Source organism: Halichoeres trimaculatus, unplaced genomic scaffold, assembly GCF_033239565.1.
Source record: "Halichoeres trimaculatus isolate MK-OKI-2021-1 unplaced genomic scaffold, fHalTri1.1 fHalTri1_scaffold_14, whole genome shotgun sequence".
In the NCBI taxonomy this organism is placed as follows: domain Eukaryota; kingdom Metazoa; phylum Chordata; class Actinopteri; order Labriformes; family Labridae; genus Halichoeres; species Halichoeres trimaculatus.
In genome coordinates, this window is record NW_027437192.1 from 33,315,733 (window position 1) to 33,387,821 (window position 72,089).

The 72,089-nt window shown below is 41.5% G+C and overlaps 2 protein-coding genes across 2 annotated transcripts; both read left to right on the plus strand.

The window, feature by feature from the left end:
- The first annotated feature begins 15,296 nt into the window (after positions 1 to 15,296).
- On the plus strand, positions 15,297 to 27,585 carry LOC141803025 (CMP-N-acetylneuraminate-beta-galactosamide-alpha-2,3-sialyltransferase 1-like). The gene is made up of 7 exons (XM_074686887.1): positions 15,297 to 15,440; positions 15,830 to 16,096; positions 22,294 to 22,490; positions 22,626 to 22,805; positions 24,576 to 24,621; positions 24,714 to 24,833; positions 27,293 to 27,585. The coding sequence occupies exons 2-7, from the start codon at positions 15,863 to 15,865 to the stop codon at positions 27,458 to 27,460; spliced, it is 945 nt and encodes a 314-aa protein (XP_074542988.1). The 5' UTR covers positions 15,297 to 15,440; positions 15,830 to 15,862; the 3' UTR covers positions 27,461 to 27,585.
- A 6,704-nt stretch (positions 27,586 to 34,289) lies between these two features.
- On the plus strand, positions 34,290 to 48,340 carry LOC141802579 (CMP-N-acetylneuraminate-beta-galactosamide-alpha-2,3-sialyltransferase 1-like). Its single transcript, XM_074686123.1, has 7 exons — positions 34,290 to 34,608; positions 34,751 to 34,986; positions 35,082 to 35,278; positions 36,083 to 36,262; positions 44,164 to 44,209; positions 44,307 to 44,426; positions 47,874 to 48,340. Exons 1-7 carry the CDS (start codon positions 34,599 to 34,601, stop codon positions 48,039 to 48,041), a joined length of 957 nt encoding a protein of 318 aa, XP_074542224.1. The 5' UTR covers positions 34,290 to 34,598; the 3' UTR covers positions 48,042 to 48,340.
- Positions 48,341 to 72,089: the final 23,749 nt, after the last annotated feature.

The following is a 72,089-nucleotide window of genomic DNA, read 5'->3' on the forward strand; positions in this document are numbered from 1 at the left end:
AATATAAATAAATAAGCTACTGCTTCTTCCTACTCCTTCTCGAACATGTTAAGTTATTATTGTTTTAGTTGATTTAAGTGTTTTAATTCGTTCCTTGTTGATTCTTTGTTGATTTAAATGTTTTCATTTGTTCTTTTGTTTTTGTTTTTCTTACACTACTCTCACGTGTTCGAAATAAAGCCTTCATTCATTCATTCATTCATTCATTCATTCATTCATTCAAGTACCGCATGCATCCAGTACCGACGTCGGCGCCTAGCCCGCAGCTGACTTCTCGACAGCAGGTACAGAGCAGAGATGGTGGTGATCGGAGCCATGTTCTACGATGAAATGATGATGGCGGACTTTTCATGCAACAAAGCCGCAGCAAGCGGTGAGCGGTTTTTGCATATCTGTACCAGCGTCAAAACTCGAGCATCGAGCGCGGCGTGATTTCACTTGACCACGAATACATTCGCTCTCAACGCTTTCGGTGGGTACGCAACGTAAGGCCTCTGGCAGCAAAATCTTTGTCACTTCGGGCGCAGTCACAGTCACACTTTCCACCCAAACTGTGCCGTGCTTTAGCACGATTGCCCCCCCCCCCCCCCCCCCCCACAAACACAGCCCTGTTCCCCAGCTGGAGAGTACGGCCAGTGGTCATACTACTCAATATACGAACCAGACTTTAGCAGGTCACACTCACACATGGTCCGCCTACGTCATTGTGAAGCATCTGTTTACATGAAGCCTGATGTCATCAGAGTCAGCACAATGAGACACTGAGAGCACTGCCACAACTTTAGAGACTTTTAGACTGATGGTAAGTCGTTTTGGCCAGACACAGCCCTCTGACAACCCGCTTCATTTAAAATGATTGTCAAGAGATGCCATGTGTGCTCAAGCACGGCACGGTTGCAGTCACACTGGCCATTAGAAACGTGCTTTGGGGCTGAAGCGTGCTTAAGCACTGCACGGTTTGCCAGTGTGACCACATCTTTAGACTTTGGGAGTGCCAGCAGAGCACTGACAGGCTATCCCAGACTGCATGTTGGCTCTGAGGTGGATAAAAGCTCGGAAATGCCAAGTGGTAGGGTCACTCATACCTCCAAAGTACACCAGATGCGTCTGCAGTCCATCTACACTCTGTCACGGCAACGGATCAGATAGATTTCCATTCAAGCCAGTTTTTCAACTGACAGTGCATTGGCTCTGTGACGTCCGTCTAGGTGGCTGGTCCATCGTGTTACAGGTAAGACGCAGCCATCCTATTATTGCTGTGACACATAAATTCAGCATTGAGAAAATTGAGTGGGACAAAAAGTCGTGACCGGAAACTACCTAAAACACCCTGAGACTTTCAAAATAAAACAAACTGTGTCAAAATCAGTTGTGGTTTTTGTTGACTACGGTGAGCAGAGCCAGACCAGGGGTCAACAGGTTTGAGGTTTTACAGCCTAACATGAATGAACAATGGTGGTTTTTCACGGATACCAAGGGAAGCCTGGCTTCCTCTTTAAAATATTTCAAAATAGGGGGAAATGTTTATACCCTTCACAACAATTTATCATTCTCCTTTTTGTCATCTCCTTGTTGTTAAAACCCTCTACATCAGTGTACGCTGTCGGAACATGAGAAAAAGCGCCAGCGCTGGTGGTGTATTAAACAGTCTGTCAGTTCAGAGACCAGCTTCACCACGCCTCCTCTAGAAAAAAAAAAAAAAAAAACAGCCAGATTGAATTAACATTCAACAGTTGATCCAACATTTAAAAAAAAATTTGAAGGAGGCCAGATAAGACCTGGTGTCCAACCAATCACAAACTGTTACCTAGAAAAAACCCACCCACATTCTGCAGCTGGCCCACTGTGGTAAGTTGAATCACACAACGCAGCTAGTAAGTCAGAGAATGATGGAGACAGGAACATTGAGTGTCTTACAAAAATGACTTTACAAAACTTCCTTTGAGGATCAACTCACAGTCAAACAGCGTGGTAAGCTCAGTGTAACTCAGGGGAGAGCTGAGGGAAAAGCTTGTGTGAATGTGCACCAAAGCAATGAATACAATTTTTCTTTAATTTCTGAATATTGTCACACTTGCCGTGTATTCGCCGTTATGTGTTTAGAGTTCTGCTGTGATGAAGCTACGAGACGTTTACCAACTGTGTATGGGCTTTCTCCAACTCAACACAGACCACTGTGAGCCACAGTGACAGGCACGCACAGCACGCGGCATCACGCTAATACTCGTCATATTGACACCTGATGTGACTGTCAGGCTTCCTGCCTCTCACAAACACTGGCCTCTTTTTAACCAAGGACTAAAATTAATCAGAAGTTGGTAAAATAACAGAACAGGAACAGTCATCTGTCTGTCAGTCATGCAGCTTGTTGGACTCACACAGCCGGTGTGAGCTAACAAATGCAGTCAAGACGCAACGGGACTGAGTCGCACTGCAGACGTATCTGGTGTATTTGAGGATTGACTCAGTCCTCCAAATGTTATTGTGATGCTGATGGGAGCTTTGTGTAGCAACCTCTCTCTGATCAGTGGTCAGTTTTCTGCAGTGTTACGTGCTGCATAGCCATCCCAGTGATGTTCTCCATTAGGAGGCGATATGGAGAAACATGTTAGGATGTTTTTGTAAGGAAGATTAGGATCTGGATTTGATAAGGATTTGCTTTGTTTTACTACACTGCTCAAAAAATAAAGGGAACACTAAATAACACATCCTGGATATTAATAAATTAAATATTCTCATTAAATAGTTTGTTCTTTATTAGTTGAATGTGCTGACAACAGAATCACACAAAAATTATCAATGAAAATCAAATTTGTTAACCCATGGAGGTCTGGATTTGGAGTCACACTCAAAATTAAAGTGGAAAAACACACTACAGGCTGATCCAACTCTGATGTAATGTCCTTAAAACAGGTCAAAATGAGGCTCAGTAGTGTGTGTGGCCTCCACGTGCCTGTATGACCTCCCCACAACGCCTGGGCGTGCACCTGATGAGGTGGTGGATGGTCTCCTGAGGGATCTCCTCCCAGACCTGGACTAAAGCATCCACCAACTCCTGGACAGTCTGTGAGGCAGCGTGGGGTTGGTGGACAGAGCGAGACATGATGTACGGGTCAGTCCATAGCATCAATGCCTTCATCTTACAGGAACTGCTGACACACTACAGCCACATGAACTCTAGCATCGTTTTGCATTAAGGAGGAACCCAGGGCCAACTGCACCAGCATATGGTCTCACAAGGGGAAATGCCACCCCACACCATTACTGACCCACTGCCAAAGCGGTCATGCTGGAGGATGTTGCAGGCAGCAGAAAGTTCTCCACGGCGTCTCCAGACTCTGTCACGTCTGTCACATGTGCTCAGTGTGAACCTGCTTTAACCTGTGAAGAGCACAGGGCCCCAGTGGTGAATTTACCAATCTTGGTGTTCTCTGGCAAATGCCAAACATCCTGCACGGTGCATGGTTTGAACAGACACATGCACATTTGTGTTTTGCTGGAGCTCATTCTGCAGGGCTCTGGCAGTGCTCCTCCTGTTCCTCCTTGCACAAAGGAGGAGGTAGTGGTCCTGCTGCTGGGTCGTTGCCCTCCTACGGCCTCCTCTACGTCTCCTGATGTACTGACCTGTCTCCTGGTAGTGCCTCCATGCTCTGGACACTACACTGACAGACACAGCAAACCTTCTTTCCACAGCTCACATTGATGGGCCGTCCTGGATGAGCTGCTGTACCTGAGCCACTTGTGTGGGTTGTAGACTCCGTCTCAAGCTACCACTCAGTGGTGTGCGGTCAGGGGAGGCAGTGCCTCCCCTGTCTAACAAGAAAAATATATATATTTTTTTTATTTTTATAAAAAAAATTTTTTTTTCAGTTGTTCGTATACAATTTGTCATAATTAAAAAATAAATAAAGGAAATTGCTGATTTGTCAATAAGAGGGAGGCTAACAGAGGGGACGGACAGCGTTTCCGGTGGCTTCATGCTTGTAATGTGCGTCAGAGGCAGAGACTCAGAGAGAGAGAGAGAGACCGTTTACTTGAAATCACAACGTTTTGCAGGTTCGGGCATGCGTACTAAGGTCTCACGCTGATTAACGTGGGCATCGATGAGACACAGCGCTTCTCTGCCTCTGCAGGTTGTAATACCCCACCCTCTTTGAGGTCTCGCGATAGTTTGTTAGTGCAGACGTTTGATAGAGTATACTGGAGGTGCCTGGCCTTTGTTCTTGTGTTGCTGAGATACGGGTTGGTTTGTTCATATTTTGCTCTTTCTCCTGTGATGTAAATCCTGTAGAAATGCAGGTGAACGTATGTTTCGGGTTTTAATTGTCATTTCGTCATGTTAACTCCGGGACTTCAGTCTGTCTCTGAACCGTAGATGGGAAAGCTGATTAACATTTATTTACTTGGATCGTTGCTGGTAACCGGTGTCTAGGAGTCCGGATCAAAGTGAGGGAAAAGACTACAGAGGAGGGAAAATGGTGCACCTTGTGCACAACCGCACATTTATTGAAGAAACAAAGACCAAAATAATGTACTCCCACCCCACACACACCATGCATGCACTCAGATCGTCTCTCCTTCTGCTATGGCACACGCGCGCACACACACACACACACAGCACAGCACTGACTGTCACCCCATTAAAGGGGCAGGGCTGGCCAGTAACAGTTTGTATTACCAAATGTGAGCAGTGCACAGTATATATAACACACACATATAGAAATTTCAACTTTAGCTGGCTGCCTGCCTCCCTCATCATGGACCTCACTGCATGTTACTGCTACCACTAGAGTGAAAGCACCAGCATTCAAAAGTGACCAAAACATCATCCAGAAAGCTCAGGAACTGAGAAGTGGTCAGTGGTCACCACCTGGAGAACCACTGCTTTATTGGAGGTGTCTTGTTAATTGCCTACAATTTCCACCTGTTGTCTGTTCAATTTACACAACAACATGTGAAACTGATTGTAAATCAGTGTTGCTTCCAAAGTGGACAGTTTTATTTCACAGAAGTGTGATTGACTTGGAGTTACTGTGTTGTTTAAGTGTTCCCTTCATTTTTCTGAGCAGTGTATTTTGACTAACATATTTAAAGCCAAATATTTCTATTCCTGTATTTTGAACTGTTTTTGGCACCATTTCACAACTTTAATCCAGTCTCAAGAACTTTGAACTCTCACACTTTTACAAAGCAAGACAAGCTGATTTACATAGCACCTTTCAGCATGGCAATTTATAAACCATTCAATAAAATACAATAAAACAATATAAACTAGCAAAAAAGGGGGGTTCACAAATCCATTCATTTAAAGATGTCAGTTATAAGAATTGTTGAGTTTCTAGTAAGGGAAAGATCTGAAAATTTGGGAACTAAATCGTTACCAAGAAATTTCTTCACCAATGTGTTTCTAAAGGTGTCTAATATCATGTACTAAAAGTTTGAAATTCAACTCCGGTGGGAAACCTCTCAAAATACTTCATAAAGTTGGGGTACTGATAACCGATTTTCAAAAATTCAAAAGTGCTTAAATTGGACTTTAGTAACTTGTGAAGGGTCAAACAAGTGGTTTTTCATTATTCTGAGTTGATTGCTATCATTTATTTTTCACCACAACCATTCCTTAGTGGAAAAAATGACACACCCACCTTTGCATTTACATATAAAGTTGCATTTATTTCAATTAGTTGCACAATAATTAGAGCAAATACTTACCCATGCTCTGAAATGCTTTAGGTGTCGATGTCGAAATCATCAAAACTATAATGAATGGCATTCTTGCAGACAATGCCTTTACAGACTCCACAAGCTAAGATTCACTTGACGCCTTCGAGCAGCTGCATCACCGGTTACTGCAAGAAGAATTGCAATTGCAGCTTGTAAACTGGAGTAGCTCTTCAGGAGCTATGGGCTCTAGAGTTGGAACTGGCCCATAACCATAAACACCTGGGGCTCTAATTTCATAGACCAAGTGCAAGCGCAGGTGCACCTGCCCTGTGCTGGCCTTCGCTGTGTGGACAAGTTTCCTGCAGTGCCAAGAGAGGCGCAGTCAAGGCGCAGAGCTGCGTGTCCACGCCTCCCTCCGCGCAAATGGCAGAGAGGGAGGAGAAAAGCCTGAGTGGGTTTAACACAGCAAAGGGCTGTTTTCACCAATCAAATGAGCGCCTCTCCTTGCCTTTAAATGTGCTGCGGCCGAGGCGCAGCGTCTGATTGGTCTGACTGATCCTAGATGCAGCGGAAAGTGTGCTGGAAAGACCCGGTAGCGGAGACGGTCAGAGCCGCTGTCCCTGCAGCAGGAGAAAGGACAGCGGGGCACATCAGAGGACACGAAGCGTGTCACCGTGTGGGCCAGCTCCCGGGACAGATGTAATCTGTTCCTTTGTCATTAATAGGAGTACAAAAATAAGAGACAGTTACACAGCTGGCTTCAAATCTGCAAATCTGCAAAAGAAAGCACTTCAGGTTTGTTTCAGACCTTTTAGTATACCAATATTTCATTATGATGTGTTGTTATCATTTTTATTATTATTATTATTATTATTATTATTATTATTATTATTATTACCTGTCAAACAGAGTTGTTTCCCATGGCCAGCGATAGCAGAAACTGTATCACACCCAGTGAAGGCATGAGAAAAGAGCATTGTCTCTGTTTTTCAGAGAGAGTCTTTGCTGCAGCTTTGCTGACTCTTTCTCTGCCTTTGATGCTTTAGCTGACTTCTTTGTGACCTCAACAAACTTGTTGTACAAATCATTTTGACACTTTTGTTAGGGATGTCCCAATATTACATTTTCACTTCCGATACGATACCGATACAGTAGCATTGAGTATTGGCCTATACCGATATTAATCCGATACGGTATCAGCATTAAACATATATACTTTTATTACTTATTCTGTAGTATGTCTGTCATTTTAGAAAAGGCTTGATTAAGTGATATTATTCAAACAAAGAACAGTAGTCAGCAACAGTAGGTATGAGGAAAAACTGACCCATTTATTATTAACCAATGGGTAACAGAAACTGCTTATATCGGAGATTTTAGATGCTTTCCGATATGATACCGATACTTGTTTTTTTGCTGGTATCGGGGCGATATCCAATATCAATATCGGATTGGGACACCTCTACTTTTTGTGGTACCTAAGTCTTCCTTCTTGGTCATACCCCTGCATACACTCCAAAATCCTAGCAATTCCAACTGCTTCTACATGTTTCAAAAAAGTAGAGTAGCCTTTAGCAGTTCCTTGTATAAGCCTCTCAGCTGGTGTCTCTGGGCCTTCACAGATGAAACAATTAAGCAGAGCTGGAGTAACCTCTTCATCCATAGTACTGCAATTATAGCCTAATCTTAGACTATCATAGCATGCAAAGTAAAATGAAAATATGGATTTAATATTTTGTAATATCAATATGTCTCAGTAACACCAAATATCACTGAAAACACCAAGATATAACTCAAACATGAAACACATTCTTACAAAATATATATGAAACTCAAATAAATGATAGAATGTACACGTTACATATATGAAGATAAGGAAACAAACAACATCACTTACTTCTAAGGAACGCATTAAAAACATGCTGATAATACTTACTTATCGGATGTTAAAGCAGTAGATTTGTCTGTCCATGATCAACAGGGAAAAAGGACCAAAATGACTTCTGGTGCTAATGTTAACTTGAATGTCAACCAACTACAGCAATCACCTTTAAACAGAAACTAGGCCTATTTACCATTAAAAAATGCTATTTTTTAATTTAAGTGTACCCTGCAGGGTATGTGTGTGTGGGGGGGTTATTGGGAGTTTTTTTCACTAGGGAGTTGCCTTGCTGAAAAATAATTGTTTGCAATCAGCTCAGAATCATGAAAAATCCCTAGTTTGAGCCTTCACAAGTTACTTAAATCCAATTTAAGCACTTTTGAATTTTTGAAAATCGGTTATCAGTACCCCAACTTTGAGAAGATTTTTGAGAGGTTTCCCACAGGAGTTGAACTTCAAACTTTTAGTACATGTTATAAGACACCTTTAGAAACACATCGGTGAAGACATTTCTTGGTAACGATTTAGTTCCCAGATTTGTCAAATATCGGATAAAATCCCCTTACTATTCTGCAGAATCTACAAAGCTATGCACAGTCCAGATGTAGTTAAGTTAGATGTGTCCAAACTTTGGACTTCCTGTGCTCAGAAGAAATGCCTCCACTCTCAGTGTAATTAAATTACTTCTCATGTGTTGCACCATCTTATTTTACCAGCAGAGAAGTCTGAATGCCAGTGTGTGTTAGGGTACACCAAGACAGTCTCCTCTCCTCTTGGTTTGATGGCTAATTGTATATAATTTAATTTTGGATACTCTTAAAGACAAGCTAGTTGTTTTATATCCAGTATTGCCACCACTGGTCAGGCCAGTTTACACAAACATCCATTAAACAGTCTGCTGCTCTTCTGGTGCAGAGTTAGAGACATCTTGTTTTATGCAGGTTTGGGTCTTGGTTGCAGGTTAAAAGTCAAAATTGTGGTGGAATGTTCATATTGCTTTATGGTTCTCCTTAGTTAACTCTGTAAACTGCCCCTACATGTGTCAAACAGTCACAAACCTGCAGTTGGCCTTAAGGGTATCTGTTCGCAGAGACAGTGTGACTCCAGTCTGATCTGATTCACATGTTCCTGTCTGCTTGAACACTGGTTAACAGGTTGAGAGTTAAGCTAACTGAACCCATTGGCTCACAGATAGACATAGCAATCCCAGTCTCAGGAATGATGAATACTGAGCACATGGACTGGTCCACATTACACTGAGCACCCATGTGAACTGTCTGTCATCCCTCGATCAAGCTATAGAAACTATTTCAACTTGAGCCATCTGAGTCTCCTGAGTCTTCTGCATCAAGATTCCTGAAATTTCCTCAACAGAAGTCAAAGCCCTGAAGGAAAACCATCCTTTAGGGCAGGGGTGTCAAACTGATCCAGTAAAGGGCCACTGTGGGTGCAGGTTTTCATTCCAACCAAGCAAGAACACACCTGATCCAACAAATGAACCATGTAAAGACAATCCAGTTGATTGATTGAATAATTTGCGTGAGGTGTGTTTTTGCTTGGTTGGAAAGAAAACCTGCAGCCACAGTGGCCCTTTACTGGATCAGTTTGACACCCCTGCTTTAGGGTCTGTCCTTACAGGAGTATTCTGGGTAAGTGCCACAACCTGGAATGATCCTCCCCCGCAGGACATGACTGACTCGTTTCTGAAGAAAACCTCGGAACTGGTTCATCTGTAAGCTGCCACAGACCAAACAAACTCACGTCCTCTTTCTTTTCACTCAGACAGGCGGAGTTAAAAACACAGGCTGCTTGCAGGGACAATGTTAACCCTCCTGTCACCCAGACATTTGCATTGTTCACTCACGGCATGGAGCATGTTGTCTTTGTGCACGGCCTTTCCTGTACCACGACATTTGGCAGGGAACAATGACCACGATGAGCGACTGCTGTCATGAAGAGTGTCAGTGAGCGCAGATCTGAACAACGTAAGGTGTGTGACAACACAAAGAGAAACTGTCCACTTCTGCCTAGGACTCTTTGCCTTTGTTGAGTTTGTTCCCAGAGCTAAATGAATTAATGTGTTTTACCTTAAGATCAGAGACAGTTATTTTTCAAAAGCTAAGAAAAACTCCAGATATAACCCAAATAAACTCACAAAGTCAGGACTAATCTCAAATACAGATGTGTGTCAGTTTTGTGTGTAAAGTTATGGAATGAACTAGACAATGAAATAAAGAGGTTTAATTCTATGTTGTTGTTTTTAAGAAGACTCTTAATTGTACAATTATCAAAGGTTACAATGAAATTTAGTTAGTAGTAGTGAAATAATGTAGAAGTACTGATGATAACTGTGAATTATTCAGTTATTCCTATGGTGGTACAGGGTAGGCTAAAATAAGCCTTGGGTATTCAGCCTGTCCCCCTTTTTTGTATAAAAATGATTTTATTTATTTATTGTTTGTTTGTTTTTGAACTGAAATAAAGCATTCATTCATTCATTCATTCATTCATTCATTCATTTATTCATTCATTCATCTATTTTCCACAAACACACCATCATGATGATGTGAATTTGTATTTTAATTATTTAGTTAGTCATTTATTATGTGAATGATTAAGAGCAGTGCACCAGACTTGGCATGGTACTTCACAGGTATTTCACACGTACCTGGTTAGCTCAAAGCTAACTCGCGTTACTCTTCATCCCGAGCTGCTCTCCAAGTTCCTGAAAGTGAGTGAAAGTCCAGCCAAGCTTCACCCCAGTTTAAGAAAAAGCTTTATCTTTTTGGGTGTCGTTTCACTTTGGTTGTTTTTCATCCTCCATGCCACGACCACTATTAGCTTCCCTCGATATCACCAACATGTTTAGTCACTTGCGCACTGGGTGTTCTGTAATTAGCTGATATAACCACGCTTACTCTTCACCCAGAAACGTCTGGAAACAACCAAAACATCAACATCCAGGCAGAGGAGGGGTTGAGGCAGACACATACACTGACACACATGTATAGAGGCCCAGAGGAAACGATTGAACAGGATTATTCCTGTAAAAGTTGGCATTTTACTTTTTTGGAAAATTCTACGGACCCTACCCTTATCATACTAAAGTACTCACTTTTAGAAATACTTAAGTATTTGAAAGTACAAAGTACTTTTTCTTATATCAGTACATTGCTGTATTGTGTTCCGAGTGCTTTTACAGAACCTTGCTTGTAGAACCACTCTGCATCTGTAAAATCCTCACCATGAAATGACAGCCAGTGTCATTCAAACATCCCCTCCCCAAAATATGTGAACCACTCATATTATCTGCCTCGCATTTTCCATGTCTGTGTGGTCACTGATGGAAGTAGGATGAGGCTTATTTAGTCCTGGACCAGACATGCACTAGATATTTCATTTGTTCGTCATTTTGACAGACAGGGTCGTAAAAATTCCTTCATAATGAAAAATGATCCCACAATTAAAAAAATCTATGAGACCTATCTTAAATGAATTATGCATATAAGCATGTCATCACAAGCGACTCAAAAACAACTTGTAACATTAATTATGCAGGACAATAATACTGGATATTGGGCAGAAAAAGAAAATATTGATTAAAAAATAGACAAATAATCAAAAATAAAAACAATAATACCAACCCTTAAGCAAAAAAAAAAAAAATCACTCTCACAGCAGGTGGAATGTGCTTTCTTGATAAAACTGAAAAGTCTCAAAACTGATGTCACGATAAGTTTCAAGTCAAGTTCTTTGCCAGCTTTTTTCCTATACCGGTTTATATGGGCTCAAACTTTCAAGGTCATGAAGCAGGAGAGGAGATCAGCGACTTCTCGTGTCTGTTTTGATTTTATGGAGGCTGAAGCCTCCTTCTGCTGCTACACCACAGACTGTACTGACCACTGCTGCGTCAGTCAGCGTTTAAAAGTCAGGAAACATTTCACCCAGTGGAGTAATAAACAGTGGGCGTGAGATGGGTTTGAGCGATGGACTGGATTGCTCTCGGGTTTTCTAATCCATCAAAATGATAGGCTACCAGTACCTTCAGATTTTTCAGTCACTGCTCAAGAAATTTGGTCAAAGATGGAGAATAATCAGTTAACGCAACCTCTCTTCTGTCAATGTGTTTCAAAATCCATCCCAGTTGTGAGCAGGGACTGTGATTGGTTCCTTTTTGTGGCCAACACAGCATGTGACCAGCTGAATTCTAGAAAAGAAAAACACCAGCTGTTGACTTATAAGCCAGTGTTTCCCTTAGGAGTCAAATCAGTTTTGTTTTCTACAGTTCCTAATCACAGCAGAAGTAACCTAAGGTTATCGATAGATAGATCAGGTCTACACTAACAGCCTTATGTTATTTATCTCATTTACATGATGGGATTTCATTTCTGCCTTCTGTAACATGCACAGCAGTGTTCTGCCCCGATGTGTACGCATACACACAAACACAGATGAGCTCACTCTGTATAGTGGACAGAGAGTCAGAAAAGATAACGTTGCTATCACCAGAAGAAATGCTGAAAACAATCTTTGCCTTTTTTAAAGTTTTCTCAGGGCTATCTCTGAAAAGATGGCAACCCCCCCTCCCCCAACCACAGTCCACAGTCCCCGAAAAAAACCAGGAAGAAAACGAAAGTTGAGCTGAGCCTAAATGGAACAACTAAGGACAAACTTCCTAGAAATGTAGCAGAGTGATAGTCATAAGCTTCCGACAAAACAAGTGCTAAAGTGAAGTTCAGTAAAAAAAAAAAAAAAAAACCTAAGCACAGAAGTCAAGTAAATGTACTCTGTTTCTGTCCACCTCTGAACACAACAGAACGTGGGAAAAGTGAAGCACTGTGGATACTCTCCAGATGCACTGTAGATTTATATTTGGTCATAACTTGCATGTGAAACCGAATAAGGAAGTCATGGTTTCCTGACTGATGCTTCATCTGTGAAAAGAGTAGAGACGTCTGTTTCGCCTTCCTTTCTGTGAGTACTGTCTCCATCTTTTTCTACTATGTTGCTGAACAGCCCTGGGCCTGTCCATCAAGCTGTGTGACTGACAGACAGCTGGAGTCACAGAACAAGGAGTTCCTGCTCTTCCCTCTCTATTGATAAGTCTCTCTTTATCCATGTTGGGCTGTAAAACCTCAAACCTGTTGACTCCTGGTCTGGCTCCACTGTCTGTTTGTCATCTTAGTCAAGATAAATATGAACTGATTTTGGCACAGTTTCTTTTATTTTGAAAGTCTCTAGGTGTTTTGGGGTAGTTTCTGGTCATGACTTCCTGTCTCACTCAATCTAACCTGAATTAATGCGTCAGAGCTTTCTGTCCATCAAAAATAGGATGGTTGTGTTTTACCTGCAACATGACGGACTGAACGGACTCCAGTGTGAGTTGACACATTGACTTGGATGGAAACCTGTCTGATCCAGTGCTGTGATGGAGTGGAGACGGACTGCAGATGCATCTGGTGTATTTCGGCCATCATGAGACACAGATGGTGACATCAGGGAGTGACAGTCAGTTTACAGTCTTCACAGATAGTGCTGTGATGCTGATAATGGAAACATGCGCCAAAAAACCCCGTACCTGTTTACTTTGGCAAAATAGCTTAAAATTGAAATCTCTGCACTGCTTGTTGTTTGTCTCTAATAACAAAGAATAACAACAATCCCAGATTCCTTTTCAGCACTGTAGCAATAGTCATAGCTCTGCTGGGCCATGTAGTCCTCCGTCACTTTGCAGTTAACTTCTTGATGAAAGACATCAGAAATGGGAGACAACATTAGTAACCTCTTGCCTTTAACTGCAGTAGAATCTGTCTGGCTGTGAAATCACAGTGACCAAAGCAAAACATCAGTTGCATAATCTGCAGTTTTGCCACACATTTCTTTATTTCTGGGACAAAATCCACATTTTTATCAAGTTTAAGTTGTCATCCTTCATGTAGGTTGACTAAAGACTTCAACTTGCACATAAATCATAAAAATATAAACAGTTTCATTTATAATTACAAAGTTTAAAATACCAAAAAGAATCACAAAAGTTACAATCCTGAATTGATTTGAATCATTAAACACTGAGGTATGAATGTACATTAGAACGTTTATCTCCATTACTCTGCCAAAGGTGTAAACTTGACTGGGATGGGACAGGTATTCCTTTGTTTGTCACTGCTCATAATAAAAATAAAACAATACAAACAGAAATACAAACAACACAAATACAGAAATACAATAAAACAAGTGCCCCCCAATACAACAGAGAACCAAGATCAAAAGATTTGCTACAAACCCTTTTTTCTCCAAATTTTCTGACACACACACACACACACACACACACACACACACACACACACACACACACACACACACACACACACACACACACACACACATGCTTCTGGCTTTAAACAAAGTTGGAGAGTGACAATACATCCAGCTTTGTGCAAGTTCCAGGGCACATTTCAAGTTTGAACCCTAGTTTAGTGGGTGGCTGTATGTAACGCTACTGAAAGACCAGTGCTCTAAGACATGTCAGTAATGTTTAACGTTAGTGAATCCTGGTTCTGTCCTGCCAGTCATCTACCAATCAGAGCTAACGTAACCTCACTCTTCATTTTATTGATAGACTCTCAAGTTTGAACAGACCACTGCAGAATAACTGCTGACTGTGGGTTGGAATCAACATTAGCACAAACAGATTAGCCCTTTTAGCCTTTAGCTCATGCTCTATCTCTCTCCTGTTTAACTTTCTTCTGCTCTTCTGTCCTCATCTGTCTGACAGTTAGGCTCCAGTGTCCACCATCACTATAAAATTAATCACAGAAATCGTTTTCAGCAGAGATAAACACAGATCTCTCTTCTCTCTACTAAACTTGGTCAGTAAGCTTGGTGTCATAGAGACTTAGTTGTGCTGTAAATCCGTCTGGTCCTGCTCAACCTGATTGGAAAGCTGAGAAATAGCATTTAGAAACAGCCTATTTTGGTGCTGATAATCTCATTTCAAAGTGTGGATTAGGATCAGGCATAGATCTAGAAGGGAGACTTTTTCAAAATCACCCAGAAACTCCTTACAGGAACTTAAAAAAGACAAATGCTAAAGATGTTGATAATTTAAAAAAAAATGATGCACACACCTTTAAGGTTTCTCAGAGGAAGTGTCATCATTTGCTAAGATAAAACTAACAGCTGTTATTCTAACCCTGTATTAAATGAGTTTTTAATGACTAAATAAGTGAATTATCCCAGGAAAAAAAAGTGTCCAAAAGGATAACTTAGGCCAGTTCTTTCATTGTAACAACAGCTTTAGCATGCATATGTGAAGTATAATGTCAAGTAAAAGAGCTGTGCTAGGGTCTTAAAATAGTTTGATTCCACTTTTTAATATAAATATGCATCACAACCATGTTATTAAAATATTATTACATCAAAAAATACATTTGAGGATTATCTTTTACATTCTTTATAATCATAATAGCTTTGAGTTGTTCCATCTGGCATATCCAAAAAGCATGAAGAGTGTTTATAAATTTAAAGATTTAAACACGCAGATGTTTTTCAGTTTCTCCAGTTTAAAATTACCTACACAAGCTTTAATGCCCTGGGTTTTTTATGTAGAATATTTCTAACGAAAATAGAATGTTTAAGTTTTCTTGAATCCTGAAAATGAGGTCAACTGTTTCGCTTTCTACAACTTCGTCCCTTTGTACAGACCCCGCCCCCTTCTCACCTCGGTCTCAGGCCAGTTTGTGCTCTCTGCACACTTCCTCCCGTGTTTTCATGCAGACTTTCTACTCCTGACTGTCCGCGTCTCCCCACTCTCAAACTCTTTCCTCTTCCTGTGTTAGTGTACGGACAGACGGACACATGGAGAGGACTCCGGGCTGGAAGACTTTCTGATCAGGTGAGCTAAGACGGAGACGATAATGTGACATGTTTTCACCAACAGGGCTTTAGATCCCATATGGTGCCGTTATACCGCTCAGGCTGAGTGGTTAAAAAGAATGATGCACATCCTACAGACTGAGTACTTTACCAATGGGTGATGTGTGACTTCTTCTACAACCACAAACAGACACAGTAAACGTAAAGGTGCAGTAAACCTCACTTTATTCCTATGGGGGTAAAACAGTAGTAATGTGACGCACACTGAAAGTTGGCAGCTTTCTCTGAATTTCACGACTTAATGTTTTGTATTTGTACAACCTGCCGTTTAACCGCACACCGCGCAGCTGTATGTCTCTGTCACCTCTGTATTCATTCCTAATTCCTTCTTTCTCCTTCGGGTCACAGATCAGAGGTGGTTGCGCCCTGAGGACGGCAAAGATGTTCACCAAAGTAAAGGTGGTCTTCTTCCTGTTGGGTCTGACCGGCATCTTTCTCTTCATGAAAGGATATGTGAGGCAGCGCCCCCTGCAGTTGAACGGCATGGCCTGCTCCTGTGACATTTGCTCCGCAGACGATGGTGATGCATGGTTTTCAGAGCGTTTCAACAAGTCTGTGGAGCCGTTTTTGACTGCAGAATACGCTCTGCCAGAGGACGCGTTTCAGTGGTGGAAGGTATGTGGCTGGGGAGACCTGATTTCCAGAAATAAGATAAATAATCCTCACTTACTACAGACAAACTTAAAGCATGAGAGGTTGTAAGACAGGAGGATTTTAGGAGGCTTTGTAAAATCAATCTTTATCCAGCAACCCCATCCACTTATGACCCTAAACTACAAATTGGTCAATGAAATGAATCAGTTACTTTACAATATATATATATATATATATATATATATATATATATATATATATATATATATATATATATATATATATATATATATATAATAAACTTTAGTAAAATAAAGTAAAGAAAACACACCAAATGAAAAACATATCAATGTCTTAAAAGAGAAAAAGACAGAGCAGCAGAGCCAAGTGAAGAGTGACACACATATAGACTGGATATAGTGCTTATTGAGCCTCATTAAGATGCCAGGTCCCTAATATTCCTTCTAGGGGTGCAATGTGAGAGTGATTTTTTTTTCAGTAATCAGACAGAAATGAAGTAATACAACAGAAATGAAGGATTTAATTTTCTTCTCTGTAAAAAGAAATATATATATATATATATATATATATATATATATATATATATATATATATATATATATATATATATATACATACATATATATATATATATATATATATATATATATATATATATATATATATATATATATATATATAGTCATACTAATTTCCTATAACATTATTAAATATTGACAATGACCAGTGCTCCTCAGCTCAAAATAAATAAGTACTTTTAAAAGTATTATAAACAGTCTGGAGGGGAACATTACCTCTACTTTTCCACATCTCCCATAGTATTGGTTTCACTTTGATCTAAATTCATATTAAAGTAAAATGTGGAGTAAATCACAAGCTACAGTTTAAATCACTGATGCTGGCTCCATCCTCACAGCCTGAAACACTTCAGTGATAAACACACTGGTGCAACAATCTAGATTCTGTTATTTATATCAGGGCTGAAACCATTCCTCTGATATTTCTAGTACCTCGATTACAAAAGTGATCAAGGGGTTCCTCTGCCCTGAGGAACTATTTGATTTTTTCAAAGCTCAAAACCTGATGTTTCACCCAGACTACTTTTAATGTGGCACATAACACTGAAGTCACACAGGCCAAGGAAACAGGAAATCACTGTTGCCAAATCGATGACTTTGCTATATTTAAAGTCCCTGTGAGGAGTTTCTGGGTGATCTTGAAAAAGTCTCTCTTCTAGATATATGTCCAATCCTAATCCACACTTTGAAATAAGATTATCAGCACCATCACAGGTTATCCCTAAATGCTACTTTGTAGCTTCCGCTAGGCCAAAGGCTAAAACATATGCCAAAGGCTAAACACAAGCTTAAGGCTAAAACACAGGCTAAGGCTAAAACATAAGCTAAAGTCTGAAACATAAGCTAAAGGCTGAAAGCATCAGCAGAAGAAGCAAGATGGGATTGATTTACAGTACGACTAAGTCTCTATGACAACACCAAGCTGACTGACCAAGTTTAGTGAAGAGAAGAGAGATCTGTGTTTATCTCTGCTGAAAATGATTTCTGTGATTAATTTTGGAGTGATGGTGGACACTGGAGCCTAACTGTCAGCCAGAAAAAGGAGAGAAGAGCAGAAGAAAGATAAACAGGAGAGAGATAGAGCACAAGCTAAAGGCTAAAAGGGTTAATCTGTTTTTGCTAATGTTGACTCCAACCCACAGTCAGCAGTTATTCTGCAGTGGTCTGTTCAAACTTGAGAGTCTATCAATAAAATGAAGAGTGAGGTTACGTTAGCTCTGATTGGTAGATGACTGGTAGGACAGAACCAGGATTCACTATCGTTACACGTCACAGACATATCTTAGAGCACTGGGTTGTGAGTAGAGCTAAATACTCCGGGACAAACTGACAAAGTTTGCTTGTTGTCACATTAGCCTACAGGTACATCATAGCACCGGGTTGCTAGTAGCGCTACATATCGACAGCTCATGGCATTATAAAGTTGCGTGCTTGCTGTCACGTTTCATACAACATGACTACGTAACTGTACTGATAAATACCTTACCTTGTGGCGTTGTATTCAGTAAAAAGTTGACTTGAACAAAGAAAATTTGTTCCAAAACAGATACATGGCTGGTTAAAGGTCATGTCATTACAATAATGTGCGTGAGACTCCAGGCCTGAAGGTGGCGCTGCAGTCCAACTGAAACAAATCCACCTCACAGCATCTTTAACGATTTTTCACAACCATTCAGACTTTTCTTCCCTTCAAAGAAAGTGACCAGTGACAAGTCGAGCAACTTCTCTTGTAAAGCTTGTATTGACCTCAGCACCCTCTGCTTTTCCATGAGCAGCGGGTGCTGAGCCCCTCCCCTATTCAAAACACTGCAGCAGTCTCTCTCAGCTGCTCCCAGAGCAGGAGACTACTCACAAATGAACAGCACTTATACTTTTCTCTTTTGGGTCAGTTTTGCTGGTCCCAAGCTTGGATAAAGGAGGAGGGTTGATATTTAGACAACAAAAAAACAAAACAAAAAAAACAAAGATCAACCAAAGAAGGTCAATGTATAGTTCTAAACACATGTACAACGTGTGCGGTTACATGCTTTCTGTCCTTTCTGTCTGTTATTCCTGTCTCCTTCAGCATCCACCACAATTACATTTAAATTTAAATTACTTGTTATGCAAATTAGGTGATGACATCACTCCATGAAAACACAGTGCTATAGAGTGAAGAGGATGACAAATAAGAACACATTAGAACTAGCTGGGCAGTTGTCAAATTTAGCTCACAAGTCAATGATGGGTCGAATTTCAAGAAGCGCTGGAGCCTAATGTGCTCCAATACAACAGGCTCCAATACATCATCGTTTTAGTCTGAACTCTACCAAGACTCAAAACCTGATCCAGAATAGGTCTGAGTCAAGGTTAACCTGTCTCATTTCTAACCAGTCACTGGTTTTCACTTGTCTCAAACTAAATTTAATTGAAAAAAATCTCTGTAACTTAACAAAAATAAGCTTTATTCGGTTACTTGATGAATTGATGAAATTTTCAGTAGTAAACTATTGGATAGCTGCAGCTAGGGATGTACACCTTTCACAGTATCAGTACTCAAAGATAACAATTTTTTGTACTTTTGTGTGTGTTTATGTGGTAATATGAGTTTGTTTAGTAATAAAACCTCAAAGTTTTTCAACTTAACAAATTTAGTGCTCAATATTTAGTGCTCAATATTTAAACTTGCAATGCTGTGTTCATGTCCAGTATGAAAAATCGCTTTCTCTTCTACTTTCTCACAGTCACAAGGATGTGCTTAGGTACCTAAACATGGTACCATTTGATTTTACGTACTCAGGTACTCTGTACTGTCCATATGGAATTCAGTTGATACCTATAAAAGTACCTGATTTGATACCCATCCTGAGCTGCAGCCCTAATTTTGTTATTTGTGTAGTAGTGAGTAAGTTGTTGTTGTTGTTGTTGTTACCCTGGCCTCCACACTAACTTTTTCACTGGTACCACTGGTGCCACCAACTTTCCACGTTGGTCACACCAGCACATGACCTGGCCGGGGTGTGGTCACAGTAACTTAAGTTATGATATTGTGCTGTCAGTATCAAGTATGTCTGCAGCAAACACTGGCTGACAAAACAGGTTGTTTATTTTATAGAACGTCAAAAGAAGACAACAAAATGTCTTTTAAATAAAGGTAAAGAATAACAACAGACATGCATGTGTTTGCATGTATTTACATGTCATGGATATTATAGTTGACAAAAACATTTTCCTTAAAGTAAAAAATAAAAACTAAGCATCACATGAAACGAAAACTAAGTAAACCAACAAAAACTGTAACCTGAGTTTAAAAACTAGCTAAAATAAACTAAAATGATAGAGAAAATGATTTTAGTTTCTTTCACTCTGTCTCATACATAAACTTATTATTTTATTTTATTCTGTAAAGATATTTTTTGTGCCCTTATACCTTTAATCAGATAGTAGAGAGGACAGTAGACAGAGCAGGAAACAGGGCAAGAGTGGGGAGTGATGTGCGGGAAAGAGGCCACAGGCTGGAGCACAACCAGCCATCCATGAGCCAGGCTGGCTCATGGAGCGTGACCTTAACTACTAGGCCATCTGCGCTCCATAAAATTATTATTATTTTAAACAGACCGACCAATCAGGAGAGCTGACAGGCTGCTAACACTCCTGATCTGGGGAGAGTCTTCAGCTTTTCGACCATTTCTCCCCCTGTTCTCCCATCTTGTATTTCTCCTGGTTATCCCCCAATTTTAATTGTGGTCCTGTGATCTCAAACTTTTTTTTCCTTTTTGAGTCAGCTAAGGTCCTGCACTTGTGACTTCTATCAAAAACTCATAAAACATCCCCCCACCCCTCTCCCTGTAGTTGGTTTGATCCAAAGATGCTGGATGAGACTTTTTCTGACTGTGATCGCACAGACACACACAGAGACAGGTAGCTGTCTAACACTCGTGGATGAGAAGTTTATCAGAGCATGAGCTGTCTGTTTTAAAAAATATGTGTTAACGTGATATGTCATAACTGGTTTAAAAGTTGAGTCATCCTGTGGTCAGCCCTTATCTCTCTGTCTATCATAAGCTCCGTCGACTGCTCTAACATCCTCTTTAAGAAGCAGAGTTTAGAGCTGCGTGAATGTTAAAGAGAGGAGGCTGACTCTTAAATAGTCAAACACTTGTTGTCGTGAACTTCCGTCCTTCTTTGGTGTGTGAAGCTCATATCTGCTGCACGTGTACCTGACGGCGCTCTCACTCTCAGAACAGGAGAGAGTGCAGGTGGAGGAGACTGACTGAGCCAGTAGAAAGAGGGTGACTATCAACCACAGAGTCTTACACAGTGCCTGTGATAGAGGTGGCACTGCAACATGTGCACTCACACAAACGCAACCACATGAAATAATAAAAAAAAAAGGTTGCATATGAAACCATTTTGGTTGCAGTCTGAAGCCCTGTTGTTACCCCATGTTTTTATGTAAAACATATCATAGGTCTTTTATTTAGTTAAGTTTTGAATGTATGGCTCACTTGTTCCATTCATCTTTATCTGTAAACTGTGCCACTGTATGGTGGTGGAGGGGCCTGAGGCCCTCACTGACCCTGGGCAGTTGCCCTTGGTCAGGGCTCTGACAGCAAAGTGGTCCAAAGTGACGGGGACAGTGCAGTCGTAGACTCCTTATGAAGAACAACCCCAGGAAACAGTTCACCCTGGCTGGTGAGAAGTGGGGCCACCTAGAGCCTCACCCTGGAGGAAGACCTGGAGGTTCAGGGCTTAAACATCCAGGAGAGGCTTGGGATAGGGCTGCTGCTCCCACCACATCGAGAGGAGCCAGATGGTTCAAACGTCTGTTGAGGATCCCGGACGCCTCCCTGGTGAGGTGTTTTAGACATGCCCGTCAAGGTGGAGACCCCAAGGTAGACCCAGGACATGATGGAGAGATTTTATGTCTCAGCTGGTCTGGGAATGCCTCAGCCTCCCCTTAGAGGAGGTGGCGAAAGTGACTGGAGACAGGAGCCACTGATCTCTACTGATGTGCTGGAAGATGGATGCATGTAAACGACATGCTTTTACTATTTTCATGTCATTTATCAGAGACCTGTTCCTGTCATTTAGATCAAAAGTCAGCTAACCTCCCTTTGACATGATCAGCCTGTGCTGCTTCCTGCTCTTTATCTAAAGGAGGAAGAGGTTTTCCTCTGCACCTCCTCCTGAAACCATCAGTTAGAGTTTACCTGACTGACTTTGATCTGTGAGATAATAACAGTCATCCTCCTCACTGTGAAGCTTCACACAGCTCTCCACTCTCCTGATGAAGAATAACTCATCATGTCATGTTAACATGTTTAAAAAGAGCTGAAACTGCTGTCTGTGTGTCTGTGACCTGAAGTCAGGGAGGATCTCATGGAGCGTCTTTAGATTGAACCAACTACGGAGGGAGGGGTAGATGTTTTTTTTTTAAGGTTTGAGTATGAGGTACAAGTTCAGGTTTTGTTTTGATTGAAAAAAAAGATTTGCCGTCACGAGAGCATTCTAGAAACACAGGGGTATGATTGATGATTACTATAAGTCAGGAGCACAGCGGGAGAGGTGACAGGTCTGGTTCTGTTTGCCGCTAAGAGGTGAGTGTGCTGACATGAGTCTGTTCTGTTTGTTTCTCAGGTGTTACAGTACGAGAAACGCAGCATTGATGACTTCAGGAAAACCCAGAAGGAACTGTTCCAGGTCTTCCCCCGTACTCCTGACGTTCAGAAAGCCAGCCACGATCACTGCAGGACCTGTGCTGTGGTGGGGAACTCTGGTAATCTGAGGGGGTCACGTTATGGACCACTGATTAACTCTCATGATGTCATCCTGAGGTAAACACACAGGCTTATTGTTATCATTTATTTAGTAAATTGAAATCTGAATCTTTGTTAAAAAGCTAAAAAAAAAACTCTACTTCAAATCTACCCCACGAAGGAAGGTGACTTGTTTCCCTCTTTCTGATTTAGGATGAACACTGCTCGAGTTCAAGGCTACGAAGCAGATGTCGGGGACAGAACTACTCATCGTGTCATGTATCCTGAGAGTAGCATGGATTTGGACAACAACACTCATCTCGTGCTTTTTCCGTTCAAGATACAAGATCTTGAGTGGCTCACAAAGGCCTTCACCACAGGATTTCATGGAACGTGAGTCAGATGAATATGTTCTGTGCAGGGCTTGACATCAACAGCAGCCAACCTGCCAAATGTAGGTGAATTTCATCAGCAGCAGGTAGCACCGCCATTCCCTCTAGACACTTTGGCGGGTTGAATTGAATCTGAAATACTAAACCCATTGCAATATAAGGCTATGACACTACAACTCCCATGAGCACTGCCTGCACACAGTGTTTGCTCATGGTCCATTTGTGACGTCTTTTACTGACCTGAGATTCCAGGTTTGAGTCACAAACTAGCGTCAAAACTCCTGTAACTTTTTAAAAGTGAGGACGTATATTAGATGGAGCTCATTCAAGCTCACACTGCACCAAACTCAGCAGCAACACTCACCTAGAGCAGGGGAGTAGGGGGTTAAGGAGCTCACTTTGGGCCTGACCTATTAATGGTTTGCATGTATAAAAACAAATATAAACTTCAAAGTGCACACAAAGCTGTGCAAAGAGCAAACTCTGTATGGTGACAAAAGGAGAGAGGAGACTGATCGGAGGAGCTTTGATCGAGGAAACAGACTAAGAGGAAGTCTTATTTACTGACAGACACGCCCCTTTATGGAATATCACTCTCTGATTGGACGCTGCAGCGGCTCAGACCTCTCCACATGAAACTTCACAAAGACAGCGAAGTTTAATGAAAGAGAAAAGTTGAGCTGAAAACAGGCACTGAGGATCATTCAGAAACTGATCATAAATCTGGTAATAAAGTGTTTGTTGTGAGTTTAAAGCACAAAACACTGAACACAACCATCATCAAATCAATATAACAGAGGATTAATACAGAAAACTGACTGAAATAATATTTTCCTGAGACACAATAAGGTGGGTTATATTAATAAGTTTCAGAGTTCACGATCAGATGCACTCAGGATAAAGGCTAAATAATTCATAAATAATCTCACAATTACGCATTTTATAGGTAAAGTGATCCCTGTGCTCTAAACAGCACACAGAATAAACAGAGAGCAGGTTTTCTTCATGGTAACGTTTTTGTTAAACTGGTTTAAGGAACAGACAAATCTCTGATACTGTTTCTGTTTGATCAGAGTTATTACAGCGCACATGTGCAGACACACAAACAGCTGTTAGAGCTGACTGACAGATGATCCAGAGGTGATCAGCTGATGACGTCATCACTGGAACACGTCGCTTCATGTGACGCGCCGGAGGAGAGGATGTCCCATTGCTCCAAAAATGAATCTCCTCCGTTCCTCTCTCCTCTCTTCATTTCCTCGCGACTCTCCCATGCATCTCTGGTGGGAGGGACTAAGACGCAATTGAATGACGCAAGTGGAGGAAGGAAGGATGGAACTTAATCGCTTTGAGACGCACCTCTGCTGTTGTGGTTGTATTGCGACTTTCGGCATGTGCCAATGGTTAGACCCCAATTATAAGACAACCCCCCCCATTATTTGAAAAAAAAAAAAAAAACTTGTCTTTTATTTGTGTTAATAAGCTATGTTTACATGGAAACCTGGGATCAAACCCCAAACTTTCCAGACTGTGAGGTGACGGACTTTACCATTGCCTTCTCTGATGTTTTGAACCTCCGGACATGTTAACAGGATCAGTAGGAATCCAATGAAGATATTAAAACTCACATGTTAAAGTTTCCACACAGTCAGTCCAGGTTCTGATGGTCTGGACAGGACACTCTCCTTGAAATGTAGAAGTAACTCAGACTCAGAAAAGAGGACCTTATTTACTTGATGCTGAGTAAATTCTCAGATCTTCTTTTCTACAGATCATATCTACCAGTGAGATCCAAGATCAAGGCCAACAAAAATTTGGTGAGTGTAATTTTTTTTGTGATGTAATGCATTTTAGTGACTGAAGAGATGCTTGATAAACACATTTAAAGGTCATTTCTGTTTTCAAACAGGCCATGGTGATTAACCCGGCCTTTATGCAGTATGTTCATGAAACATGGCTAATGAAGAAGGGCAGGTATCCTTCCACTGGCTTCATCGCTCTGGTTATGGCCCTACATATCTGTGATGAGGTGAGGTCAATTTTCATCAAACCCTTTGAGGGTTTTGAAAAAAAAGTTGTTTTGCAGTGTATGCAAAAGTCAGATAGGCAGTGTCAGAAAGAGGACATACAGTCTGTGCGGGGGACAACAACCTATTTGGAGTCTGGTTTGTGTCTGTGACTCTTTAAGGCTGGCTGAGTTGAATTCTGTCCACATATCGATGCTGAGTTGAGAGAAAGGGAGGACAGTCTTTGTTTACAATGAAGCACAGATTTGGCCACACTTTCTCCCTCGGTAACGTACAGAAGCAGCATGAGCTTCCAAAGCCACAGCCTCTGCTCTTAATATATGAAGCCGAGGTGGAAGTGTCTCATGATGGGCAGGATCCAGCATGACAATATCCATGTTGTTAACCAGCTGAATTAGCATGCTAACAGAAGCCAATGTTTTAGTTTGTTTATAATGATGTTAACAACAGCTAATATTTTAGCCACATTGTGTGCCGTTGTGATGCTAACTGAAGCTTACGTTTCTAACATACTAACAGCCTGGTACAAGAAGTGCCTTTAGTTTGAATAGCTGATTTCTTTACAGCACACATTGTACTGTGTGATGATTTTTGTACATATAACTTGGCAGTTTTAGCCCAACTGTTTACCAAAATTATGCTTACAGCAGCTAACATTTAAACCATATCGTTTGCCAATGATCTTCATTTAATTCCACAAACGAACACACTTTTCACTAAAAGTCATTACAACAGAGCGTGTGAGACTCCGGGCCAGAAGGTGGCGAGACAGTCCAATTAAAACAGATCCTCCTCTCAGTGTCTTTAAGAATTGGAACCTTAAGGAGCAGGATCAGTGAGATCCTCATGGATGCAGAGAGTTTGCAGGCATTCAGATTTAAGAGATCACTTTATGCTAGGCTAGCTCTCCTGTTGTAAGAACAAGTTTCAAAGTTTCAGCAACTCTCTTTGAGACATCAATGCCTTCACTATACGACAGTGATACATTTTAGTGTATGGTTCTTAGACATACACAGATCGATCATCCAGCCAATCGATCAGTCCTTATTTTGGGGGATCTGTGCTAGGCCTATCCAACTGATTATATATACCTCTGGGAAGGTCTGATAGCAAGCCATTGTTGCTTTTTTTCTTTGAGACCTAAAACTCAGGACACTATGGGTTGTTGAAGTTAAAATATAAAGATTTTATTGTTTCACATGTATTGTTCAATGGTTTTTTAGTATAATAAGATTGGAAGATTGAAGGTAAATGCTGTCAGTTATAAAAAAATAAAAATCGGTAGCAGCAGGTCAGGCTTTTTGAAGATTGATGATCTTGCATATTGTAATACACATACAAAAGTGACAACAGTGCTTAGGCTAAAAGAACAAAGAGGATAGTCCCAAGATAAAAATCAAGATAAGTGAAAACCAGTAGTCAGGATAAGTTAAAATCAGTAGACAACATGATAAAATTGTGACAGTTATCAAACAAAATGAGAGAAACAGTGCAAGTAATAAAAACATCAGTTACGTTGCAGCTTCCTCTTTGTTGAAAGCACCGATGGTTGCTGGTACAAAGCTGTTTTTGTAGCATCTGGTTTTACAAGCAGGTACCATGAATGTCTGACCTGATGGGAGCAGTGGAAACTTACCACTAAGAGGGTGGGAGTTATCCCTTTGAATAGATAATAGCACAATTAAACAAGTTCAACATGGTCCTGTCAATGTTAAAAGTGGACAGTTTCTCTAACAGAACAGGCGCTGGCGTCCTTTTTTTTACACAGCTTTGCAGCATGTCTCAAAATTCAGTGTGTTGTTGATGCTAGTTCCAAGATATTTGTATGACACACTCCACTATCTGACCTTTTAAAATTGTGGCCTCGTGATTGGAAGGCCTGTTTTTATGAAAGTCAATGTACATGTCTTTCGTTCTGAAAATGTTAAGCTCAAGGAAAAATGTATTCACACTTTAAAATGAGATAATCAGCACCAATGAAGGTTATCCCTAAATGCTAATTCGTGGCTTCCCAATCGGGTTGAGCAGGACCTATTTCTGTGATTAATTTTGTAGTGATGGTGGACACTGGAGCCTAACTGTCAGACAGAAAAAGGACAGAAGAGCAGAAGAAAGATTAACAGGAGAGACACAGAGCACGAGCTAATGGCTAACACAGGAGCTAAACTCTTTGTGCTAATGTTGATTCCAACCCACAGTCAGCAGTTATTCTGCAGTGGTCTGTTCAAACTTGAGAGTCTATCAATAAAATGAAGAGTAAGGTTACGTTAGCTCTGCTTGGTAGATGACTGGCAGGACGGAACCAGGATTCACAGGGTTTCAACAGGCTGCCCACTCAGAAAATAAGCTGACCATTTTTTATTTCAGTTTGATTTTAAAAACAAAAAAGTAAAGAAACAGTTTGATAGCTGCAAAGATCATTTTTATCATCATCATTGATGTTGAATTTTCTGTTTTCCAGGTCCATGTTTTTGGCTTTGGAGCAGACAAAGATGGTAACTGGAGTCATTACTGGGAAGCACTCAGGGATAAGAAGTTAAGAACTGGAGTACACCCTGGTACTCAGGAGTATGACATTATCATTAAACTAGCCAAACAACTGAAAATCAAGTTCTACAAAGGGTGGTGATCTCAGAATGAGCTTAATTATTTATTTATTTTGTGTCAGATTTAATGGACGCGGCTTGTGCAGGGTGGTGGACGGTGATGGTCAGGAAATCTTTTTAGAGCCCAGATGCAAACACAACTTCAAACCCCCCCCCCCCCCCCCCCCCCCCCCCCCCCCTTGCATTTTTAATAGCACTTAATATTTCCGTTGTATTCACATCCTCAGGATACTGCTGGAAAATGTGTGATAGATTTTTCTGTGTGTGTGTGTGTGTGTGTGTGTGTGTGTGTGTGTGTGTGTCTGTCTGTGTCTGTGTGTGTATGTGTGTGTGTGTGTAATTCTATCTCCTTGGCCTGGCAGAAAAATGCCTCTCTTGTAAATGAGATGGATAAGTTTTAAAGTTATACACTGGAATTCACAGTAAATTTTAAAAGTTTTGTTTATAGTATCTCTGTTTTACATAGAAAGTATTTTTTTTCTTTTTTTTTTTTAGAATTTGGACTCTAACATGGTTGAAAACAGAGGTTATCTGTTCAGATGTCATATTATAATAATTAAACTTAACCAGCTCAGGTCTTTTGATCTGAAAGATGAAGCTGACTACTGTTCCTGAAATGGGAAGACATCCAACAGAGCTAATAGCTCAGTACTCATAGACACCATCAGGAGCAGGTACACCATCTCCAGTCTGGAGTAGTCTGGACTGAAGTGGTCCTCATGGAAGAGCTGCAGCCAAATCCCCAAACCTCTGACATGGAAACAAGCTAAGAGACTCGACTATGCACCAAAACAAAGGAACTGGGGGGCAGAAGGTGCTCTGGACCAGTGAGTCAACATGAGAACTGGTTCTCTGTAGCAGAGGGCAGTTTGGGGCTGAACTTCTGCCAATGGACTTGTAGATTTGGATGAATGCTGGCCTCACTGTGCTGAGAGAAACAAGCGGATATTTACAGTTCATTCACACTGGGAGGTGTCTGATTTTAATCGCAGCAGGACAGCGACCATGCGTCTGTGTCATGACAGACTATCTTCAGCCGAAATAAGAAGTCCTGGAAGTGATGGTACAGCCACCACCAAGCCCTGATCCCAGACATAGACACCATGAAGTCTGGGATTGCATGGAGACACAGATCTAATGAAGTCTACACCCACAGAAGATCTGTGCTTGGTTCTCGAAGACGGTTGGAGCAGCCTACCAGCAGAGCTCACTCAGGTTTTAGAAACGTGTGTGAAGAGAACTAATGCTGTTTGAAGGAAAATGATGGACACCAAAGATTCTTCTTATGTACATTCTCTGCATTTTTTTAATTGATGAAAATAAACTATGAACACCTGTGTTGCAAAAGCGTTCATGATGAGCTGCTCAACTTGTTCCAGTTTGAGGAAATTTCAAACCGTTGTTGACTAAAAGTTTAAGTGTAGAGTCTTCCTTGATGATTGTATAGGTGATAATTACAGTGGAGCATTGTTTCGAAGACGCCTTTTATCCCTTGAACGCAAAGTGTTCTACAACAATAACAACAGAGATCACAGTGAATTGCAAGAATTGAGAAGTAAACTAATTACCCTTAGAAATGTGTAATGTTGAAAGATTTAGCAGTAGAAAGGATGGTTTTACCCTCGTAACTGGGAGGTCATCTGCATATGCATGTGTGCATTTTGTACTTTTGTCCTCCCCCAGAAAAATACTTTATTATCAATTTAGCTGTCTAACTAAATACGTAAAAAAAAAATTGACAAGAGCGAGTTAAACAGCCTGACAGCTAATATTTGGCGCCCTCAACTAAAACCCCACTTTTAGAGGTTAGCACAGGCTCCAAATAACAGAAAGAGCAGATTTTTGGACAGACAGACATTCCTTGTGGATCACAGTCTGCTCCTTGTGGACAGTGATCCTCCAGTTCACTCATTCCTGGGTTCACACATCACCAGTGTGATGACAGAGACTCCGGCTCTTACTAACCCTCATGTGGACGTCAGGTGTTCAAAATGAACCTATAAGTGGACTTCAGGGACCTCCTTCCTGTGGGGACATTGTGTGATTTATCCTCCATAGTAACAGGTCAGCCAGTGAAGAGCGGCAGAGTTGTGTTGTTGCTAACCTGAGCATATAAAGTTTGCCCTTGACTCTCCTCGGGAGCTCTTTGGTAGAACTCTGTGAAAACAATGAAAAGTTGTCTTTTTATGTTGTGGGCTGGGCTCTGCTTCAGGGTGACGGCTGTGTTTACAAAAAGACTGATAACTCTGATCATTACAACATCCCCCTTTAAAGTAGGATTTGACAAACAGCCTCATCTTTCATCTAAGTGAGGAAGTTACCAAACCACTCCTTGATCTCAGTCCTGCTCCTTTTTTTTTATAACTTTAGAACAGGGGAATATGGGTACCTTTCACATTGCCAATAATACGGTACTGATGCCAGGTACCTGGCCATCAATAGCAGTACTGAAAGGTACTGATTTTTAGTACTTTTGTGTGTGTTAAGGTGGTAATTAATATTGATTTGTTTATGACAAAATCTCAAAGTTGAACATATTTATTCCTCCTTATACAAACTTTCAATGCTGTGTTCATGTACAGTATGGAAAATCGCCTACTCTTCAACTCCATTACAGTCACAAGGATGTGTGTAGGTACCTACTGTTTGATTTTGAAAGTGCGGGACGTTCTGAAAGTGCGGGACGCTCTACTGAAGAACTTTTTAAAATCCGGCCTAACTACTGACCGCTTAAAGTTCACTGCAGCAAGAAATAAAACCACTCAGACAATACGGAAGGCTAAAGCAAACTTCTCTTTAACAATCTTGGAAGGAGCAAAGGGTGATGGGAAAAAGCTTTGGCAAAATATTAATAAATTGACAGGCAAACAGAATAGACAAAATAACAATGATTTGGAACTCATTATTAATAACCAACGAGTAAAAAGCCCAGATACCCTAGCCTCTGAACTAAATAACTTCTTCTTAAAATCTGTAGAAGATATCTCAAAACTTTTTCCCCCCCTGACAACAGTGCTGACCCTATTAATCTCGGGATGGAGGGGAGGGGGTACTCTGCCAGTGGTGCCAACTGGAGGGCTGGCGCCACAGGTAAAGGACCAGTGTTTGACATTCGACCTATCACAGAGGGTGAAGTAGTCGACATCATTGGCTCTAAATAACTCTAAGGCCAAGGATGTCCATGGTATTGATACCATGTTACTGAAAACTTATTAAGACTCCCTTTCTGGTCCCATCACCCACCTAATTAACCTGTCCATATGCAATGCTGTAGTACCACACTCATGGAAAATGGCCATAGTCAACCCTATCTTTAAGTCTGGAGACAGGACAGATATGAGCAACTATAGACCTGTTAACATCCTCCCTGCCACCTCCAAAGTGATAGAGAAATGGGTATTAGCCCAACTCACGGACCACTTAAATTTGGGCCATACTCTGTTACACCCTGCACAATTTGGTTTTCTGAAACACCATTCTACAGAGACAGCCATTAATCTTTTTTTAGAAAAAACCAGGCACTTTCTGATAGGACATCATATGTTGGAGCAGTATTTTTAGATTTGAAAAGGGCATTTGATACGGTGAATCATGCGGTCCTGATAGACAAACTTCCTCTTTTAATTTCTCAGAAAAAGCTATCATGTGGATAAAATCTTATCTAGCGGACAGAGAGCAGTGTGTGGCTGTTGAAGGGATTAAATCCCCACACCTTAAGTGTAAAATGGGGGTCCCGCAAGGGTCGATACTTGGGCCAATACTATTCTCGCTCTATATCAATGATATGCCACTTGCATGCAAAAACACTCATAAACAACTATACGCAGACGATGCAGTAATATTAACATCATCTAAATCAATCCAAGAGACCGCCCACATTCTTACAACAGAACTAACCCACATCTACGACTGTAGAAATCGTGTGTCAGTCTGAACACCAAGAAAACCGTCTGCATGTATTTTTCTAAAACACCAAAGGTCATAACTCACTCCAGTATTTTCATAGGAGGAGAGGAACTTGAACTTGTAAACGAGTTCAAGTACCTAAGAGTCACTCTAGACCCCACCCTCTCCTTCAAGAGTCACATAAACAAGATTTCGAAAACAATGAAATTCAATCTTGCAAATTTTAAATCCATTAGGTCATCATTAACAACAGAGGCAGCTAGAGTTTTTATGCATGCAATGGTTTTTTCTCATATTGAATACAGGTTCACTAACTGGTCATTTACTACCAAAACTGTGCTCAGCCAGGTGGAGTAGCTATACAAAAGAGCAATAAAAAATACCGGACAAAAAAACAGTTACATATCATCATTGTCATATTCTTAAAAAATATGGTCTCCTTAGTTTTGATAACTTCACAACTTTTAAATATGCCTGCACAATATTCAAGATTTTGAAAGGTTTAGCATCGCCCCCACTGTCTGCTTATGTTAGACAGAATGACAACATCAGCCATACAACCAGGGCAACCAACAGAGGGGACTGTGTAATTCCACTCAGACGCACCTCACAGGGGCAGACAGTGCTGTCAGTCGCAAGCAGTCACATTTGGAACACCTTACCTGTTATGATAAGGGACTGTTATACATATGCCGCATTCAAAAAAAACCTAAAGAAGTGGCTGTTAAGTAAACAAAACTGCAATCATGATCTCTGATAACAAATAAATGTCACCATGTCACCTTTTGCATAATCATGTTACATTGTTAATATTGTGCAATACCACTTTGTCACTTTGTCTATGCACTGGTAATCATATTGTAGGACAAGAGTTAATGATGCCATGTCATCACTTCTTGGACTACAATTTATTTATATAACTAACTGATTATCCTCATCTGACCATCCATCACCTTCTTTAATTTATTTATTTAGTAAAAAAATTTCTCTCTCTTCCATTTATTTATTTATCTTTTTTTTTTTTTTCCTCTCTCTTTCGTTACCTTCCCTCTACTCTCCTTTTTTGGCCTCATCCGCAGTCTGATTATACCATAACTGGCATTAACCCTTAAACACCATAATTAAATCAATACATATGACCTGGACTTGCATTGTTGCAGCCCCATCTATCTCCATCCACCTCCTTTTTTTTTTTTTTTTTTTTTTTTTTAATTCCTCTCTCTCTCCTTTCTTGAATTTTTTTCACTGCTTATTTATCCACGAGACCTGGCACTTTAAATGTGATTTTAATGTATTGTAAAATGTTTTATTTTGATAGTGTTTCTCTGTTCTTTCTTTTCTTTAAAAAGAAACAAAACAAGAAGAACAGACTCCTTTAAATATTATACTTGTATTCTATTGTATTTTTTTTTACCTGTTTGTTTTTATATTTTAGCTGGGGGGGACTTCCCATGGAAATTAGCTTGGTAGCTAGATTTGGGTACATTTACATTTTTTTTTTTTTTAAGTGTGTATGAATTTACATTGTCCCTCCCTATCAAATAAACTAAATTGAAATTGAAATTTTACACACACACACACACACACACACACACACACACACACACACACACACACACACACACACACACACACACACACACGATAGATAGATAGATAGATAGATAGATAGATAGATAGATAGATAGATAGATAGATAGATAGATAATGTATCTATTAAGAATAAATCACATTGTCCGGATCGTTCCATGAGAAGAGGTATAAAAAAAAAATCCAGCTTTGAGTGGAACTGTGTAGGACATATGTCTGACAAAAGCAGTATGAAATGTTGTCACTAGATGGCGCCCCTAGACAAAAAAAAAACTTCCAGACAGTTTCAGGCGTCAGTGGCAACGGTGCAAAGTGTCATTAAGAAGAACCAAACATTTCAGAAGGTCAAAAACCTCAAAGGACAATGTCTGAAGTCTGATACCACCTCAGCTCGCCAGAAAGGTCAAAAGAGAGGTTGAAAATGGGCTGTTATGAAGGAACTGTGTGCAAGTGGTGACTCTGTCAAGCCAAAGACACGGTCCCTAATAGAAGTGGAAGCATCACACTGTGGCATCTGCACATGAGCCTGGTAACTTTGTAGATGTGGAAACAACAGTAGGCTGTATCATGATCCTCAAAGAAAACCTCAAGCAGGAGGACAGTAGACAACCTGAACCTGGGGGAGCGTTGGACCTTTCAGCCGGGCTATGATCCCAAGGTGGTGAAGAAGGTTCTATGACAATGATATTAACCTTATGAAGGGGCCACACTGGAAAATCAATCAAATGTTGTCTTATTTTCAGTGGAAAATGTCTTTTTGACATAATATGAGCCACATCCACCTGACCAGTCCAGAAAAATGTCTTATTCAAAGTTATTTGAAGATAAAAATGAGGTCTGAATCACTTGTAACAAGTGAAAAAAAAAGTCTGTTAATGGAACAAGAGAAAAGTATCTTGTATTAAGACATAATTTCTAGTTTTAAGTCAATTTTCAAGCAAATTTCTTTTGTTCCATTGGCAGACTTTTTTTTAGAAGCAATTCAGCCCTCATTTTAGTCTTTAAACTACCTAAAACAAGACCCTTTTTCTGGAATGATGAGTTCAATGTGGCTCATATCAATTATAACAAGACAATTTTTACTTTAAATAGGTCGAAACACTTTAGAATTTAGTTTTTTGCAGTGAATGTCAGAGTCTACATTTAAACCCCATCCAGAACCTGTAAATGGAGCTCAAAAACCCTCCAACCACAAGGATGTTGCAACAACTGCAAAGAAGGACTGGTCCAAAATTCTTGCAGATACTTGCAAGAAGCTTGTGTGAAAAAGAAAAAAAAATTGGAGGCAGTGACGTTTGTTGACGGTCCCTGCACTCAACCCGTTACCTGCAGGAAGGATGGTGCGTCCACGAACACCCCGGTTAAAAGCAGGTGTGGTGAGATGAACTGTAGTGAACTATAGTGAGCTATAAACCGGGCTGGGCCGAATGTGTCTTGTTTCCGTAATTTCAGTAAAATCAGAGCAGTGATTGAGGAGTCCCCTCCACGGAGCACAGACCACACCCCTCCCCAGGCACGACGTGGGAGGCCTTCCATTGGTCTGCATCAAATGTTTGCGGACGTGGTCACTCAGGGGTTTATTATGTTTTCTTGGTACCTTTTCGTGTCACACTAGCCTGGGAAAGGCTACGAAGAATAAGTGTTATCAGACGAGCGGAGGATTCGATGTTCTCAGGTAAGAATGACAGAAACTAACAACAACAGGAAGTTTCACTGAAACCGCCAACACTCAGTCAGGTCTTGACAGTCAGCTCTCACTGCTCACTGAATATGACACAGCCTGTGGTTTGATCCTGTTTGTTGACTCACCGACACAGAAAAGATGGATTCAAAAGTGAAGATACTCCTCGCCCTGATGTCCGTGACCATCGTGGGTGTGTTTTTGAGAGGGTGCACAGTGAAATACTACGCCTATCAGTACCAGAGAGCCTGTGCCTGTGACAAATGTGTATCAGAGGCAAACCCGTGGTTTATGCAGCGTTTCAACAAGTCTGTGGAGCCGTTTCTGTCTGCTAAACACAACCTCACAGAGAGCACTTTTAACTGGTGGAAGGTAAGTGATCATCCCTTTGTCATGGTCCCACAGGTGAAGAGGAGTCATCTCCTGAGCCTGCACTGGTGTCACAGCAACATGTGGTTCTGTTTCAGCGCTTACAGGGAGAAAGAGGCAGCCTCAGCTCCTACAGTAAAACAGTGAAAGGACTATTCCAGGTATTCCCAGCCAGACCACAGCTTGAAGAGCCGAGCCCTTACCGCTGCAGGACCTGTGCTGTGGTGGGAAACTCTGGGAACCTGAGAGGATCACTTTATGGACCTATGATCAACTTCCATGATGTCATCATAAGGTAAAACCTACAGTTCATAAAAAACTTGTTGAGCCACAGGTTTGTTTTTCTGTCTGTACAACAAAACTGAACACTGCTTCAAGATTGTATGGAACAATCTGGAAACATCTTTAAGACTCATTAAACCTTACATTAGCCTCATTCACCAGAAAATGTCTGATTTGAAGGTTAAAAACAAAAGTAATGCTTTGAAAGATCATCCAATGGTGTTAATATAAATAAAAAAGACTTGACAGGTTCCTTAAACCAAAAACAATTATTAAAAATTCAGGCACCTTTTTTGTATATTAGCATATTTAGGACTTTTCAGGTGAATGTGGCTTTTTTCAATGTATTGGTACTCATGAAACTGCTTATACCAGCAGCAAGTATTACATTGAGTAAGTCCTCCTCACCAGTAGTTGGCGCTACCTGCTGAGGTTTTACTCATTACTAAAACTCGGACAGCTGATATTTTTATTTTGCACTTTTTTAAATTCATAGAATTGAAATCGTAAACTCAGAGAGTTGTGTTTTATTTTGGACATTATGTCAGAGTGACTGTGCTGTCTCTGTTCAAAATGATCTGTCACTGTTCTTGTGGTATCAGTGACACTTGGTATTAATGAGTACTCAAGAGGGAGCACTGGTATCGATCTGAAAAACAAGTGGTATCAAACATCCCTACTCATAAAACATAAACAGTTGCTCTGGTTCCAGTTTAGCTGTGTACATACATATAAGCATGTATGTCAGAAGTCAGTCAGTCCCCTCATGGTGTTTCTGCTCAGCTGGGACTCAGCAATGTTCTGCTCTTCTCTTCAGAATGAATACAGGTCGAATCAAAGGCTATGAAGCAGATGTGGGGAACAGAACGACACATCGCATCATGTACCCTGAGAGCGCCGTGAATTTGGACAACACCACTCACCTGGTGCTGTTCCCGTTCAAGATACAGGATCTGCTGTGGGTCACAAAGGCTCTCACGACAGGTTTCCGGGGAACGTGAGTCATGTTTTTATGTTCTTTTCACAGCACACGTTATTATTTGTTCATTTGAAAAGCACATAGTGTGTTTGTGGATTCATGTTACCTCAGTGTTGACCTGAATGAGAGGCTGCAGGTGCTGCTTGGTCCTGTGAAAGCTCCAAAGATAGAGTGTAAAATGTTTGGTTACATTGTTCTTATGGTTTCATTTCCTGGCTGCTTTCAGTCGGTCAGAAAGATTTCGATACTTTGACAGCGCATTCTTCTTGCATGGAGCGTGACCAGAGAGCAGCATCTGGTGGGTAAAAATGAAGCCTATGCTAAAGTGCCAAAAGTTTCTGTTCATGGGGAATCTGCTTGAGGCTGGCTGCAGAAAGACCAGAAATCCAGTTTGAACCCAGCCAAAGAAATAGACTTTAACAGTGTTGAAAACACATTTACAGACTGGTTCAAGAACAGCTTGGGTCTGAAACTCTGATTTTTCTATCGGCACACACTACAGGGGTGATTTTTTTTCTAACTCAGCAGTTTAGAAGCTATTAGGATCGTTGGATTGTCCAATCAGAGACACAGCTCAGCTCACGTGACTGATGGCCTGTTAGAGGGAAAGATGGTGACTTAACCAGGGTGCATCCTGGGATTGGCTTCATTTGAATGCATCAGCAACAGACAATTGACTATGTGAAGACTACGTCCATGTTTTATACAGTCTATGAGGGTGGCACAGCGTAGGCTCTGTGCCTGAACATTTGACTTAACCCTTAACACAAAATGTGAATGCATATAAGATTTAAGGAAAGGCCAGGAGCCCGGTCTCGGGTCTCTCTCAGGGTTTGCCTCAGCTGTAGGGTGCGGGGTCAAAAAATAAAGGCTGACAATCCCCCTCTCATTCTGTCTTGATGCTAAACCAGGGCTCTGCAACCTTTACTTTCATAGGAGCCATTTTACCTCAGCTTCGCCTGGATATAAGTCATTCAAGAGCCACAAAATCTACTTTATTTTAACAATAATGACTAACAAATGTAAAAACTTTCTTTACAAGTGATTAATTTTCTAAAAACAAATTTTTCAGTTTATAAAATTGGGCATGTGATGTCTTCCTTTTTTATTTCTAAAAAATTTGCTTAAACATTTTTTTTTTCAAAAATTGCAAATAATTTCAAAAAGTTGCAAAATTTTACAAAAAAATTGAAATTTCAAAAATTTGCAAAAAATTCTTTAAAAAATGAAGTTAATCAATCTTGCAAGAAATGTCAAAACATTTCTTTAATTTCAAAAATTTGTTAAAATAATAATAATAATTTGCATGTGAAATGTTGAAAAGTTAAAAATAATAAAGGAAATGAAATTTAATAAATTAAAAAAAAATCAAAAAATTGAAAGAATCCTTAAATCTGATAAGATGAATTGATCATTTCCCTCTATGCATTTCTTGTTGTTTCTTATGTCTTCTCACATATCAAGCATGTATACAAAGTTTACAGTTACATGAATCCATCCACAGAACTCAAATCTGTGTTTTTTTCCAGATTAGTCTTTTTGTAGATTTAGTTTTCTTACCATGGCTGTAAAATCGTAAAACTTGAGGTTAGCCACAGGTGCATGGGAAGTTGGTGGGCTGTTGATGTTGTAGGAGGTGAAGTAGAGCGGTGGCAGGCTTTATTGACAGATGTGATGAAGATTTAGTTCAACTAAATGTTAACGCATGATTTTATTTAGTGTCAGTATCTTTAATCATCAATACCCTCTGGAAGAAAAACAAAATATCTTTATTTCAATACTATTTTTTTTAAGTTACAAGGAGCTTTAAAGATATATAACTCCACAGCCACGGGGCCTTGTGCCAGACACACTACATCTATTTCAGTATATTTTGTCTTCAATGAGTCACTGAGTGATGTTTCACAGACACAGAGTCAGACAGCACAATAGCACCTGATGTAAAAGAGAGGCGTAGCTGACCTGCGTCATCATATGGACCTGCATGTATTGTGACAACAGCGTTCAACTCCATTCATTCAGACAAATTAGCGTCAAGAGTGACTGTGCTAACTGGACACCTTCAGCTAAGCATGTCTGTAATTGTCAAACTCTGTGCTCAGCTGTAACTCTTTACAAACAGCGGAGGTTGATTTCATCCAGCACAGTAAGGACAGCCATGTTTTAGTGGAGTATTAACAGCTACAGATTGTTCACACCCGTTTCAGTCTGCAGCTCAATCATTTTTGAACTCCTGAGCTGCAGAATGATCTTTAGGTTGGCCATCCATGTTTGAATACCACATCAACACACATCAGCTCAACAAGCTGAAGGGGATCATCATCTCCTCCTCCATGAGCCCGTGTCATGTTTCTCATTGCTCATGTGTTATTTAAGAACATGATGTCGTATGTTTTTGTACTGTGAACAATAAAGTGAGCACAGATGGTCACAGGAGTGGAAACATGTTGTAGAGTGAGGTGTGAGCTCGTGTTTGGAGCGTTGCTGATGTAAGGCTGGTGTTGTCTCTGGAAGTGGATTTAAATCTACAGTCAGGTGTTAAATACTGATTCTCCAGAGAGAGGGGGAGGTGTGTGGTGATCTGTAGCTGGTGATAGCTGACACTGGATCAGCAAAACCTGTCTCTCAGCATTTTCATGTAGTTTCTTTTGACTACCCTAGTCTCCTTTGTCAGGAGCCCGGTTTTACAGGTTTCGGCCACATGTCTCTAAACCCTCTCCCCCAGGCCTCAGTATGCCCCCCACCACGGTTTTGTTACTGTTCTCTGACAACATGAGCCAACATCGTATATGCTGCAAAAGAGGTTTAATTCCTGTGTGCTGTCTTCATCCTGGCTCTCCACAGGCTGGCACAGGAATATCTGTGGAAACTGTAACAACCACTTGGATTTTGTTCTAGCTTCATTTAAATTTTACAACTGGAGAACCTGCAGCCACTTTCACCATATGCTGTTGATATTTTGTGGTATTTTGGGCCCCATACCTGGGCTCTGGTAACAGCTGATAACGATAAATAATTAGTAATATTATGAATCCAAAGCAGGATTATTGTTAATTCGACATTCTCTGTTTCTTAATGAGAGGATGAGATGAAGAAGTATGTTTTAGAAGCTTCAGGAATTTGTAACTTGTAGACCAAAGTGAAACAAGTATATTCAGACTGTTTTATTAATGAAGAGGACAACAAAAGTGTTAAAGTGTTAAAGAATTACAGTTTAACTGTTCGCCTCTGCACTGGAGTGAAAACTGGCCCATAGTGTAAGAGTACCTGCTAAGCTGCTGTATCCCACCTGAGGATATTTTACCTTTTACCTGCTACTGTTGATGATGTAATACACACAAGGTTATTGTAAACACAGAAGAGTATAGAACGGAGTTTAGTCACTCAGTCCTCTGGATGGCCCCTTTTGTCACCGATATTACCCATGGATAATTATCCATGATTGATCATAGGGAAGAATTTAAACTTCTTTTTTTGAAGGTAAAGTGTGATACTTTACCACTTTGGCATGTTAAGTTCACTTAAAAACAGCTCTGTCCTCAGATCAGCACAAAAGAATATGTGTTAGCTTAACTTTAGTCAGGTAGAGGTCCAGCTGTTCATAAACTTTTCCTCTTTAAACCTTTTCTTCTTTAGTTAATCCACTTGAAAATTGAACTCTATGGTCCTTCGTCTATATTCCAGTAGCTTCTCTTTGGAGTTGCGTCAGGCCAACGTGTGGCTCCACTATAAATATTCACATGACTTTAAAGGACCAGTACACACCAGCTCATGTTCAGTGAGTTTAACCTGCAGATTATCACAGCACACAACCACTGTGTCGTTGTGCGTTTCAGGATCGATTTTAAGGTTCTCTTATTAGTTTTTAAGTGTCTTAACGGTCTTGGGCCATCTTATCTATCTGAAATACTTTTACCCTATCAACCCTCGCGGACCCTGAGGTCCTCCGGTGCTGGCCTTTTAACAATACCACAAGTAAGAACTAAAACTCATGGGGAGGCGGCATTCTATTATTATGGTCCCCGATTGTGGAATAGCCTCCCGGAGAGCCTCAGGGGCGCAGAGAATGTTGATATTTTTAAAAAGAGGCTCAAGACCCATCTTTTTAATCAGGCTTTTAACTAACTAGATTAACTTCTTTTATGCTTACCCCTATTTTTACACTTTTTTATTATTACTCTACTTTATACTATTATTATTAATTTTGTTTTGTTTATTTATTTATTTATTAGCTTAGTTTATCCTGTTCTATTATGTTGTTTTATTTCAATGTTGTTTGATATTTATGTTAGGATAAAGATTTATTGTATTTAACATGATCTATTTAATCTCTACTGTTTTATTCCTTCAGTTTAGCTTCTAGACCTTTTATCTCATTCTACTATTTTAGTCCCTCTGTTTTTCAGTGTTTCCTCCTGGGGGCCTGCCACACCGGGAGCTGATTCTGGCCCACTGATTGGGGCGCTGTCCCATGGATGGCTCCGGCCCTGGTGGCTAGAGAGCTCTACACCTTGGTGTGGAGCCTCCTGTCTGCCTGGGCTGGGGTGGTCCCTGTGGTGGCGCCCCCTTCAGCCATGGGCCATGGCTCCTCCCGGTCTGCGCAGCCCCCAAAGGTAGCTTTGTCCTCACCTCAGATCTCGGTGCTCCTCATGTCTCCTCATCAACAGCCTGTCTATGTGTGTGTGTGTGTGTGTGTGTGTGTGTGTGTGTGTGTGTGCGTGTGCGTGTGTGCGTGTGTGTGTGTGTGTGCGTGTGCGTGCGTGTGCGTGTGTGTGCGTGTGTGTGTGTGTGTGTGTGTGTGTGTGTGTGTGTGTGTGTGGTGTGTGTGTGTGTGTGTGTGTGTGTGTGTGTGTGTGTGTGTGTGTGTGTGTGTGTGCGTGTGTGCCGGTATGTATGTCTATGTATGCGCATGGGTGTGTATGTTACTGTGTTGCAGTGGGTATATTTGTGGGGGTGGGAGGTTTGGGGTTTTAATGGTATTCCTTTGTTTCTTCTTTTTTTTTTTTTCCTCTTGTTTGGTTTTGCCCTTTGTTTTTATCCTCTGTGAGGCACTTTGTGTCGCGCAAGTGCATGAAAAGTGCTATACAAATAAATACAAAATATAAATAAAGTTGAAGTTGAAGATGTCACAGAATGGGTGTGTGCAGGTCTTCAGCACCAGACCCTCCTCCAGCTCTCAGGTCATGCTCTCTGGCTTCAGCAGGACACACTTGCTCAGCCTGCTCACCCAGTGGCACGAGGCTCACCCCCTCTGAGCTGAGAACGGAGTGAGCCAAAACTACTTTTCTTATCTACAGTCTTGTGTGGAAACCACTTCTGCTCAGTGTTGATGAGGTAAAAGATGAAGTCTGCAAGAACAGTAATCTTAGCAAGTGTTTGTGTTTTATTTGGCCTTAAATCAGAATCAGAAATCCTTTGTTAATCCCAGGGGGAGATTTGGTATTACCATTGCTCTTCACATAATACAGCAGTTGGTAAATCAGATGTAATTGGGTCATTTATTTATTTGTGTTTTATTTGTTTATTTGACAGGGAAGATACATACCACATTGCCACAATGGGAAAATGTGAACATATATAAGACGTCTAGCTTCGGCTAATTTGCAGTCCTTGTCCCTGGTCAGGATTTACAGTACAATGAGTTATACAGAATACAGATACAATTATACAAATAGAGTAATACAGTGAATACAGTCAATAAATACCATAAATAGATAGACACAGTTGTAGTGAATTAGAGCTAAAACACAGGTTACATTTAACATCAAAGATTATTAAAATAGTTCACTGTTAGTTACTTGTGAGAAATTAGTGTTTGCATTTCTGCTGCTGTTTAAGCCACTGTTTAACTTCTGCACTGAACTTTTTAATTAAGTGATTAACAATAAAATAAGTGATAAAGTAAACAGTAAGCACCAAAATAAGCATTAAGCACAAAACCAGATCAAAACTATTTACATTAAGAGGTAATACAAGCCATGATGGACTATGTTTAACAGATATTGTACTTATTGAACTGCATTAGACAGATATTGCACTTGAAGAACAGATATTGCAGTATTACCCAGTGTGCAGACAGGACACCAGTTTAAATCTGAGTGAATAAGAACCAGTAAAATAAGTGAGCCCAGGTTATTAATCCAGTGTCTGCTTTAAAGGGAGGAATTATGGAGCCTGATGGCCTCACACTGCAAAAAACTGAAAACTTAACAAGTGTTTTTGTCTTACTTTAAGAAATACTCAGCATGAGCTATATTTAACTGACCAGTCCAGATAATTGTCTGTTTTCAAGTTATTTAGAGACAAAAATGAGGTCTGAACTAGAACAATGTCTTTATACAATTTTTTTCCCCCATTTGTATTGGCAGTTTTTTTTAACTTGTTGCAAACAATTCAGAGCTCATTTTGTCTAATATTTTCTGGACTGGTCAGGTGAATGTGTCTCATTAATTTTTTAAAAGACATTTTCTACTGAAACAAAGACAAAAACTCTTGATAAGACTTTAGTCTTTCAGCAGATTGTCAGCCTCAAAAATATGAATCTGAAAATGTTGCAGTTGCCCCCTGGTGGCCTGCTGCAGTACAGACAGTCCAGGTGAATGTGGCTCATGTTTAGTCTTGATAAGATTTCAGGTTTTTGCAGTGCAGGCAGGGGTGACCTCCTGTGGCGCACCACGGGGGGATCAGTCTTGCACTGAATGTGCTCCTGTGTCGGACCATCTCACTGCGGAGTGGATGATGGACATTATCCAAGATGCTTTGCAGCTTTGACAGCATCCTCCTCTCTGACACCACAGTCAGAGAGTCCAGCTCCACCCTGATGATGTCACTGGTCTTTGGATGTTTGAGTCAGTTGGTATCAGCACACTACAGCTAGCAGGACAGCGCTGACCACCACAGACTCAAAAAACATCCTCAGCATCGTTCTGCAGCTGTTACAGGACCTCAGCCTCCTTAAGAAGCAGAGGTGGCTCAGACCTGGTTTGTGTGTTTGAACTCAGGTCCAGTTTATTGTCCAAGTACTCCCCAAAGTGCTTGTAGTTATCCACTTTATCTTATTAGTCTGGTTTAGAAGTGAGACTGTCTTAAAGAAACTAAACAAGCAAACCTTTCTTCTTCTTCTGTAAACACTAACATCAAAGCTTAGTGTCTCAGAGAGGTCAGAGCAGCAAAAAGCACTTTCAGTTCAGGTGTTTCCTTAATCCTTGATCTCTGAGCCTAAAAAACCCCACTTTGTGTGTGTGTGTGTGTGTGTGTGTGTGTGTGTGTGTGTGTGTGTGTGTGTGTGTGTGTGTGTGTGTGTGTGTGTGTGTGTCAAACATTAGTAGCTGCTGCATGCCTGACTGAATCGCTGAGTTTGAAAATGATGTATCTGCTTCTTAAGTGTGTGCTGAAGCATAAAAATGTTAAAGACATGCATGCTTGTAGGTCTAAAAAACAAAAAAGGTGATCAGCACAGTCACACTGTGAAGTGCATGTCACAGAGAGCGACCAAAAAAGCTGCTATAGCTCCACCTGGTGGAAAAACAACAAACTACCAAACAGGAACTACAGGAGGCATCTGTATTCACATGGTCACATTCAGGAGGAGAAACAAGTGAATTTAGAGGTGTTAGATTTTTTGAAGGTATATATATCCTGTCATGTAAATATGATCACCAACATAAGCTATTTATTTAATCTGTCCAGTATAAAGATAAAAATATACAGTGTGGAGCCTAAACTACATACGCTGTGATCTGGTTCTATATAGAAAAATAATACTAATCTGACTTCAAAGGGGGGCGGGTGGCAGAGATGCCCTCTTATATACTGTCAGGGAAAACATGTACTACTCCTCAAACCGTTTCTGTCTGAAAATGAAAGTAAGTGACACATTTTACATAAGGTCTAACATTTCACTTCCTTTGCTTCCACAGCTCATACATGCCAGTGAAATCCAAAATTAAAGCTAACAAGAATCTGGTGAGTATTGTTGGTATATTATTTATTGTAAACGTGATGAGTTCCCAGAGCAGCAGTAGAAATGTTCAGAAATAATGAGCTCTCTGTTTGACAACAGGTGATGGTGATCAACCCGGCCTTCATGCAGTACGTTCATGAAACATGGCTGAAGAAGAGGGGCAGGTATCCTTCCACTGGCTTCATGGCGTTAGTGATGGCCCTACATATCTGTGACGAGGTGAGCTCACCTTTCTGCTTGCGTTGGTCTATAAAAAGCTGTTCTGTGATGTCAGATGGTACACTGGCCTGAATGACTGACTGGTGATCTGTTATATTAGACATCACACGATGAGCTGTGACTTCACAACCACCTGCATAAGTCCTACTCTGAAGAACAGGGCTTTGGTCAGTTTTTACGTTTTAGGTTTTATTAAAAATTTTTTAAATCACGTCAGGCTCAGCACTTTGTTAAATTATTGACCAGTTACTACATTTCAGCTTTTATTATTTTTTATTCTTTTATTCTTTTATTAGGCAAGGCAAGGCACGTTTATTTGTAGAGCACAATTCATACACAAGGCAATTCAAAGTGCTTTACAGCTAAAATAGAATAAAATCACCATAGGCAGATCATACCATAAAATCATACCATACAACATTAAAAATGATTCATTGAATTAAAAGAGGAAAGTGCAGATAAAATACTTTCAGTTGTTGTATCCTCAGTTAAACAGAACTGTTTTCAGCCAGGATTTGAACATTGTTGGAGTTGAGGCCTGTCTCACATCTTCTGGAAGACTGTTCCAGATTTAGGGGGCATAAAACTGGAATGAAGCCTCACTGCAGCAGGAGACCCCTCCCTGTGCTTCTCAGAGACCGAGTTGGTTCATATGGTTCTAGCATGTCAGAGATGTACTTTGGTGCTAAACCATTAACCTGACACGCCATATGGACAGTTTCATATGCCCGCCACAGAAATATTTCACTAGTCCATCTGGGTAGCAGCTCTTCAGATTTGTTTTCAGAGGCGGGACCTTAAAAAAAAATCAGCAGCTGGTGATTGGACGACCGTTTTGATTGACACACTAACCACTAGGGCTGCACGATTATCGCAATCGCAATCGCAATCGCAATGTCAGCACACGCAATTATGTAATCGCAAAAGAGGATATCGCAATCGCAATCGCAATGTCAGCACATGCAATTCAGATTTTTCTCCATGATAACCAAGCAAGCGTGTAGACTCATCATGACACAACTTTTTTTATTAAATCGCAATCGCAATCGCAATATTGTCCACCTAATCGCAAATCGCACCTTTTCCCCAAATCGTGCAGCTCTACTAACCACAGACCAATCCGCATCAAGCCACGGTATGACGTAGCTTATGTTTGCCGCTGCTGAGAAACAATAGACAAACAACTACAGGAACACAAGAAACAGTTGTGATAATGGCGTCAGACGACTGCTGCTGTTTTACGAAAGTCTGCTGACGTCACGTCTTCTCGTCACGTACGCTGCTCCCACAGCTCCCGCCTCTCTTCCCTGATTGGGCTGGTCAGAATTTAGCCTAGTGAAATCATTGGTCATTGGAGCCTGACAAGATGGATCTGCAGGATTTCAGAAACTGAATCAGGCAGGTCCATCTGCTCTGCAAGGTTAGTAAACCATGAAGAGACTTGAAAACAAGCAGAGCTGTTTTATAGTCTATTCTCTGAGCCACAGGAAGCCAGTGCAGAGACCTGAGTACTGGACCATTACAAGCCATTATAGTAATCTAACCTGCTGGAGACAAACGCATGGATCAGTCTCTCTAAGCCAGGTTTAGACACTACTCCTTTAAATCCTGGCAATGTTTTTAAGATGGTAAAAAGCCCCTGATGTTATTGATTTAATGTGGCTGTTAAAGTTCAGCTCTGAGATTTCTAACCTGGTTACTCACTTTTAGAGGGTCTCAAGGTGACTGATAACACTTTCACTTTGCCACAGACAAAGCCTGAATACAAAATAATTATAAATAAATAAATTTGATGAGAAAGTGTCTTAAAACAAGTCAAATATTTGACCTTTTAACGAGATGATTTTACTTAAGTAAATATCTTGATTAGAATGTAAATATAGAGATAAGTGTGTCTTGAAAAGTATTCACCAAGTGTTGAAACGAGAGGATGATGCTCATTTTTAGGTTTAAATACTTCCTGAAGCACAATAATTAGTCAGTTTCACTAAGTATAAGCAAAAACTTTAATTTTCTTCCTTTTTTATGTTTTTAATTTTAGCAAATGAAGCCTAAGGACAAAAGACATCTGATTAATTTGTAAATAGATAAATATATAGCTAAAGAACAAAGTATTACATAGAAATGTCTCTTGATACAAGTTGGCTCGTCTTGAAATCATCTTTATCCCATGATTATCCAAAAATGATGAACTGGGTTATTGTTTTTAGCACTTTCTGTCACACTGACTGTTCAAGGCCTTAGCCTCAACCACCCAAAGTCAGGAGCAAGTCAGGGAACCTCAGCAGGTGATTCTGATGGGATGGGATTGAACCCCCAACCTTCAGACTGTAAGACTATGTCATTACCACTGTGCCATAATTTAACACCTGTCACTATTAGTAGAACATAAAAACTTCCATTTCTCCACTGGTTTCAAACCACACCTCAGCTATGAGCAAACAGCATGTTTTCAGTTATTGTCATGACACACAGTATGTTTTTTGATGTTTTAAAGTCAAGCATAAGGTTTTGAGGGGAAAAAAGTTTGCATGAATACAACAATTTGTTAAAAACTAAACTCTATCATGTAAAACAATCCATCCCTCATCCATCTATCATCCTTGTTACAAACAATTCAGAACTCATTTTGTCTTTAAATACCTTGGAATCAGATATTTTTTCTGGACTGGTCAGGTGAATGTGTCTCATTAAGTCTAAAAAGACATTTTCTTCTTAAAATAAGACAAAAACACTTGATAAGACTTCAGTCTTTCCACAGATTGTCAGCCTCAGAAAATATGAATGTGAAAATGTTGCAGTCGCCCCTTGGTGGCCTGCTGCAGTTTGGATGGATATGGAGGAGAGGAAGATTTCATCGTGTTTGGACCAATGAAGGATGTTTCTGTGAAAGATTCCTGTTTTATTACTTTTCTGAGCTCGGTGAATGACGTCATTTTAGCAGCCTCACCCCCTCACGCGAACCAGAGCTTCTGGTGTCCATTTTACAAAAAATCCTGTCATTGATGCAAGTCCTCACACAGAGATCACCGTGATAATGGTGTGATGAACAATTCCTGGTGTGAAATCTGGCCACACTCAGCAGAGAAGAGGAATCGGCAAAAGAAATGTTGTTAACAGTGTGAACAACTTCTCTGCTTTAGCTCTGTGGTGGATGTGCATTTATGATACACCGCTTCCTGCAGTTTGACAACGATCGCCACATGGGATGTTAAAAAGCTCAAAAGCTACACGCATCCTCTCGTGCTGATTCCTCGCGTCCCTTTCCGTGCATCAGGTTTGTGCAGAAAGCGTCACCCCGCCTTTTAGCCGCCCATGACCTTGTCACAGGCTGACTGGTTCACCTCTCTCTGGCTGATTTGTGTACATCCCAGTCACAAAAAGCTGTCAACCTCCTGACCTCTGAGGTCATCCACTTCATTCCTGTGTTTCTCTTTGTGTCTGCAGATCCACGTGTTTGGTTATGGTGCTGACAAAGACGGAAACTGGAGCCATTACTGGGAAACACTGCACAACAAAAAGCTAAAAACTGGTGTACATCCTGGAACCAATGAGTATGCGACAATCTTAGAACTAGCAAAGCAACAGAAAATCAAGTTTTATCCAGGGTGGTGATGTTTTTTCCTGCACGTTCAGAGACCTGACTGTAGGTGATGGACCAATGTACCAAAGTGAGAGACCTTGAATTCTTTCTGATGGACTTACTGACTGAGCTCATGTGCCGATGTAAACTGATGATGTGGGGAATAACAGCTGCTTACTTCTAGAGTAACAGAACTCAACATGTACGATGATAACGACTGATTTTGTTAAAGTTGCGTAAGAAACGGAGTGATTCAGTGATTTTTAATAACAAATTATTGTTACCTCTAATGAACCCTGTAGATGTGAAGTTCACTGCAAAAAAAAAAAAAAGATAACTTGACCCAGCTGACAGAAAAAAAAACTGCATGTCACATTTACACCTGAAGAAGAATGACTACAGGTATGACTGTGACATGCAGACTCGTCAAAGTGTTCCTGTAGGAAAATCATTCAGACACTGTGGAGTAAAGACCTCTTTGAAAGAGTATTTTCTTTGAAGCCTTCCTCTGCAAGCGTGTCAGAATGTGTCGTCCTTTAGAAACTGAGTTACAGGTGATGGTGCTTTACACGCCTCCTTCTGCTGGTGATGAGTGTGTTCAGGGCTGAGTCTCTCTTTGAGTGTGTGTGTGTTGTTGCCTAACAGAGAGAGAGCCGTGGGAAAGAACTAAGTCACCTCTGGACGTTTGTAGGTTGTTCAAGCTGCTAGCTGCCTTTTTTACTCTGTCATATTCTAATATTCCACTGGTTGATGTAGACTTGATTTTATTTGTCTGTGCCAAATGTAATCTTCTTTTTGAATGTACAAAAAAAAAGATTTTAACTGAAAAAGAGAAACAGGGATGGTTTAGTATGTTCTACCTCATTAAATTAATTTAAATGCTGGAGCCTTTTCTTTGTTTATTTTCATGAAATACACTCAGCAGCCCATTTATTTGGTTCATCTGATACTTTTCCATGTAGGTATGGTTGTAACACTTTTTGCTTCAGCACCTCCAACTCACTGAATTTTTGAGTCAGAGTTCTCAAACTTCAATGCGAAGTGCCCACATTAGTTTACTACAAATGGAACCAATTCAAACCTCACCAGGTGATGTCAAATACATGGTGGTTATTTGTTACAACCAACCATCCCTACCGTGTGTGTGTGTGTGTGTGTGTGTGTGTGTGTGTGTGTGTGTGTGTGTGTGTGTGTGTGTGTGTGTGTGTGTTTGTGTGTGTGATTGTGTGTGTGTGTGTGTGTTGTGACGGCCACAGGCCTTAGGATCAGGGGCTGTTTCCCAAAGCCAAGGTACCTTGCCTTGCCTTGGTCTGATGTGGGCGTGGGCAGGAATCCACATCATCAGTCGCTGCCCAAGTGCTGTTCCACTGTTCATGTCCTCTGGAGGCATATGTCCTCCGTTTGGTTAGCATGTGGCTAATTGACCAAGGATACACAGGTGTATCCTTCGCTGCCTTGCCATGGCAATAAATACCCAACATGCAACGCGTGAATCTATAAAAAAAAATGGAAAGAAAAGACGCACCAGCGGAGGCGCGTGGTAAATTCCAATTTAAATGTAAGTAACAAAATACACCTCTGAAAATAACAACTTATACCATGTCCACCACTTAACTCTTTTGTGTGTCACTCACGTAACTATAATTACTGAGAAGCTGCACCTGCAGAGTGTCAATGATGTGACAATAAAAAAGCAAAAAGTGTAGAAAAGTGGCAAGCCATGACAATATTTGTAGCCGTCTGAGCTCCTCCCATAATGTGCCTTTGTAGGCTGTTCCATTAGCATCTCCTTTTGAGCAGAAGCAGGACACTTGCCTTGGATTGGAAGGAAGTGGCTTCGGAGGCACTGCCTTCCAAGGCAAGGCAAGGTACCTGGGCTTTGGGTAACAGCCAGGGTGTGCTGTCTGGCCTTCCTGCCTGTTTTCGTTTTTCCAGGTCTTCCTGGTTTGCCTGCTCCTTCCCACTCATTTGGGGATTGGATCCACCTGGTGGGAGCTTTTAAAAACTGTCTGAGTCCCACATGGGCTCTCTCTCTCCCTTCCTGGAAGGCTGGTGCCTGCCAGGCACCCACCTTTGGTTTGGTTTGGTTATGCTAAGTTTAGCCTTTGTTTCCTTTACAACTAGTCTTAATAATCTGTCCACATTTCACAGCACCAAACACCCTCACCTCACTACTGACACTGACTAAACCACCAGTTAGGTTTTCTTGGATTGCTCAATACATTTATTTCTTTACTTAAAGCTATCACTGTGTTGACCTCCCTTGTTTGTTATGCTCTACAACGAGCTGGGCATAACAGTGTGTGTGTGTGTGTGTGTGTGTGTGTGTGCGTGTGTGTGTGTGTGTGTGTGTGTGTATTTATAATCAAAGTCACAATGGTGGCAAATGGTTGATAGTAACCCTGCAGTAGTATTTTTTTTCTTTTTTTTTTGAGGCACATAATCTCCTCCTGTACCTCGAAGAAAACCTCCCTGCTGCTCCAGTAACCTACACTGGGACATCACTGAAGCCTCAGCTTCTGCAGTGATTTGTAGGAACATGGCAGATATCATGTGCCTTTGTGACTGAAATGACTGACTGACCAGACCTGACAGTCACCATATATATATATATATATATATATATATATATATATATATATATATATATATATATATATATATATATATATATATATATATATATTAGGGTGACCAAGCGTCCTCTTTTGCCCGGACATGTCCACTTTTTACGTCCTGTCCGGGGTGTCCGGGCGGGTTTAATAAATTCACGAAAATGTCCGGTGTTCACTGATTTTCATAGGACCATTACGCACGTCCGTAAATTGACCGGCACTTGCAAACAATACTATGACGCGCATCACTTACCGAGAGGCGCGTGCACACACATAGAGAGTGAGAAGATCTGAGAGAAGGCGAGAGAGAGAGGGACATAGACGGAGAGCGGAGAAGACGGGGCTGTTTAGACAGCGGAGCTGTATTGCACGGAAGATGCCTAAGCGTAAGTGCAGCTTCACAGATGAACTGCAAAAAAAAATTTCCGACATACCGTCCAGATCGGGACAAGTGGGAGGCGGAGTGAACCGTGTGCAAAGCTGGCACATATGTCTCAGTGTCCAATAAAGGTGCTGGAGATCTCAAAGCTCACATGGACACCGAAAAACATGACATGACAATAGCATTTCATACTGTAAAACACCATAACAGCTACAGGTCCATGGATTGCACCAGTGCCTTGCTAAAAAGACATTTCCTGACTCTGACGTTGCTAAAAAGTTTAGGAGTGCTGGCACCAATGCCAGGTACCTGGCAATCGGTACCAGTGCTCAACGGTACAAATTTTCGGTACTTTTTTGTAGTTATGTGGTAAAAAATTTCAATTTCTTAAACAATATTATATATATATTTTTCAATTTAACATATATATCCTTCAGTATATACTCTTGCAATGCTGTGTTCATGTCCATCATGGAAAATCGACTATTCTTTCACTTCCTCACAGTCACAAGGATGTGTTCAGGTACCTAAACATGGTACCTTTTGATTTTACATGAATCGGTACTTTTGACAGAATTCGGTCGGTACCTTTTGAAGTACCTGATTCGGTGCCCATCTCTAGGTGTAAAAGCCCCCCATTCTGTTGAAGTCACTCATGAAGCACTCAAAAAAATCCAGTACTGTGGTGTTTCCACAGACGGGAGTAACCACGGGGCAGTGAAAATATTAAGAATATAAGAAGCATGTCTGAATTTGTGCCGTTGTCCTCTTTTTTGGAAATCAAAATATGGTCACCCTAATATATATATATATATATATATATATATATATATCAATCGAATACAATAGAATAGAAAATACTTTATTTATCCCTGAGGGGAAATTCAGGAGTCACAGCAGCAATTAAGAAAACAAAAGTAAGAAAGTGTATAGAAAAGTGCAAAAAGGTCCACAAGAAAATAGATGACGACAGCCCATCCACCACTCTCCAGCCCAGCCAGTCTCCACCTCCACAGGGTCCAGGACTGAGCCTCCCCAGCAGTCTGTTCAGTCTCTGTCTCCTGGATCCTGTCTGCTCACAGCAGGCGAAGCTCCTCCAATGTGGTGCCGGCGTCCGATGTCAGCTCCGTCCATGAACAGCACGATGCCACTCTGCCCTCTGGCAGCCCCTCTGCCGCTGGGCTAGCTTGGCTAGCTTGGCTAGCTCGTCCATCCCACCGGAGACAGATCCCACGTTCCAAACAACGATGGATGGAAGGACAGGTCCACGTCGTCACCTCCCAGCTCACATCTGAGAACCAGCACAACGTCCTCACCTCCTCCTCCTCACCTTGAGGGAAATCATCAAGCCTTACACCAGTAAGCACTGTCATGCTACAGGCTGCTAACAGCTAATTTCACATGTAAATAATGCAGCCATGGTTACATGTAGGATCTCCAGACAAACACGGGAGAAAAAGTAGTAAAAATATTGTTGAAGACACAAAAAGTTTGGTGTCCATGACCAACAATAAACCATACAAAGTAACGATCCACTCCAAATACAAAGATGACAAAAAAGAGACGAAAAAAATTACAAGAAACGGACAAAGAAGAGAGAGCTGCTGCAACAGGCAGCTACTTTGGCAGCGCCTAGCAACGAATACTAATATATATATATATACAGTTGGGGAAATAAGTATTGAACGCATCAACTTTTTTCCTATCACTTTTATTTCCAAAGATGCAATACAAACAAAATTTCTACCAGACATTGGTATTAACTCAAATAATCCACACATGAAAAGAAATCACAACGTTCAGGTCCATAAATAATGATTAAGTGGAATTAAGTACGATAACACAGGAAAAAAGTATCGAACCGTAAACTGAGACTCATCTAATACTTAGTGGAGAAGCCTTTGTTTGCAATGACAGCTTCCAGACGCTTCTTGTATGTTTTAACAAATCACCCACACTGCTCAGGTGTGATTTTGGCCCATTCCTCTGCACAGATTGTCTTTAAATCTGGAATATTCTTTGGTTCCCTCTGGTGAACCCTTTTCTTTAGTTCTTTCCACAAAAGTTCAATTGGATTGAAAGGTCCCATATCATGCAAAAATCACTTTTAGTGAAATTTGTGGGTCTTGAGAATTCCTGCCAGCCCACAAAATTTGATATTTAATGACAGAGCCTGTATTTAGTAGTGCTTGTGAGTGTAAAATCCTGATCTCAAATGAGCTGTTTGGAATTATCGGGATTTGACAAGGTCAGCGATTCCCTTTTATGACCAATCAGGAGCAAGTCTGACCTTTTTGCCCCCCCCCCCCCCCCCCACCACCACCCTTAAAAAACACAGTTTACTTCTATAGATGCCGTAAGCGGTTGCAATCAAACTGTCTATACAGTTAATGGCAGCAAACACAGATATTTTGGCCAGTTGAAAAAAACATGGATTTATAAATCTTCTCTTCTTCGTGTATTAATTTGATGAGTCATGCACTACAATTTTTTAATGTCACAGAATTCAGATTCTTTATTTGAGGACCCTAAGCAGATATGAGTTTTAAATGGGATTGATAAAATCAATCTATTACAAATCCTGTAATTAATTAGATTAACTATTTTAATTGCCTGACAGCACCACTTGAAATGCTAAAATACAATCAGGTAAATGTTTTTTCAGACAGGAGGAGAAAAGAAAAGTCTCATGGCTATAGCTATAACCACTTAGAGACACTAGATGTCGTACATAAGTCAGTAACACAATGTGAAGTAAGATTTGTATTTTTTTAATTAAATCATGATCAGAAATATCCAGATACACTGACTAGTTTCATATAAAGTCATGTGTAAACTTAAAAAGAAATGCTGTTTTTTTTGTAACTTAACATCCTGATCTCTCTCTGATAGATTCCTCAATGTTTCAGTCAAGGATCTTAAGCAAAGTGCCAGCACAGAGTGAACAACGAACCATTATACTGTCATCTTTAGCTGACACAGATTCAAACAGTGTGTGCTGGCTGCTGTTACACCTGAGTTGTTTACATGATGAAAACAGGAAAACAGGAGTCAAGTGATGGACGCTTGACTCGCGTCACTCCCCGAGACCCAAGAAAAAAGCATTACAAAGTGATTTTTATTCATTGTTGTTGTTTTTCTTTTATTTTTTGTTGTGTTTTTTTTTTTCAGTTGTGAAACTGTTGGAGAAACCGGAGACCCCGGAGAAAACCTGACAGACATGCACTATGTGTGTGTGTGTGTGTGTGTGTGTGTGTGTGTGTGTGTGTGTGTGTGTGAGTGTTGTTTCAGCCCGTGGGGGTGCATGTTTCTCCCACTATAGCCAGTTCAGATGAAATCAGGCTGTAAGGGACCAGTGATCCTTGACCAGATGGCTTTGGAAAAGAACTCTGGGATACTCTTGAGTTCTCTATAGGGGGTAGTCTGATGGACTTCCTGGTTTGAACTGGCTGCAGGACTTCGGGATCCCCAAGGACTGGAAGGTTTTCCTGTTGCTCTGGGGTAAGTGGTAAGCTCCACTTCCTTGTTCTTAGGCGGTTTGGAGGCTCAGCTGCACGTTGCAGCAGACGTTCTGTTGTGAATTTTTCGTCCCGCTCTGCCTTCTTGGCTTCATATCTAAGCTCAGCGTCCATCCGTCGAGAAGTCTTGACATTTTTTACTTTCAAATCGATCTCGTCGGGGCGGCCTTGGATGTATCTTCTCCCCAGCTGGATGACCCTGTTCTTCAGAGCTTTGTCCTGGTGGATGACGGACAAGCATGTCTTCAGGTCTTCTTCGAAGCGCAGCCGAATGTTGTGCTGTACTTGGAGGTCGTGTTTCAGGTTTTTGATTTTTACCTCTCTCTGCGTCAGACTGTCGTTGAGCTTTCTGAGGGTCTGCTCCATGATCTTGTTAGCTCTTATAGACTCCCGAAGGACAGGTGTCATCTGTGTCAGTGACTCCTCTAACTCTGTCTTCTTTTCCTCCAGCAGTTTGTAATCTGCCTTTAACACCACTAACTGACGCTTTAATTGGTCTGTGTTCTCGATGTCCTTCTGTAGTTCATATTTCTCTGTTTGGAGCGTTCGGATTTCTCGATCCTTTGTCTGGACAGTTTTCTCATACTCCTCACACATCGCTCTCAGATTCTGCTCTCTTTTTTGAAGCGCCTCATATTTTACTGACAGCGCATCATGATCCGCCTGCAGATGTTTGTGCTTAAGTATCAGATTTACATGCTCGCTGCTTGGAACTTTGTCTGCAGTCTCATGAGTATATCCACTGCTGAAGTGGGAAACTGGAGAGGAGCAGTAGCTGTGCAATGTCTCGTCTGATGCAAAGCGAACGCTTGATCCTTTTTTAGACATTTTGGTTTTTGCTTAGAAAATCTTGTGAAGTCTTCCTCCAATGTGCTGAATTCCTGAGAATACCCAGAAAAATGAGAAAGAGTCAGAGAGTGCAGTCAGGTCTGGGATTCTGATGCTGTGACATCATCATGGTCCCTTAATCTTGGTTCCGCTTGTTTACATTCAAATTTGAAACAACTGAATAGGGAAATGAAATGTCTCTTCATCTTGGTTCCGCTTGTTTACATTCAAAACGCTGACGTCACACTCCACCTCTCGAGTGCGCATACAACAGGACAACAGTACCGGAGTTACGATCGTCTTAAACTACCGTGTTGTGCTTGTGTTGCTCAATCTGCTGGATCTTCTGACTGTTTTTCAACAAAATGTGAATCTGTTGCTCCACTTTTGAACTTAGTATTCCCCAATACACCAGATGATCAGCTCAACTCTACTTTGGTTGAAATCTCCCAAAAGCTGCTTCTGGACAAGACAGTTATAGCATCACCTACAGGCCTGGCATGCTACTACAGTGTTTTCAGTCCATCAGTGTTTGTGTGTAAACGCAGATTTTTTTTTTACTGCGTTTTAGCGTTTTCTGATGAAACGCTGTCATGTAAACGGGGCCTGAAATACTAAAGCCATTGCAGTATGAGACACGACACTACAACTCCCATGAGCACTGCCCGCACAAAGTGTTTGCTCAGTGGTCCATAAGTGAAGTCTAATGGTGCGGCCACACCAAACGCGAATTTGCGGCGCGATTACATACAAAGTCTATGCAAAGACACGTTTAGCCGCCGATTCGCCTCTGGCGGCGCCATTCGCGCGTTTGGAGCGTTCACGCGTTTGGGCGGTAGACGCGAATTCCCTCGAGTTCAAAATATTCCCCCACGACGTCATTGTTTTGACAACGTTGGGGGGCAACTGCCGTATGCTCTGCCGGAGGATGGAGGAGAAAACAATCTGTGTGGTGTGTCATCATCCAGAGTTATACGATACCACGTGTGTACTCTACAGAGACCGGAAAAACAGGAGCAGGCTTGGGTGAAAGTCTCTGAGGAGACAAGTTTTGAATGTAAGTTCTGAAAACATTCGTTCCCAGCTGGATCTGCCTGCACGGGCTATCACTGAGTCCGACTGTGTTTTCCTCAGCGGAGTTTTAAGCCTGATAGAGAGGAGGAAAGAGTGGGGCAGGGGCAGAGCCAGGGAAAAGATGGAAGTTCTCTGTGCTCCTCTCTTTCCTCCACCCCTTCATTATCCCCAGGGAGACCTCCGGGAACATGGGTCGGGGGTTCGGGTGGTCGGGGGTTCGGGTGGTCGTGGGTACGGGGGTTTGGAGGTTCAGGGGATCGGGGATGAGATCGCAGGGAACAGCCAAGCAGGGCTGGTGGATTACCAGGGAGAGGCAGCAGGCATTGATTGTGATCTCCAAAGCTTTCACACACTCTCCTGTCATGCTTTGGAAACCACAGCTCATTGTTTTTCAGCTGCTCTTTTGGACTTTCAGTCTTTAAATGAACGAGCTCTCTACTCTGCATGCGCAGTACCGCACATTCGCGTGTTCGCGCCTCAGCTTGTCAAAAAAGTCCAGCGGCGAGACTCGGGCGTTCATGCGGCGCGTGACAGGCCATTCACGTGAGTAAATTCGCGTGTTCGCGTTTGGTGTGGCCACGGCATTATGCTGATGTAACTGCTGACCGGAGCTCAGACATCTCCAGCCTCCGTCTCTGACACTGTAACAGTTTCCAGTGTTTAGTGCCTGATAACGTGACATAAAAGTTCACTAGCGTCTTTTTGGCTCTCCATTGTAAACAGATCCCTGGATTTAAGTCACAAAGTAGCGCCATAACTTTTTAGGAGTGAGGACATTCATTGGGTGGAGCTCATTTGAACTCACACTGCACCGATCTCACCAGCAATGAGACTTATGGTCCGGTGTGACTTATATCTGTTGTTTTCTTTTTGATGACGCATTTTTTGACTGATACAGCTTTGAAAAATGTATCATTATACTACAAAGTGACATAGTCCAGAAAGTATGGTACTTAGTTTATTACTTAAAAATTGACTGTTGTAAATAAATATCTAAGCAAACATTTGTTTGTTTTTTTGCTAGTTTTTCAGTTTAGTTTTTATCTTTTCGACTAACCTTAGAGCATAACAAATTTCATTCAATGCAAAAATAGACTACTCCTTTTATTACTTTGTCTTAATTGTCTACATGTTTTCATATTAAAGGAGCACAACTGAATGCCTGATAATGGGGTTAAACACTTATGTAGTCTTTTTTTGAGTGTGCACAGGGGTCATTTGGATTTAAAAAGGTTGTAAATCTAGTTCAGGTAACTTTAAGCATGTTATTGTCTGCTTTAATCATATTCAACATAATTATCCAACAACAAAATTGTGGCTAGTGAAAATGCTGAGTGGGAAACTCTGGGAAACCGCTAGACACAGTGGCTGGTTAGCAAAAATGTTAATGTCAAGCCCTGGAAACAAGTGTTTATTCAGACTGTCCTGAAACAAAGGCTTCAGAGGCTGACAGTCTCAGGAATCAGACGCCTCTTGGTCAGCCTGACCCGGTGGACATTTGCTAAGGCTCAACAGGTTATTTTCCCAGGAATCATAGGTAACAGTAAGAGGTAAATTGTCACTTGGAAAAACAACATTTTCCAGCCAGATAAGAATATTTACTGGAAGTTTCATTTCAAAGGTGAAGGGGTGGTCACTCATAGTTTGGCCATAGCTTATCACCATAGCGATGAACTGGCCAAAACAGGAAAACAGTGACGTTGCTGAAGCAAGGGTTTCCAACATTTAAAACATGAAGTCTTTTCAAAACATGATTCTGACTCTGTTCTGTGTTATAGGTGAACACATCCTTCCGGGCAGGTGGAAAATGTCTAATACTGTAATAGAAAAAGGCCTTTTCCCACAATGTGCTTTTGGAAGAGAAACTTGTCCCATTTCAAGCTTGAAGTGCACGATACTGGTGAGCAAACTGGGTCTAAGGAAAGTGGAATATAGTTAAAATTAACATCACTAGTTTTTGAGTTTTCATGAAGCTTAGCGGAAGTTCAATCAGAAAGACTATCTTCCTGGCATGCCCTTTTCTGTCTCTGTCTTTAACCGCTTCCTCATAACTCCACCTCTCATCTCCTTTTTCTCCCAATCACAGTCAGCCACCTATTCTCTCTCAGCCAATCCGTCGTAGCTGTCATATTTAAATATGCTCTCTCTCTCTGCAGCCGGTCAACTGTCATTCAGCGGAAAGGTGACGTGTCAAATTGTATGGCGCTTACTTTCTTATTGTTTCTCTGTGTTTTTGCCGCTTGCTGCATCATGTCCGACACCGACTCCGATACCATGCTGGAGCACCTGAATCCATCTGGTGAACTCTTGCTCGAAGCAGCCCAGTCCTCTTCAGCTCAACGCAGGAGTGTTCGTATTGCTCAAGTCGAGTATGAGTTCTTATACTCTCAGCTAAAAGCTAGCGGCATCTCCCCAGCCCCCGGGCTACAGCTGTCTCAGCTAAAGGAGCTGGCAAGTTTAGTATCTATCAGCGGCTCTCCCAACGCTTCCTCAGCCTCAGGCAGAGAAGCTGCCGGACCCTCAGTGTCCTCCCGCGGGCGTAAACGATCCAGGTCTGCGGCCACCATCCGTCCGAAAAAGAGGATTTCTTCTAGAGCAGCTTCTGCCGCTGCTTCAAACCCAGCCGAGTTTTTTTGCTGCCCATTCGACTCCTCCTGCTGCCGCTGCCGTCGGCACCGCTCCTCCTGCTGCGGCCGCACCTCCTGCTGCGGCCGCACCTCCTGCTGCCGATGGCGTCTACACCGCTCCTCCTGTGGGCACTGCTGCTGGCGCTGCTGCCGCCGCTGGCGCTCCTCCTGTGGCCGCTGCTGCTGGCACTGCAGCTGCCGCTGGCACTGCAGCTGCCGCTGCTGCTGCAGCTGCCGCTCCTCATGCTGCTGCTGTCCAGGACATCATACTATCTAACATTCAACAACTGGTGAGATCTGTCCAAAACATTGACTCTCGTCTCAGGAGCGTAGAATCCGCTTCAGCTCCCTCGCTCCAGTCCGTTGTTTCTCTGCCGGCCATTAACAACTCAATAGTCTCGCCATCTCAAAGTCTGGCATCCCCTGTTCCCGCTCCCATGATAGGTAGGCCTTACATTCCCACAGCAGCAAACATTTCTCCGACTCTTAGACAAAAAATCCTGCAAGGTAAATACGTCAACCTGGTTAGCATCATCCTTCCATCTCCAGAGTGTGATCAAAAAATCTCTTCGAACGAGAATGTGTTAGTCATTCTTAAATCATCTGATCCCCGTCTGTCCAGAGATCTCTCCATAGGGGAGTTTCTCGTAGCGTTCGGGATATACAGAGATGTCATCTGTGCTGTCTATCCCGAACGTAGAATAGAACTAGATGCTTATCTAGCACTGATCGGCGACCTCAACATCAGATACGGAAAAAATCTCTTCTATCAATACCACAAAGCTTTTGCTAACAAGGCTGCTTTGCACATTTCTCAATCCAATTTGTTACTTAACTGGTCAGTATTAGATTCTGAGATCCTCATCATGCTCATCAGGGGCTCCCAGGCCGTTTCCTGCCACCTATGCAGCAATTTAGGTCACCCTCAGTCCCTGTGCCCTCAGCTGTCTTTCGTGCAACAAGCCTCTCGATCGGCAAATCCCCCCTCCTCCAGTGCTCCTTCGGCACCATCTATGACTGACAAACGCGGTAGAAAGGTGGAGTTTTTCCAACAACAAGCCAATATGCAATAACTTCAATGAGAATATTTGTACTTACCCAGACTGCTTTTTTCTCCACGTTTGCAGCAGGTGCAAGGATGCGCACCCCAAATCAGTGTGCCCCCGCCGTCTGATCCCAGCGCGTCTGGCACGCGCTCAGCAATCAAACCAGCGCAACTCAAAAAACTCCTGAAAATCCATCCATCTACTCCATTAAACGTTCAAGCCCTGGCAGCAGAACTGTTAAATCACCCTGACTCTTCTTTCACAAATCACCTGCTCACCGGACTGTCTCAAGGGTTTCGTGTGGGCGTCGTCGCCCTCCCGGACATTAATTTTGTTTCAAAAAATTTGCAGTCCGCCACGAATGAACCAGATATTGTGACTCAGCTGCTAGGGAAAGAGCTCAATAAAGGTTACTTGATCGGCCCCTTTGACTCCCCTCCTTTTCCAGTGTTTCGCACCAGTCCCATAGGTGTGGCCACCAGAAAATACTCTGGCAAGAAAAGGCTCATTTTCGATTTGTCAGCTCCGCGCTCAGGCCCCATTATGAGCGTCAATAGCCTCATTCCTCCCGTTCCTTTTTCTTTGCATTATTCTACCGTGGACAATGCCATCAAATTAATAAAAATAGCTGGTAGGGGAGCCTGGTTATCTAAAGCAGATATCACCGATGCCTTTAAAATCGTCCCCATCCATCCTTCTCAATGGCACCTCTTCGGCGTTAAGTGGGACCAAAAATTTTATTTTGCTGTTAGACTTACTTTCGGCTGTAGGAGTAGTCCTTTCATATTTAATCTTGTCTCTGAGGCCCTCTGCTGGATTTTGCTAAATAACATCAGACTCCCAGCAGTGCTCCATCTTCTGGATGATTTTCTGCTCATTGATCCCCCTCATGACAATTCCTGCTCCTCCCTGACTAAATTAAAGCAGCTGTTTAACAAGCTTGGTGTGCCTCTCTCTGATGAGAAAACTTTAGGCCCCGCTACATCTTCAGAATTTTTAGGCATCACACTCGATACCTCAGCCATGAAAGCTTCTCTTCCATAGCAGAAACTTGAACGCATTCGTAGCATCTGTCAGTCCCTCTCATCTTCAGGTTCCTTTTCAAAACAGCAGCTACTGTCTCTTCTAGGTCATCTTAACTTCGCAATGCGCATTATTCCTCAGGGTCACTCTTTCATTTCTAGGCTGTTAGATTTGGCCTCCTCCATCCCAAATCTACACGATCAATTAGAGCTAGACGAAGGCTGCCGCTCCGACTTGAAATTTTGGTCGGAGCTGCTAGATCAGTGGAACGGCATTTCGTTCTTCTACGACGACATCGTGCACTCTTCCGATGCCATTCAATTTTTCACGGATGCGGCCCCATCCGTAGGTTTTGGGGGGTTTTATCAAGTCCAGTGGTTCGCTGATCACTGGCCCCCTTCTTTTTCAGAGCTAGATTTTTCTTCTGCTCTCTACGAAATCTATCCAATCGCTGTAGCATGCCACGTCTGGGGTCATCTCTGGCATCGTAAACGGATTGCTGTGCTCTGCGATAATCAAGCCGTAGTGGAGATAATTAACAAAGGTCGTTCTTCCAGCTGTGCAATCATGCCCTTCATGAGGCGAATCACCTGGTTATCAGTTAATCTTACTTTCATTATCACCGCTCGCCACGTGCCTGGTCAATTTAATGCCATTGCTGAGTCACTGTCCCGTTTCAAATTTCAGGTTTTCCGGAATCTCTGCCCAGATGCCAATACTCAACCTACACCTGTCCCCTCTCTGAACGAGCTGGCCCTGTATTAGTTAATCCCCTTCTTTCCCCGTTTCTGTTATCCGCAAGATATTATATGAGGAAAGGGCTGGCAGCTTCCACGTTAAAAATGTATGATTTTGCTTGGATCACCTTTGCAACTTTTTGTTTCAACATTTATGTTCCATTAAAACCTGTTCACATCATAAACATCTGCGCTTTTATCACTTACTGCTCCGATGTTCGCCATTTCAAGCCGCAGTACATCCGTGGCTTGCTCGCTGGGATTCAGTTCAACATTAGATGTTATGATCCCTCCTTTCCCAGCCTTTTTTCAAACCCCTCAATTAAGCTTTTGCTCAAGGGCATCTTGAAATGTTTTCCCTCTAAGCCAAACAATAGAAGACCTATTACCCTTTCCATTCTTCATCAAATTTTGTCTGTTCTTCATGAAGGTTTATTTTCCCCGTATGTTGATGCACTTTTAAGCAGCGTGTTTTTACTCGCTTTTTACGGATTCTTGAGAATCAGTGAATTTACCACTCCTTCTCTAGCCTTCTACCCCTCAGTAGATATTTCCTTTTCCGATTTAACTTTTTCTCCTGGACACTATAATCTCTTCCTCAAACATTCAAAAGCAAAAGGTGCATGCTCCATAATCATCTCTCAAATCGACTCTCCTTTTTGCCCGTATAAGGCTATGGTTAAATATTTACGCCTCAGATCTGCTGCTGGTCCTTCTCCTCTTTTTCTCACCCCTGACAATAATCCCATGTTGAAAACTTGGTTTAATCTACATCTCAGAAAAGTGCTCATCTCATGTAAACTCTCGCCCCTTCATTATTCTAGTCACTCATTTCGCATAGGTGCTGCCACTACAGCAGCAGCACAAGGCATCCCGTCTTCTTCACTCCAGCAGATGGGCCGTTGGTCTTCCTCTGCTTATACTTCGTACATTCGTCCTGACTCCACCTCCATTCTGGAGGCTCAAAGATCCCTGAAACCCTGATTCGTAAGTAATACATTTCTCTGGTGGTGGTGCTGCTTTTAGCTGCAGTTTACTCTGTGGTCATTCTTTCACTCATTTTAACAAGTTTGATGTTCTATCGTAAATCTCCGCCATCTACTTTCATCTACTTTTTCTCTGTCGTCATTCCTTTAAAACAAATAAATAAATAAATAATAATAATTATAATAATAATAATATATAAACCTACATTCTTCCATTTTATTCTCCAACTAATATCATCTTCGTTTTCAGCAGCTGTCTCACAGCCTCCAACTGATCATTGCCTCTTCATCAGTAGCGTATCACGGCACCCGGCTTGGTTCCTCTCCATCATCAGTCGTTTCTCAACTTCCTGTTCTGCCCCTGCCTATCATATCTCTATTCATTTATACTATCTAGCTAACTTCACACTGTTCGTTTTCTCTATCAGCAGTTGTCTCGCTGCATTCGACTAATCATCTCCTCTCTACCAGCAGCTGTCTCACAGCATTCGGCTGGACTTCCTCTCTCTATCGACAGCTGACTCTCAGCATCCTGCTGTCATCTTCTCTCCATCAGCCGCTGTCTCACAGCATTCGCCTGATCATCTCCTCTCTATCAGCAGCTGTCTCACAGCATCCGGCTGATCATCTCCTCTCTATCAGCAGCTGTCTCACAGCATTCGCCTGATCATCTCCTCTCTATCAGCAGCTGTCTCACAGCATCCGGCTGATCATCTCTCTATCAGCAGCTGTCTCACAGCATCCGGCTGATCATCTCTCTATCAGCAGCTTCTCATAGCATTCGACTGGTTTCTCCTCTACAACAGCAGTTGTTTCAACACTTCCAGTTTATCCTTATCTCTCATATCTCTATTCGTCTATCTCATCCTGCTAATATATTAAATGTCCTTTTTATCAGCTGCTGTTCACAGACTGTATACCCACTACATTAGTAGCGGTCACATAACATCCGGCGAACTGTCCTATGTTCATACCTGCATTCGCTCATCTTTCCGGCTAATACTATTCTGTTCTTCTTTGCCATTATCAACTATTTTACAGCATTTGGCTCATATGCCCTCTCCGTCAACTGCTAATCACAGCAACCCAGGCTGATTCGTCTTACCTTTCTACATTTGATCGTCTTTCTTTTCTGGTTAATATTTATTTAATTTTGTCTCTACTATCTGCAGCTGTTTCTCAGCCTCCAAGTGATATCTCCTCTCCAGCAGCGCTTTCAGCTATTTGGCTGATTTCTCTTTTCTTCCCTGTTCTCTCGTTTTCTCCTTAGCTGCCTTATCTCAATTTGTTATCAATGTCATTTCTTTCTAAATCAATCCTTGACCAGTCCGTTTTCATTATGAATCACTTCACTTCTCTTCCGCAGTGTTATTCATATTTCATAAATTGTGATTCACTTTGCAAATTTCGATGTCCTTTAATTCCTGTCTCTTTTTCTGTTTAGCGTCAAGTTTCAGGTATGGTATACCTTATCTTGGGGGGAAGTTGACGGGAGCATCAATCATTCCTCCTGCTCCTGAAACGATCACTTCCTGCGGGGTCTAAGCGCCAAAGACTTTTTCACTCATCAATTCTTTATCTGTTTCATTAAATTTGGTCACTCATACTATTTGTCTTCTCTTCCTTATTAGTCTTTCCTGATTGAAATGAAGCTTAGCGGAAGTTCAATCAGAAAGACTATCTTCCTGGCATGCCCCTTTTCTGTCTCTGTCTTTAACCGCTTCCTCATAACTCCACCTCTCATCTCTTTTTCTCCCAATCACAGTCAGTCACCTATTCTCTCTCAGCCAATCCGTCGTAGCTGTCATATTTAAATATGCTCCCTCTCTCTGCAGCCGGTCAGCTGTCATTCAGTGAAAAGGTCCTCAAACCCACCTCCACCCCTTCACCACCCCATCAGGTCTCGGTCATCCCTCAAGTCTCAACTCAAGCATCTCACTTCTTCACCACCACCAGTGTCTAGGCTCCGGGGGGAAGTTCACGGGAGCATCAATCATTCCTCATGCTCCTGAGACGATCACTTCCTGCGGGGTCTAAGCGCCAAAGACTTTTTCACTCATCAATTCTTTATCTGTTTCATTAAAATTGGTCACTCATACTATTTGTCTTCTCTTCCTTATTAGTCTTTCCTGATTGAAATATTTTTATATCTGAACAGACCTGTCTTTTTGGGTAATGCAAACATACTTACATTGTATTTACATTTTTTAAATATATGACTGAAATGAAATGTTGTCCTAAACATTGTCTATTAAAGACATACTTCAAATTCAAGCCAGCCTATAGCAGAATTTTTTCTATTTTTTAAAAAAATGATGAACATGGTGGAGGTAAAGGGATTATTAATAAACAAAAGAGTGAATGTCTTTGCCACATTTCTTAGAAATCTATCTATCTAGCTACCTACCTATCATATCTGCCTATATCTATCTATGTACATACACATACACATATAAATACACACACACACACACACACACACACACACACACACACACTCATATATAAGTTATCATTCAAGTGCATTGTCTGTGATAACAATTATAGCTATCGTTACAATTCTTTCTTTACCGTCTTATATTAATTTGTTAACAAGAAAACACATTTTAAAAAAGCAGGAAATGTGATAGAAGCTTTAAACCATCAACAACTTGAAAATTGGGTGAAAGCAGTTTTGTTCTAAAAGAATAGAAGACAGGGTTAAAATATTAATATATTTGCATGGTAGATACTGCACTTTGGCTTTGTAGAAGCTATAGAGTTGCTACAGGTGTTCCAACGGTAGAAAGCAGTATCTACATTTTTGGGGTCATGAGTCACTTTATAGGGACAGTTCTTGTACATAAAAATTATCTTTAGGAAATGGCATCAAATGTATTCATTTACACTGATCTACCAACAACAGATTTTTCTGGCTGACTCAAAAACTTTAAGGGCATTCTTCTCAGTTTCACTGTCTGTGTAGTTACTGCTCTTTGCCTTTGTAGGGCAGTTGAGCTGACACAGATTCAAACAGTGTGTGCTGGCTGCTGTTACACCTGAGTTGTTTACATGATGAAAACAGGAAAACAGGAGTCAAGTGATGGACACTTGACTCGCGTCACTCCCCGAGACCCAAGAAAAAAGCATTACAAAGTGATTTTTATTCATTGTTGTTGTTTTTCTTTTATTTTTTGTTGTGTTTTTTTTTTTTCAGTTGTGAAACTGTTGGAGAAACCGGAGACCCCGGAGAAAACCTGACAGACATTGTCCATGCACTATTTCTGTGTGTGTGTGTGTGTGTGTGTGTGTGTGTGTGTGTGTGTGTGTGTGTGTGTGTGTGTGTGTGTGTGTGTGTGTGTGTGTGTGTGTGTGTGTTTGTGTGTGTGTGTGTGAGTGTGTGTGTGTGTGTGTGTGTGTGTGAGTGTTGTTTCAGCCCGTGGGGGTGCATGTTTCTCCCACTATAGCCAGTTCAGATGAAATCAGGCTGTAAGGGACCAGTGATCCTTGACCAGATGGCTTTGGAAAAGAACTCTGGGATACTCTTGAGTTCTCTATAGGGGGTAGTCTGATGGACTTCCTGGTTTGAACTGGCTGCAGGACTTCGGGATGCCCAAGGACTGGAAGGTTTTCCTGTTGCTCTGGGGTAAGTGGTAAGCTCCACTTCCTTGTTCTTAGGCGGTTTGGAGGCTCAGCAGCACGTTGCAGCAGACGTTCTGTTGTGAATTTTTCATCCCGCTCTGCCTTCTTGGCTTCATATCTTAGCTCAGCGTCCATCCGTCGAGAAGTCTTGACATTTTTTACTTTCAAATCGATCTCGTCGGGACGGCCTTGGATGTATCTTCTCCCCAGCTGGATGACCCTGTTCTTCAGAGCTTTGTCCTGGTGGATGACGGACAAGCATGTCTTCAGGTCTTCTTCGAAGCGCAGCCGAATGTTGTGCTGTACTTGGAGGTCGTGTTTCAGGTTTTTGATTTTTACCTCTCTCTGCGTCAGACTGTCGTTGAGCTTTCTGAGGGTCTGCTCCATGATCTTGTTAGCTCTTATAGACTCCCGAAGGACAGGTGTCATCTGTGTCAGTGACTCCTCTAACTCTGTCTTCTTTTCCTCCAGCAGTTTGTAATCTGCCTTTAACACCACTAACTGACGCTTTAATTGGTCTGTGTTCTCGATGTCCTTCTGTAGTTCATATTTCTCTGTTTGGAGCGTTCGGATTTCTCGATCCTTTGTCTGGACAGTTTTCTCATACTCCTCACACATCGCTCTCAGATTCTGCTCTCTTTTTTGAAGCGCCTCATATTTTACTGACAGCGCATCATGATCCGCCTGCAAATGTTTGTGCTTAAGTATCAGATTTACATGCTCGCTGCTTGGAACTTTGTCTGCAGTCTCATGAGTATATCCACTGCTGAAGTGGGAAACTGGAGAGGAGCAGTAGCTGTGCAATGTCTCGTCTGATGCAAAGCGAACGCTTGATCCTTTTTTTGACATTTTGGTTTTTGCTTAGAAAATCTTGTGAAGTCTTCCTCCAATGTGCTGAATTCCTGACAATACCCAGAAAAATGAGAAAGAGTCAGAGAGTGCAGTCAGGTCTGGGGTTCTGATGCTGTGACATCATCATGGTCCCTCAATCTTGGTTCCACTTGTTTACATTCAAATTTGAAACTACTGAATAGGAAAATGAAATGTCCCTTCATCTTGGTTCCGCATTCAAAACGCTGACGTCACACTCCGCCTCTCGAGTGCGCATACAACAGGACAACAGTACCGTAGTTACGATCGTCGTAAACTACCGTGTTGTGCTTGTGTTGCTCAATCTGCTGAATCTTCTGACTGTTTTTCAACAAAATGTGAATCTGTTGCTCCACTTTTGAACTTAGTATTCCCCAATACACCAGATGATCAGCTCAACTCTACTTTGGTTGAAATCTCCCAAAAGCTGCTTCTGGACAAGACAGTTATAGCATCACCTACAGGCCTGGCATGCTACTACTACAAATGACCTACTGATGGCAGCAGACGCCGGCACACCATCACTCCTCATCCTCCTGGATCTCTCCCCCGCTTTTGACACGGTTGACCACAACATCCTCCTTCAGCGCCTCCACCACACCGTCGGACTCTCTGACTCTGCCCTGAGCTGGTTCAAATCATACCTGTCTGGAAAAAAAGAGTATGTTTCTCTGGGGGATGCAAAATCTGAGACACACACCGTCACCTGTGGTGTCCCTCAAGGGTCAATTCTTGGCCCCACCCTTTTCATCCTCTACACCCTTCCACTTGGAAGTATCATCAGCCAGCATGGAGTATCATTCCACTGCTATGCTGATGATACACAGCTCTACATTAAGACAGACCCTTTTTCATCTGCAGCCCCACTATCATCATCATCAACTTCATCATCATCATTGGCTCTGAGCACCTGCCTTGAGGAGATAAAGGCGTGGATGTCAAACAACTTCCTGCAGTTAAACAGCTCCAAAACTGAAGCCATTTTAGTTGGCACACCACACCAGGTCCAGTCATCCAGCATAACCCACATTAACTTCTCTGGTCAGCACATTCCTCTTTATCAACAGTCACCAACCTGGGTGTAAGGTTCGACAGCCACCCTACCTTCCACACTCACATAAAACACATCCATAAGACCTCCTTTCACTTCCTCAGAAACATTGCAAAACTCCGTCCACAACTCAGTCTTACAGATGCTGAAAAACTGGTCCACGCCTTTGTCTCCTCAAGGCTTGACTACTGCAACGCACTCCTCACCGGGACTCCTAGCAAGGGCCTACAAAAACTCCAGTACATCCAAAACAGCGCCGCTAGGATCCTGATGAGGGTGCGGAAGTATGACCACATAACACCCATCCTTCACTCCCTCCACTGGCTTCCGGTCTCATTCAGGATTCAATACAAACTCTCCCTCCTAACCCACCACTGCATCCATGGAAACGCCCCCCCATACCTAAAAGAACTTCTCAAACCACAAACCTCATCACGCCTCCGCTCTGGTAACAACTACCTCCTTCTGCCCCCAAGGACTAAACTGTGTACAATGGGTGATCGGGCCTTTAGCTCAGCTGCTCCTCGCTTGTGGAATGCCCTCCCTGAACACCTGAGGGCTCCACAAACAACAGACTCTTTTAAGAAGGGCCTAAAAACCTTTCTTTTTAAAAAAGCTTTCACTGAAGGCATTTAACCTCTTTGTAATCTTGTTGTTTTTAACCTTGTTTTATTGTCGCACTTTGAGATTGCTTTGATGAAAAGTGCTCTACAAATAAAATTTATTATTATTATTATTATTATTATTATTATTATTATTATTATTATTAACTCCCATGAGCACTGCCCGCACAAAGTGTTTGCTCAGTGGTCCATAAGTGAAGTCTTATGCTGATGTAACTGCTGACCGGAGCTCAGACATCTCCAGCCTCCGTCTCGGACACTGTGACAGTTTCCAGTGTTTAGCGCCTGTTAACGTGACATAAAAGTTCACTAGTGTCTTTTTGGCTCTCCATTGTAAACAGATCCCTGGATTTAAGTCACAAAGTAGCGCCATAACTTTTTAGGAGTGAGGACATTCATTGGGTGGAGCTCATTTGAACTCACACTACTGATCTCACCAGCAATGAGACTTATGGTCCGGTGTGACTTATATCTGTTGTTTTCTTTTTGATGACGCATTTTTTGACTGATACAGCTTTGAAAAATGTATCATTATACTACAAAGTGACATAGTCCAGAAAGTATGGTACTTAGTTTATTACTTAAAAATTGACTGTTGTAAATAAATATCTAAGCAAACATTTGTTTGTTTTTTTGCTAGTTTTTCAGTTTAGTTTTTATCTTTTCGACTAACCTTGGAGCATAACAAATTTCATTCAATGCAAAAATAGACTACTCCTTTTATTACTTTGTCTTAATTGTCTACATGTTTTCATATTAAAGGAGCACAACTGAATGCCTGATAATGGGGTTAAACACTTATGTAGTCTTTTTTTGAGTGCGCACAGGGGTCATTTGGATTTAAAAAGGTTGTAAATCTAGTTCAGGTAACTTTAAGCATGTTATTGTCTGCTTTAATCATATTCAACATAATTATCCAACAACAAAATTGTGGCTAGTGAAAATGCTGAGTGGGAAACTCTGGGAAACCACTAGACACAGTGGCTGGTTAGCAAAAATGTTAATGTCAAGCCCTGGAAACAAGTGTTTATTCAGACTGTCCTGAAACAAAGGCTTCAGAGGCTGACAGTCTCAGGAATCAGACGCCTCTTGGTCAGCCTGACCCAGTGGACATTTGCTAAGGCTCAACAGGTTATTTTCCCAGGAATCATAGGTAACAGTAAGAGGTAAATTGTCACTTGGAAAAACAACATTTTCCAGCCAGATAAGAATATTTACTGGAAGTTTCATTTCAAAGGTGAAGGGGTGGTCACTCATAGTTTGGCCATAGCTTATCACCATAGCGATGAACTGGCCAAAACAGGAAAACAGTGACGTTGCTGAAGCAAGGGTTTCCAACATTTAAAACATGAAGTCTTTTCAAAACATGATTCTGACTCTGTTCTGTGTTATAAGTGAACACATCCTTCCGAGCAGGTGGAAAATGTCTAAAATTAACATCACTAGTTTTTGAGTTTTCCTAAAGTTATGATGTTTTCTGAAGCCTGTAAGGTTGTCTAATGAAGCGCTTAAGATTTCTGAGCTTTCAGTTCTCTACACACTGCAGGTGTAATACAGACGGCTGTGGCATGAGACAAAACATTTTAGAACAACAATTTACTGCTGCTATCGTGTTTTTTGGACAACAAACAGACAAACAGAGAGACAGACAGATCGGTAACTTTGACTGAAGAACAGAAGGCGAGAGTTCAGACTTAGAACCACGACCAAAAAAACAAAAACTTTTGAGGCAGTTGCTCGATCTACAGCTTTGTCAATCCAAGGTAGGATTCCTGAATCATTTAATGCTGTTTTAAGATATTTATCATCACCACTCACAAGGAGTAAAAGCAATAACCTGTCCCGACAGAACATCATGATGTGGTGCTGGACAGCGCTCAGGCTTCATCCTCAGAACAAGACTCTTTTAATGGCATTTTTCTGCTACATGTTTATTGGACAAAAACTGTGAAAATCAACTTATAGCAAACCCGCACAACACTTGTTGTATCTTACCCATCAGCACAAACACCTGCTGACATGACAGTGGCCACTCCACCTGGACACTCCGTCAGGTCGCACCGGAGCAGGCTGGCTGTTTAAGCCTAAACTCCGTCAAAGCTCGGCAAAACTTATATTTTTTGTTTGGCACATATTTCATCGATAACGAAAGTAATCGAGAAATGTATTGGTTTTAATGCTACAAGGCCTGCTAATTACAGTTTCAGTTTGCTTCAAAATGTTTATTTTGATTAGAAGTAGACCGATATTTCGGCCCGCCGATATATTGTGTCGATATTTGGACATTTGTCTCTATCGGCCATCGGCCGTATTTTCTTTTAAAAAGCCAATTTTTGATCCGTTGTATAAAATGACGCAATTTTTGATCAGGCGCAAAAAAGATGAGCACCTCAAACTTGTGGAACCACTTGGATACATTAAATACCTTTGTTCAAATTATATTAATAAGTTTAAATTTCTTTTTTGACATTTTAAGAAGGGTGTGAATGTTTACTACTGCTTGTTACATTGTGTGTTTACTCAGACAAAATATTTCATTGTTTTGAAAGCTGAATAAATGTTCAGAGGACTGGACACAACTTGTTGTAATAGATTTCTTTTAGTTGCTCAGAAATTGCTGCGTTTCACAAAAATGTGACAAATATATATTTATTTAACAATCGGCCTGAATATCCAATTGGAAAAATCAGCTATGCATATCTGCATCGGCTGCCCAAATTTAGAAAGCATCGGCATCGGCATCAGCCCCCAAAAAACCCATATCGGTCGACCCCTAATTTTGATGCCACTACTTGTGTTAAAAAATGGTTGTATCACATTTGAGGTTTTGAGGTTTGACCATAGACACTTACCTATAGATGTACAGCCTGTGTCCAAACAGGGGAGCCGTCGTCATACACACCAGATGCCTTGTCTGGTGTGCATGAGCAGTTTCGCTTTTCTGCACGCTGGTAAATGTTTACTTTGTCACGTCACTGACTCGGTGCTACTGGTCTTAAAGTGTATTTTCAGTATGGCTATGGCAGAAACGTGTCTTCTCACGTCAGGAGAAATAAATCTCTCACATAGATTAACCACT

Bases quoted from the DNA above. Each gene is read 5' to 3' on its own strand.
- LOC141803025 (XM_074686887.1), top strand. From the start codon at position 15,863: ATGTTCACCAAAGTAAAGGTGGTCTTCTTCCTGTTGGGTCTGACCGGC. The intron at 22,806-24,575 runs GTGAGTCAGATG...TCTTTTCTACAG, and splicing joins ACCACAGGATTTCATGGAAC to ATCATATCTACCAGTGAGAT. The intron at 24,622-24,713 runs GTGAGTGTAATT...GTTTTCAAACAG, and splicing joins TCAAGGCCAACAAAAATTTG to GCCATGGTGATTAACCCGGC.
- LOC141802579 (XM_074686123.1), top strand. The intron at 35,279-36,082 runs GTAAAACCTACA...TCTTCTCTTCAG, and splicing joins TTCCATGATGTCATCATAAG to AATGAATACAGGTCGAATCA. The intron at 44,427-47,873 runs GTGAGCTCACCT...TTGTGTCTGCAG, and splicing joins CCCTACATATCTGTGACGAG to ATCCACGTGTTTGGTTATGG.